The following is a 72,089-nucleotide window of genomic DNA, read 5'->3' on the forward strand; positions in this document are numbered from 1 at the left end:
CTTCTGGTCAAATCAAACTGTTTCATAAGCGCAATATCATAAGAATAAAATCCATAATTAATATTTCTATTATTAGAAACATAATCAACACACTTATCAATTCCATTGCAAGGAAATATAATAAGGAAACTTCATAAACCAAAAATTTATTTTATTGCTAAAAATACAATTGGAACGTGTCCTTAAAATGCATAAAATGTAAAACCATATTTCTATACATCTTAGAAGAGTAATAGCAATTTATTAAAACTATCGTAACTCGTTAGTAGCAGCTCAAAATTCGAACCATCGAACCATGTGACAAAAGTACATATCTCATGATCAGATTTAGCTCACTTTACTTAAGATTCTTTCTTTCTTTTAGATCCTTCAACACCATCAAAATGTGATCATCACATCCCGTGTTGTAAAACTCGCCGAGTTGGCCGGTTACTCCTCCGAGTACTCGCTACTCGGCCCCTTACTGAGGCGAGTTACAAAATCCCGAGTACTCCCTGATCGACCCTTACTAAACTGAGCAGTGTTGTAAAACTCGGTCAACTCGGTGATTAATATATATAATATACTTAATGATTTATTATTTAACACACACACACACATGTGATTATCACTACATATATATCTTAAATTTTCAGTAATTATTCACGAAATGAGACCATTATGTGTTTTTGTTAGTTTTTGTGTATTCACATGTATCTAATTTTGTTATATATTTCAATCAATTTATGATTTTAACTTATGATTTTGACATATATAATTTCCCTAAATAAATTTCTATATGAATTACCAAATCCGAGTACTCCCCGAGTAATCCTGAGTACTCCCGGGTACTCGCTACTTGGTAGTCGTCCGAACAGATACCAAGTAACGAGTTTTATAACCTTGATCACATCATGTATTAAGAGTATAAGAATATGAACTTATAATTGATCCATATAACGGATATACCTGAAGTAGATTTGCACAAATTGATTTTACCATCTTTAAGATCCTTCAGGTATTTTGAGAAGCTTCACTTCCAATGTCTCTTCAATTGGCAGTAGAAACAAATGCACTCATTGGGGTCAACATGTGGAACAACATCAGAATGAGTCTTTCTCTTTACCATACGATCAAACATTTTGACCTTGGTCAATCCCTTCAGATTGGGAAGAGAAACCATTTCTTGATTAGAAATGTTATTATTATTAACGTCCATGGAATTCTTGGGATTAGACCCTATAAGCATTTCTACTTCATCAACTATCAACATATGGGTCAGATTAGTTATGGTCACATCGAGATTCCTCATATGAAAGCTCTCAATGAACTGGCCATATGACATAGGAAGCCGGATAAGAACCAAATCAATGGCTTGCTCCTTCAGGAATACGACACCCATTCTTTCAAATTTGTCAATGTACGATTTCATTTTCAGAACATGAGCACACACAAAATTTCCATCTTCATGTTTACATGCCAATAAGGCGTGAGTAGTTTCATATCTTTCAACTTGAGGAAAATGTGACATTGTGAGAGTCACAGGAGGAGGTAGAAGAGTTAAAGGAGGACGATATCCAATTCCACCGTTACCCAAAGAAGGGAAGACACTTTCACCTTGATTAGAATGTGGAAGACCATCTCCATAAGATTGAGGAAAATAATTTCCATAAGAATGAGGAAGGCCATTATTATCTTGATTTGACATCTAAAAAGTAGGAAAAGACAGAATTCAATTTAGTTGATTTTAACCCTTAATTATTAACCAAACAAATTTAAATTAAGGCTATGACCCATATTTTCATTTCGTAATATGAAGAGGGATGTCGTAGTCATATCACGTGTAACATCCTGACTCCCAGTTATAAAATTTAAAGCTTTATATTCATTTTTTGACCTACTTGACGAGTTGGCTGCCCCAACTCGTCGTGTAGAAACTGATTAGGCCGCGTGAACTTTAGGGCCTACTCGACGAGTTGGAGGACCCAACTCGACGAGTTGGAGGACCCAACTCGACGAGTTGAGGTTGTGCTGGAAAACCCTAATTTTTAGGGTTTGCACCCTATTTAAAGGACCTTAAGTCCTCCCTCTAACCTCCCTTACCACCTTCACGTCCAAAAACAAACCCTAATCGAGCTAACCTCCTATTTTGAGTATGTGTGTGGCTAAAGAGTTTGTGTTTGGTGTATTTCTTGAAGAGACTTGAAGATTTAGAAGCTTGGAATGAGAAGGAGCTTGTAGATCCAACATCTACTTCGTTTTAGCATTTATTTTTAGGCAAAAAGTCATTACCTTGATCATTTTCTTGTTAGATCTATCCATTTAAGAGTTTCGGGTCATTTCTAGCTTATTCTTGAGGCATTTCTGGTATTGAGCACGTTTTGAAGTGAGGAGTTCAGATTTGGACTCCTCTAGGCCCTCTTGGACATAAAGTTCTCGAATTTATCAAGCTTTGGCCCTTCTCCATGTCCTAAACCTCTTCCTAAGACTAGTTTTTGGTGCTTTAGCCTCTTGAAGCCTTGCATGCACGTAAAGTTGGCCACTTTACATGGTAAGTACACTCTATGAGGCTAGATCTATAGTTTTGAGCCTTGGTTTTGCTTAAAAGCGTCTGAATGAGAAAAGGGCTGAAGGAACTGGACGAGTTGCATAGCCAGCTCGACGAGTTGATAAGGGTTTTCTCGAATCTTCTGGACACTACATGGACTTGACGAGTTGTTTGGTAACTCGACGAGTTGACTCGAGTTTTTAGTTTCTGAGTTCTAAAGGAAATCGACGAGTCAGTAGATGAACTTAACGAGTTGGGTCAACATGGACTGTTGACCTTGATCGTTGACTTTGAATTTGACCAAGGGTTGACCATGTTTGACTTCTAAGGGTACTTTAGTAATTTGGTTCTTGATAGAATTGGTCATATGATGATCGTAGGTGATTGAGTTTGGAGCTGTGTTAGGGAGTTTGACGTTATCATCAAGTGCTACTTGTGAGGTGAGTTTACCTTACTATACTAACAGGGTCGAAGCCACCAATACCAGCTCTTTTGGATTGTTATCATGATTATCGCATGATGATATGCTTAGTGATGTTATGTTTAGTGACCTGTTAGGTCGGTTTCTTAGTATATAGGATGATGCTATGTGAACTGTTAGGTCAGTATCCTGGTATATAGGATGATGTTATGATTAGTGATTTGGTAGATCGGTCTGACTGTTTGTACATGCTAGCATTTGTTATCTATGTGTTGATTGCTTTTGTGGTGGTGGGTTGAGGCGATTTTGCTTTGTACTAAAGGACAACATACCCATGGCAGCCCGGATAGACTACAAATCCATCAGGGCGTACTAGTTAGACCGAAGGCCCAGAGAACGGTCCATGCAGGATGAAGGCCTGGGAGGGCGGACTAGACATCCTGAACATTCTGAGAGTGGGCCAGATAGGCGAAGGCTTAATCGTGCACCTCCTTACATTTTATGATTTTGATTTCTGGGATTTTTACTGAAACATCAATTTCATGTTTTATCTTGGATTATGCTCTTACCAATTGTGATTGGGATGCCGATGATCACAATTAACATGTGAATAACCATGCAAACCCGCTCAAACACCCTCGCTCGATTTATAATCTCCCATTGATGTGCCGGTTAAACATACACACTCCATCAACAATTATAAAAACGAGTTGTTTCATCATTTCGTCGTTATAGTCCCACATTAGTGTGCCGGATAACCACACATGCTCCACTAATGACTTATAAAGAAATTATGTGCGTTTTCATGGATTAGAATACAATTTACATTTTATCCTAAAGTAACTAGAGTGTGATTTTAAAAGAATGTTCTAGTACTTTATAAATTATATTTTAAATCTTTTATGTCCTATAAAACACGTTCGACTAACGACCCTACACCGAACAAATGGCGGTGGGTGAAAATGACACTCATTCAACGATCATTTTATAGGTCATTTTCTTTACCCCTCTTATAGCATGACTTCATGAATAAGACCTACTATTGATTTGACTGACTTTTCTTATACAAATAGTATTAAACGTTTAATAAATATAAATAATGTGTAATTTAAAACTTTTTAAAACACAATGTTTAAAAATTAATTATCTAAATTAAACATTTAATTAATTAATTTTGAACCAATTATGATTTAATGGTTTCCTTTAATTAAACAGTTCATTAAATTAATTAAACTGCTTACGAATTTAATAGTTATCTTAAATTATACTTTTAATTAGATAATTCAAACTGAATCCTAATCCTTTTAATCTTTGAAAAGTAGGGTTATGGTAACCAAGTTTTAATTATTCAATTCTTAACGCATTTAAAAATAATAATAAGGAAACAAGAAACTATAGAAAAACCGTAGGCCTTTTCGAAAATAGGCAAGGAGGCTAGGATTTTAAAATAACCCTAAAAATTGTCCCTTCCTCTTGTTCCCCGACTTTCATTTATAGTCTCCTCCCTTTGTTTGCTCAGGAACGCGGGCCACCACGTAATGGCGGACTCCATGGTCAATGAGTTGTTGGGTCAGGCGTTTGGCGCTATCGTAGATAGTTGGGTTGGAAGCAAGTACATTCCCTTGAATTGGGGGAGATAAACCCCAAATGTACTTCTCTATCTTTTTACTCTCCGGGGTAACCATCCCGGGGCACAGTGCTGCCAGGTCACTAAACCTGTCAGTGTAGGCTACTATGTCTGAGCCTTCAATGGTAAGGTTCCACAGCTCATGTTCCAGCTTTTGTATTTCGCCTCTTGGGCAATACTTTTCCATCGTCATCTCTTTCAGGTTCTCCCACCCAATTGAGTTAGCCATTAATAGGGTCAGTGAGACAACAGATCCATTCCACCATGTTAGGTCTCTGTCGGAGAAGGTGCAGGAAGTAAACCTCACTTTGCTCTCGTCTGGGCACATGCAGATTTCGAAAACTGAATCTGTTTTCCGGAACCATTGCATTAGAGCAATGACTCCCAATCTCCATTTAAGGATTTGGGTCTGCAGTTCATTAAGTCCTTGTACGAACACTCCCGTGGGTGTCCTAGGGTAACTCCGGGGTTAATTAGGTATGCACCGCTACCAGATCCACTGGTACCACTCGTGTCGATTTGAGTTATAGCGGCATTCGTTGCGGCTGTTACTGCTACCTGGAAAACAGCAGGATCATGTTGTGGTGGTGGAGTCGGTGGTGGATTTTCTGTTGTGTTGCTGCCTACGCGCCTTATAGGTCTACCGCGAGGAATCTTTTTGCTATAACATTTACAAGATGAAACGGTGATAAGTCTATAGTAGTGGTTATAAGTCGGGTGTTGATTAAACTAAGTTATCCTAATTCTGAGTGAACCAGGTTTCGACTATCATAGCGTTATGAAAACAATCCATAATGGAAGTCTATATAAAATAAACTTATGAATTTGTAATGACTACCCTTGAATGAATCTCTGTGAATTGTATAACTATTACAAGTTGTTGCGAAAGATGAAATAATCCTAACATGTAGTGTGAGTAGTGTACTCACTAACTCACTAGGTTATATTAGTTTATTAGTTATTTGTGTGATGCATAAGACGTTTGGTCTCTTCGGCTGATCCCTTATCAGAATCCTCCTCATAAATCTCGTCTTGTTCCTCCTTGACTCCTCTGCTGACTGCTTTGATGGAGTGGTCACATCTATCTATGTTTGTCATGCGAGAATGGGAGTGTCTAAAGAATCTATGAGATTAAGTGAAACATTATGGGGCGATCCTTACCGGGTCCTATAATCACGCAGTGTATACAAGTTGTATATAATTTAAGATTAAATAGACCTTCGAATAAGTGACCCTACTCTAAAACCACAACCACAGAAGGAACAGGAAGCATAGCATATATCACCAATTCTAAGTCTATAAAATTTCAATTATATAAAACCCTAGGAGTATACACTACGAAATTATAGACTTACCAGTAAGGGTCTTTTAAATTTTCACATAAGTTATTTATAGTGCCTAAAATACTACTACAGTATTTTAATGGAATGAACTTGGTAAGTTTTAAACTTGATGTTATCTTATAGTATCATAAAATACTGCTATAGTATTTTTACTTTATGTTTTGTTCCAGAGATCCTTTGTATAAAGAGTTAGGTAAGTTTTAAGCCTGTTACAACACCACATCACTCCCAAACACATGTTGGTCGTATCTCAAATAAATATAGTCGATCATGCTATATTTATCCCAAATATGATCACATAACTGTCCAGGTTTGACCGTGGTGTCCAACATTTAAATACTTCTATTTTGTTCTTCTTGTGATACTTGTTCTAGTATGTATGTATATATATATATATATATATATATATATATATATATATATATATATATGTATGCATGTATGTATGTATACTTATATTTTAAAAGTATAACTCTTGGTCAGAGTGTTTTTATCCAATTGTATTTTTAGTTGTATATCTTTTATGGGTTGATATACTCAATTCACTATAAACAATGCTCTGATACCAATCTATCACACCCCCAAACCGAGATGACGGAAACATTCGGGGGCGGAGGACGTCATGTTCAATATCACAACTAATGTATAATAGTAAAACAAGCAACAACATCCATTGCATTAATATTAAAGTCTTTACATTTTATTCAAAACACATATGTTTGACTCCGATAGTAAGTAGCAAAACAAGACTCGTAGCTATTATACACCGTTTTCTAGATCCCTTCACGTGTACCTGTCTACTACTGTACTGAGAATACAAGTGATTTTAAAAGTGTATCAACATTTAAGTTGGTGAGTTCATAAGTATTTTGTTTTGGAAAGCATGTTCTTTGTTCTTCGAAGACCTTAGTATGTTCCTCCAAAAAATCCAATATTTTCTAATGTAATCTAATGTAAGAAAAATGTGACCCTTTAGTTCCTTCGACAATCACTTAGTAGATCCAGGTTATATACAACTCAGATCGAACAGACAATAGATTGTATGGTTCTACCCTAAGCCCACAACCAAACATGGAACAGGAAATGAGGTGAAATCCACACATTCCACTGTTTGTCGGATCTACATTGTATGTAACCTTGATGTATACACTAGGTAAATATAGAGTTAACCGTGTTGGTTCGTTTTGTGTGACATCTACATTGTACTTAGAAAGTAATGTAATACTATTGTATTTGTGTGCAATCATTTATGTATGTATGTACATAGTTAAACATTCCATCTAAAAAGTATGTTTTTGTATTAGAAAATAATATGTTGTACTTGTAAGTTATGACTTGACCCATACCTGTTTCCCCCTATGATTACTTAGTGTATACGGATTATATATATATATATATATATATATATATATATATATATATATATATATATATATATATATATATATATATAACTAAGATCGAATAAATAGTAGACTATGTGGATCTGCTCTAAGCCCACAACCAAACAATGAACATGAAGTGAAGCGGAAAGCATCCATTCTACTACCTACCGGATCCTATTAATATATAACCCTAATGTATAAACAAATGAATCATTGAGTTAGAATTATAGACCTCTTCTAAACAGTATGTTCATGTTACTAGGAAGGTTGTGTGGTGTAGTTCTATTGTTTAGTAAAACTACTTGAAGTTATGAAAATCTCGTTATCTAAATGCCTTAGTTGATACCATTGTGAGCTCCATATAACCATACTTAATGGGTCCGGATAAAAACACGACGTGCTGTAGGCGTCGAAAAAGTTATGACGTTTGTCACCACTAGACCTGCCGGTCCCAACTATAGATAACAACCAAGGTGCGGGATTAGCAGTCCCGTATAGATCTATACACAAACTCACACTTTCCCTCCAGGAGACTCTGATTATAATATATAAGACTTAGAAACCTGTACCCAGATGGGTACGACCAAGTAGTAGCGCACAACCCTGTATAACTAGAAACAAAGAGAATACTAATGTTCTTTTGTACTTGAAAATGTATTAACTAAATTGTACTAGTAGTGTACAATAATTATAATTTAAATAACGACATGTTTACAAAAGGGGTTAAAGCTTTATTTAAATAAGTTTCATGTTCAATATGTATATATATATATATATATATATATATATATATATGTGTGTGTGTGTGTGTGTGTGTATATATATATATATATATATATATATATATATATAATTGAGATCAAACAGGCAGTCGGACAGATGGTTCCAACCGTAGTCCAGAACCAGAAAAAGAACAGGAGATAAGGTGGAAACACCAGTCCTAAGTCTATTGGATCTACATTATATATATATATATATATATATATATATATATATATATATATATATATACACATGTATTTTGGAAAATAAAAGTATAAAACCATTTAAGTTGTTTGAAAACACTTTTTAAAATAGTTTAAAACAAATGAAATAGCTTGAACTGTTTAAGACAAAATTTCCTTGTGTTTTTACTTGTATCCCCTCCCCCCCTTTTAAAACTTTGAAAAATAGTAAAAATATAGGGTATGAACTCACCTTATGTGAGTGATTCTATAGAAGGTTCGATATAGGATGTTATTTCCACAAGTTAAGTCTCGCAACAAAACCGATTCCTAAAAGCATTTCACATAATATATAGGTATACAATTAGTGAATATATAGAAAGTATGTTAAGGAAGTAGCCTAATTTGTAAGTTTCACTTACAAATAAGAGGGTTAGTAGTGAATTCGTGAGGCTGCAAGGTGTTTTCGGCCAACCCTTGGGTTTTCGGCCATATGAAGATCTTGGTTATGTTCTTCGTGTTCTTGGTCAAACCAAGAAGATTCAAGGGTTTTCGGCTGAGGATCACCAAAAAGGAAGGTGATATATTGATGAAATAAAGAACACTTGATGTTCTAAGCAAGATCCGAAGGAGATTCAAAGGATTTGGATGGTACTTGAGAGAGAAAAAGGGGTTTTTGGTTAGTGTTCTTGAGAGAATAGGTAGTGTTTTCAGATGGATGTATAAGAAGTGAGAGTACGTTTTCGTTCCATGCTATTTATAGCAAGAAGTGACGAGAAGTGACACATGCATGAGGGTGTGAGCCGAGGGGATAAGACCGATGGTTCTCGGCTGCGAACCGTTTGCGGTCCGAAGGAACTAGTTAGATGCAAGGGTTTTCATCCCTGACCCAAAACTCACTTTCGGTCTGAGGCAAGTGATTGCGAGACTTCTCAGTTTTCATAGGAAAGGCTTATTTGGATTTCAATGAAACTTTTACACTATCAACAATTATAATAACAATTTAATCAAATGGTTTCTAGTATCTTGACTACTGTTGACTTTTTGTTGACTTGAAATAACAGGTTGTCACATCATCCCGCCGTTAAAGAGAATTTCGTCCCGAAATTAGCTTTCTAAGCAGGACTTCAAGGATTATGCTCATCCGAATGGTAGAATGTCCACTCGTAGTCCTAGGCGACTTTGTCCTGAAGTTCATAGTAGGATTCATACCTGGTCCATCTGTCATTACCTCGTGTATACAAGTCGTATATAATTAATATTAATAAGACGGTCGAATGCGCGACTCTGCCCCAGGTCCACAACCAAACAAGGAATAAGAGATAAGGCCGAAACACACATTCTAAGTCTGTAGAATCTTAATTATATACTACTCTCGCGTATACAGTTAGTAGTGATAGGTTAACCGTATTCGTCCTTAGCCTCTGCCCTTGAACTTGACTTGTTGCATGAGTGGTGTTCACGAAAGGTCTGCTGGGATACATCAGAAAGGTTTCGGAGGGAAAAGTACTCCTCGCATGAGTACGTTGGGTTTTAAAATACGAGAGACGATTTTGAGGTCTATGATAGGTTTGTCGTTATGAGTGACGAGGTTTTCGTCAGTCGGTCAGTTAAGGCGAGGGGTATTCATAGTACATGAAACTTTTATGGTGAGGATCACGCCAATCCACGTCGAATGACGATGTTGGACTCCTTATAGAAACAAGTGTTAAGTCAATTTGAAAGAAACGTTTGTTCTAGCGATAGTGTATTCTGTGCGAACTCGATAGTGCATTATGTGTATACTTTATAGTGTTTTCAGGTTTCTCCTTGTTATTACCACTGCAACATATCGTACTGCAATAAGTGAGTACTAGCAGTAAAAGTGTTCCGATAATTAGTGATGATACTTCATATTATGATCCTTATCAGGTCCCTCTATGATCGCTTGGTGTATACAAGTCATGCATAATTATGATGAATAAGACAGTCAACTGAGTGACTCTGCCCTAGATCCACAACCAAACAAGGAACAGGAAATGGGGCAGAACCACTAACTTTATGCCTGCAAAATCTTAGTTATGCATAACTCTGATGTACACACTAAGCCATCATAGGTCACCTGTACGGGTCCTTAGTTCTTATATAAATGTTGTGATTTGTTCAGACGAGTGAGTAATTTAAAATTTTCTTTTTAATTGGAATACTAAGTTTTTAAACTTTTATTATTATCTAGAAAACGTACCGCTGTTCACAGTTGGCTTAGGGACAGTCTCTCCTATGGTGATCATCAGAATTCGCTCCTCCCCACCAGAGTTCTTCGTTATTGGGCAGTCCATCTTGTAGTGCCCCATCTCACCACACCCATAACAGACCTGGTTTCCTTCAACTCCAGGGACCTGGGAGATTGGTTGTGCCGACGCCCTGCAGAAATGGGTAGTGTGCCCCTTCTTGAGGCAATTCTTGAACTGCCTCTCCCGGTAGGCTCCGGTATGGTGGTAGTTACACTTACTACACTTCATAAGAGTTCCAGCATATCGACTAACAGGCGCTGGAGTGGCAGGTGTTGTGGTAGCTTGTACATTAACTATTTGTTGCTCCTGCGGGGATTCCTGTGTTGTTTGTCCCTTCCTCTTGTTCCCCGACTTTCGTTTATAGTCTCCTCCCTTTGTTGGCTCAGCAATGGGGGCCACCACGCCATGGCAGTCTCCATGGTCAATGAGTCGTTGGGCCAGGCGTTTGGCGCTATTGTAGGTAGTTGGGTTGGAAACCAGTACATTCCCTTAAATCTGGGGAAATAAACACCAGATGTACTCTTTATCTTTTTACTCTTCGGGGTATCCATCCTGGGGCACAGTGCTACCAGGTCACTAAACCTGTCAGTGTAGGCTACTATGTTTGAGCCTACCATGGTAAGGTTCCACAGCTCATGCTCCAGCTTTTGTATTTTTCCTCTTGGGCAATACTCTTTCTGTTGGATAAGATGTCTAAGTCCATAACTTATTTGGTACATACTTGAACCGACCCGGCATGGTCCATTTGGGTTGCACTTCACCCGAACTATTTATGGATAATTTTATGAGAGTTATACACATATGTTTATTAATATATTATAAGTTATAATATATTAATATGAAGTTATTTAATTAGTGTTAGTCTTAAATTAATTATGAATTAATTTAGAGATTAAAAGGAAGACTAATTAAATTGAGGGCTATTGTTTTATATGGTGTGGGCTAATACTCATTAGTTAATGGGCTAGGCTTATATGGAAGTCCATGGATGATCCATGGAGCTTTTAACCCATGGATCCTTGGGAAAGGAAAATTCATGGGTTATTAGGGTTTCACCCTAATCATGTACACTATATAAGCATGCTTATGTTGCATGAAATGGCCACTAGTGTGACTAGTGTAACTAAAAAGTATGTGTGTTTGTGTGTGACCGATTTTATAAGTGTGTATACACTCTCTCAAAGTTTTCCAAGAGTTTGTGGTGATTTGTGATTCCATTTGAGGCATTCACACTATTGGTGCTTGGCCCTCAAACTCCTTAGGAATCAAACTCATCATAAAAAGGTATGTAATCTCATCTAATTCTTTTATGTTTAAAAGTACCCCATGCCATGTTAGATAGGTTATGAACCTTGGAAAAATTATTATTTTGCATGTATTTAGACAAACATAGATCCAAGGTTTATTAGGGTTGCATGCACACTTAGGAAGTGTTAGATTGCTCAAAACCCAACAGTGGTATCAGAGCCTAGGCTTGTTTTCTTGAATACTTGATGCAAATTTTCGAGTTTTGGTGCTGGAATTGGTCTAGAATCATTACCTTAAACTGTTTTGATCTTATAAAACCTGTTTTTGATGTGGTAATGATGATGGTGGGCCAATTTCAAAGTTATAATCAAAATTTCAAGTTTATATGTGTTCATATGATTTTATAAATTGTTGATGTGGATGTTCATGTTCATATGAGTTTTGTTAGATCATAGGAATTATTTGCAAATTGTTTGTTAGTTAATTCTTGATCTTAATGTGTTTTAATGGAATTAATAATTTGTCCTCAAGTTATGGAATTCCAAAAGTTTTTATTTTAAATGTTTTTTTTAAGAAGTCATAAGTTACACTTTAGAAGAATTTTTTTCTAATAAATGCTTTTATGGACTTCATAACTTGTCCTCAAGTTATGGATTTCCAAGAGACTCTTCATTAAAAATATTAAACACTTAATTAAAACTCATAAGTTATGAATATCCAAAAGTTTATGAATTGTTCAAAACTTGCCCTCAAGTTTTGGAATTTGTAAAGTCTCACACAAACTTTAATTCCATACCCTAGAAGTTTTAAAAAGTTAAAATTCTACCCTTATACTATTATAAGATTAATGGTTAATTATTATATATATATATATATATGTATAAGAACAAGTCGTTTTACCGTTAGTAGGCCTCATTCACGAAGCCGGTCTATAACGTGGGTATAAGGTTGTTGCCTATAAAATGACAACTTAATGGGTGTCCATTTTCACCCACCGCTTGCTTGATCGGTGGAGGGTCGTTAGCCGAAGGGTAGGACAATGACTTTAAATTCTCACTAAAAGTATAATGATTATTATAAAGTAACTAAATATTTTTTTATTTAATTCCCAATCTTAGTTGCTTTAGGAAAAATGTGAATTTGGTGCTAGCCCATGGAATTCACACTTTGTACCTTACCAAGTCGTTGGTGGAGCGTGTGTGGTTAACCGGCACACTAACTTGCACTAGTAAGGATCACGAAGGGTGACTTAATATTTGTCATAGATCAATGGAGCGTGTGTGGTTAACCGGCACATTGATTAGGTGATAATATTAAGGGTACCAAGTGAATTGGTATGGTTATTCACACCTTGTTTTGTGATCCTCGGCATCCCAGTCACAAAATTTGAGAGGGCACACTCGAGATTGAAACATGCCATTGAAAAGTTCAATGAATCTCAAAAGATCTAGGAATTTCAAATCCAATTAAAACCTAATAAATTATTTCGTTTTTCATGGTGGAAATTGGTGAATCGTCATTCGCCTACCTTCAAATATTTTATAGCTTGGATTACGGCATCCCTCTTCCAAATTATAAAATATTGTGTTGGGTCCTAGCCTTAATATTTCATATTGGGTGTTATATTAAGGACTTTGAATCAACTAACTTGATTTTCTCCCATTATAGATGTCTGGTTCAGACAACTATGATCTTCCCAAATCTCTTGAAGATGGTGTCCCTCAACATCATGCTTCACTTCCTCCACCCCCTCCAATTATTCTCCCTCACCCCACAAGTTCTTGAAAAGTTTAAAGTCACTCAATCCCTATTGGCAAGCATAGTCTATGTGTGCTCACATCTTGGAGATAAATTCACATATTGACAAGTCGGGAGAGTTGGGTGTCAAAGTCTCGTGAAAGTTGGATGTTCAATCACTTTCTTAGTAACATAGTGAGTCTCTTTGGGACTACTATGAGGCAGACTATGACATGGCCCTTAATGATGTTATCTATTTGCTTGGTGTTGTGGAACCAGCAATGATTTGGAACACCAGTAAAGCAAATTTGATTAAAAGAACAACTTCCCAAGTCTACATGGACATTGACAATGGTAGCATTGGATATCTAGAAAAGGATTTCTCTTCCCAATGGAAAGGGATCGGCCATAGTCAACTCGGTTGACCAAATAGTAAAGAGAAAGGCTGAGTCTGAGATAGTCTCATGTGCCATTACCAAAGGGTCCATGTGTTTTGTTGCCAAAGGAAGGGGCATTGGTTGTGAAGCTGCCCTATTCACCTGAAAGGTCATAAGGTTGATCAAGTCAAGAGGTTTGACTCTACTTCGGGTAAAGTCCACTGTCTAACTCTATTAAGTTCCTATTTGGAGATTCTTATTACATAATGTGAATGGGTCACATGCTGATGTTTTTAAGAATCAAAGAAAAGATAGGAAGCTTAAAGTAAGTATATGTTGATTCTGATTGCAAAGGTGGGTTTCAATCGCATGGTTCGGCAATCAGAATTTTGAGTTGTTGCTTAAGAGTTATAATATATTGCTTATGAATAGATAACAACAAGGTTTTCATGTGGATTGTAAGGATAAGTTTTTCCCCGTATAGATAACAACAAGGTTTTCATTCGGTCAAAGAACGACGAGTAATAGGACAAGCAGCCTAATCGGAGTCACACCATCCTTCTAAAACTAGTTTACTATCAGAACTCAAGAGTATGCCACGTCCTGGAGTTCCTTTGAGATACTTAACCACACGAAGTGCCGCCTTCCAATGTTCTATACGGGGAGCTTGCATAAATTGGGAAAGTATATGAACCGAATAACCAAGATCAGGCCGTGTAACAGCTAAATAAATAAGTCTTCCCACCAACCGACGATAGACTTCTGGATCAGATAACAATGCTCCACCAGCAAGCCCAAGTTTGTGATTTTGTTCCATCGGGAATCCAGCGGGTTTGGCACCCATTACACCAGCTTCTTTTATGATATCAAGTGTGTACTTGCGTTGACAAAGAAATAGCCCTTTGGGGCTTCTTGCCACTTCAATTCCCAAGAAATACTTCAAAGCTCCAAGATCTTTCATGTGAAAACACTTATGAAGATATGTTTTGAAAGATATGATGGCATTAGAGTCATTGCCTAAAATAATTAAATCATCAACATAAACCAGGACATTAATTTGAATAGAGCCTCGTGTGTAGGTAAACAAAGAGTAATCTGAATATGATTGGCGGAAACCATAATCTTTAAGAGATCTAACAAGTTTAGCAAACCAGCAGCGCGGAGCTTGTTTGAGCCCATAAAGAGATTTGCGTAATCGACACACAAGATTAGGGTTAGAGCACCTGAATCCAGGTGGGAGTCGCATGTACACCTCTTCAGTCAAATCACCGTGTAAGAAAGCGTTATGGACATCCATTTGATGTAGCTCCAAGTTTTTGGCGGCTGCTACAGCAAGAAACACGCACACGGTGGTCATTTTAGCCACAAGTGCAAATGTCTCATTATAATCGATTCCTGCCTTTTGATGATTCCCAAACACCACCAGTCGTGATTTATACCTCTCAATTTCACCTGTAGAGAGATATTTGATTTTGTAGACCCATTGACTGCCAAGAGCTTTCTTTCCTGGGGGTAAAGTGGTCAAGATCCAAGTACCATTGTCTTGAAGTGCTCTTATTTCCTCTTGCATTGATTTTTGCCAAACATCAGATTTCATTGCTTCTTTAAAGGAACGGGGTTCATGACCAGCAACAATGGCGGCTAAAAAATGCTGATATTTGGGAGAAAATTTATCACAAGTGATGTAATGAGCTATAGGATAGGGATTACCTGAGGAAACTGATGAAGCCGAGTGTGAGTGAGACGGGACAGTACGCATATGAGAGATGAAGTCGCGAAGGAGAACCGATGGAAATTTTTCACGATGGCCCCTACCAAGTTGATCTTCGGTTGCAGCAGTAGAGGATTGTAGTGATGATGCATTGTGAGGGTGTTCTGGGATGGGCTGTCCAGGGGAAGATTGTTCCGAAGTGGGCTGTGACTCAACAGTGGGCTGTTCCGTAGTGGGCTGATCGGAAATTGGGTCCTCTGGTTCGAAATAATTAGGTAACTCATTTAGTGTAGGTGCGTTTGGTTGAGTTTGTAGATTAATGTCAACATAGGGGAAAATGTCTTCAAAAAATTTGACATCTCTTGAAACAAAGAATGTTTTGGTATCAAGATCGTATAGCTTCCACCCTTTATTACCAAATGTATATCCCACAAACATGCATTTACGACTTCGACTGGCAAATTTATCACCCTTAGCTTTTTGATTGTGTGCAAAGCAAAGACACCCAAATGTTTTGATTGTAGAATAGGACGGAGCGTTACCATATAAAATTTCAAAAGGAGTTTTATTATCCAATAGAGGAGACGGTGTACGATTGATCAAATGAGAAGCAGTGAGCACACATTCTCCCCAAAAAGTGACTGGCAAATGAGCTTGAAACATTAGGGCACGACCAACATTTAAAAGATGTTTGTGTTTTCTTTCAACAAGACCATTTTGTTGGGGGGTACCAACACATGAGGTTTGAAAAATAATCCCTTTAGTGGTAAAATAATCAAGTAAACAATTGAATTCAGTTCCATTGTCACTTTGAACAATATTAATCTTTTTAGAAAATTGTCTATCAATCATAGCAACAAAGGACATGAACGTTTGAAAAACTTCAATTTTATCAACCATAAGATAAATCCAAATAGCCCGAGAGTAATCATCTACTAAGGTTAAGAAATATCGCGCTCCACAACTAGAAGGGTATTTATAAGGACCCCACAAATCACAATGTATTTTCTCAAAATTCAACTAGTTTTATTATTACTTAAAGAAAATTTATCTCTAGAATGTTTAGCCTGAAAGCACACTTCACAGGCTTTATTCAAACTACCCCTTATATCACTAGTAGGAAGGAGGGATTTCACCACTTTTTCTGAAGGATGACCCATTCGTTTGTGCCACAATTCCAATATTGATGAAGCTCCATTGACCGCAACACGATGAATAGATTCTCCTTTCCCAAAGTAGTACAATCCGTCCCGTCTAACACCCGCTCCAATCAGCTTCCTCGACCGGTCCTGTATAGCACACATATGAGAATCAAATTGAGTAATACATCTCATATCATCATTTAATTGTGACACCGAAATCAAGTTACAATTCAAACGAGGAACTAAGAGTACACTTTTGAGTGTGATTTTGTCAGACAAATTGACACTACCCTCACGGGTAGCTTTGACTTTCATTCCATTAGGCAATTCGACAAGAGTTTTTGGAACCTGTCGTATATTATGTAACCAAGTAACATCACCCGTGACATGATGGGTTGCCCCAGAATCAATAATCCAAAGTCGTTTTTGAAACATACCGTTCAATTTTTCTTCAGGAATTTTAGAAGTACTCATTAAACCTGTTAGAGCCTTCCACTATTCAGCAGTGAACAGTAAAGGTGTTCCTGTTGAATGCGCCTGGCCTGACCCAATATTCTGAGTAGGCCTAAGTTGTTGTCCAGTAGAGATGGAGTGGGCCCGATGAGAACCCCTTCCACGTCCGCCTAAACGACCACCACATCTACTCCCTCCATCATTTTTACTTCTGTCCTCCCACCACTCTGGATATCCAACCAATTCGAAACAGGAACTCGAATCATGACCAGATCTCTTGCAATGGGAGCAATGCAAGGATGATTTGTCCACTTTCTCTGCACGACCTCCTCTTCCTTTGTTTGATGTTGCTCGAACGCTAAACCCTAGCATATCCGTGGGTTTATCTTCTACCACTACATGAGAAGTCCTCACCCTCTCATCTTGAATCACAAGTTGATAGGCCTTATCAAGAGATGGAAGTGGATCCTGTGACAAGATACTAGTGCGCAAAGTGGAGAAAAGGTCAGTGTTCAAACCCATAAGAAACTTGTGAAGCATATCAATTTCTCTTCTTTCTTCATGTTTAGATCTGGCTGTACATTCTTTACAACAGGAGCAGTCAATACGAGGTTCATGTTTATGCAATTCTTCCCACAATCCAGTCAATTTTCCGAAATACTTAGAAACTGGCATATTTTTGCCCTATTCACACTTGGCGATCAATGACTTCAGCTGTTGAATTCTTGGTCCATTGACCACAACATATCGCGATTTCAAAGTCTCCCACAATTTCTTTGCATCACGATGTTTGGACAAGGAACACTTAACCTCAGGATCAATTGTGTTCATAATCCATGATACTAACATCGCATTAATCGTATTTCAATCAGCTTCTGTAACAGGTGGCACCCTTTCAGTAATCGTCCCATCAAGAAACCCGAACTTTCTTCGTGCTTCCAAGGGCATCTGGATGTCACCAGCCCAGTCATCGTAATTGTCTCCTCGGAGCCTAGTCGGTGTGATAAAATCCCCTGGTCGATCTTAGGGACCAAGGTAAAACGGCGAGTTGGCTTCGATTTTCTGAGAAGCATTCGCTCCAGAGGATTCTTCTCCCGATTTGGTTATATTTCAAAACCACGCTCTGATACCATGAAATAATTGACACGGGTGAAGATTGAAGACTCAAAATCTGATCTCTTTATTAAACGTTATATATGTATATATACACATCTGTGAGTCCTTATCAGAAACCAAAGCAAACTAATAGGATAAGACTAATCTAAACATTCAAAATACATTTATCTATTAGATAACACCCAATTCTAGATAACTCCAATTCGGGATAACTCCAACATTTTATTATAGTTGTTCTTTACTTTTGTGCCAACTCAATATGCATATTATGTGAAGATGTGTATATAACAATAGTTTTGTGTTCATGTGGATCTATGTTTCAGCTATATTATCTCTTGATATAACTAGCAGTATTTTTTTTTATCTCTTATTATTTGTTGCTTTTACAAAACAACACAAGTCAATATGGCTATCATTAACATAAAAATGTTAGGTCTTATAGACATTTTATCCACTTATTAGTTTTTCTTTGACGAGATCAAATTTTAAATATTATGGCACCAAAATATAACATTATCCCTTAATTAATATGACTAGCAATATTTTTATACCCTTATTATTTGTTGCTTTTATAAAACAACACACATCAATACCTATCATTAACACAAAAATGTTAGGTTTTATAGACATTTTATCAAATTATTAGTTTTTATTTAGCTAGATGGTCCAAAATATATCATTATGCTGCATAAATATTACGATCATCGTTAGTTATGTATATTATATGCGAAATTCAAATCATAAGCCATTATTTAATTAGTCTTCATGTTTTTTCATAATAGCAGAAACAATTGCTTAATATGAATATCAAAACTAAACAACCCTTTTTTATTTGGTACAGTAACTTTAACTTAACATCAAAGTTGTACACATCGTTCAGAATCATTAGCTTAATATTAAAAATTTAAAATTTCCACTCACCACTTAAGATTAATTTCTTCCGCCAAGACCCAAAATAAATCCTTGTTTTATTATTGAAAAAATAATAAACAAAGAACATGCGGAAGCTCACAGAAAATTAACATTATATTATAAAAGTCAAAGGAGTAAAAAATAACTTCTTTAATCAATAAAGTATAAATTCACATTTAAGTATAGCATATCAAGTTTCACTGGTTCTTACATCGATATTTGCCATAGAGCAAAGGATAAAGCATATTCTTGAAAGTATATAGGATAAAGCATATTCTTGAAAGTATAATGACCAAGGTTTTTTTTTAAATAATTATATATATAATAAATTTAGCGGACGCTTATGTACAGTCACTTTTTGCTTTTTCGATTTTGGGCACACGTCGCTGCCTTTTCTCTATGTTTCCTCCCATAATTTTTGTTTTTCCGAATTCTACCACATGACCTTCACAATTGTAAGTTTTCGATTTTTTGGTATTTTCTGGATACTTTTTTGTTTTGGGTATACTTTTCTTCTGTTATCTCCATATCCTTTTATATATATCTATATAATATATAATTCCGTCGCACGTGTTATTATTTTGTGGATTTGATTTAATTTTCTTGCCTACGTGGTTTTTTCGTGTCGTCTACCGGATGCTCCTTGGTTTTCTTGCCTCCGCTTTCTTTCTTCTCCGGTTATCTATCTGCTCTAGGTATTTTTCTTCTGCTGCTTCTTCATCATCTGTCGATTAGGGCTTTTGTGACTGCGTCTTTAATTTTTGTTTTCTTCTTGCTTATGGTAAATTTTTTCAGCTTTTAATTTCCTTGATTTCTGATTATGAATAACTGTCGAAAACGTAAGCTTAGTGACTGTGGGTCTCCCTCTTTTGCTTCTGTTGCTCCTCTTTTGCGCAGGAGTCGACGATCTCGATTTTTTACTTCTGTTGCGCTTCCTACGTATTATGACTGTGGGGATTGTATATGTGTTTGTGAATTTTGTGGAGCTTTGTTTTGGTATATTGAAAGGCTTGGAAATCGTCGTCAAACTAATCGTCCTAAGTATAATCACTGTTGTAAAGGAGCTTCTGTTGTGTTACCTCTTCCGCGAATGCCTCCTCCTGAACTTTATAACCTTTATACAGATGCTAATTTTTTGAATGACATTAGAGGTTATAATAGTATGTTTTCCATGACGTCTTTTGGGTCTATTGTTGATGAGGATATTAACAACGGTCATGGTCCATATGTTTTTAAGGTTTCTGGTCAGGTTTGTCATTGGATAGGGTCTTTGTGTCCTGATGAGTCTAAAGGTCCAAGGTTCTTGCAGTTGTATGTTGTCGATACTGCTAATGAGGTTTCTAATCGGTTGAAAGCCTTTCACACCTCTACTAAAAAAGGTTTAGATGGTGCTGTTGTAAAAATTCTAATGGAATCCCTTTCAGTTCATAATGAATATGTTAGGACATTCAAAACAGCTAAAGAAATGGCTGAAGCTATGAAATTAGATTCCTATGCAGTTCGTTTGTTCAGTGACGTCCCTGATCGTAGGTATGGTTGCCCAGCTGCTGGTAGTTTAGGTTGTATTGTTACTGGCGATGACAGTAATTGTAGCAAGTATGACATCATTGTTCACTCGAAATCTGGTATTCCTCAACGAGTAAGTAAACTTCACCCAAGTTATATGCCACTACAATATCCTTTGCTTTTCCCATTTGGTGAGGAGGGTTGGTCTCCACGTTTGAAATTACGTAATGAGACGGGGAACAGTGTTAGGAACCTCACGGTAAACATGTATTATAGTTATCAAATCCATGCACGTCGAGGTATGTATTCTCTTATACTCAATTCCGGTCGGCTTTTCCAACAGTACCTTGTCGACGCTTATACTTGTATTGAAGCTGGTCGGTTAGATTATGTTTTAAACAATCAGGACCATTTACGATCTGAATTTTTGTCCGGTCTTTATGATGCCCTCTCTAAAGGGGATAGAGAGAACCGTTTCATGGGTAAACGTGTTTTCTTACCTGCATCATTTGTTGGTGGTCCCCGATATATGTACAGTCATTATCAAGACGCCTTATCGATTTGTAGAGTGTATGGGAATCCACAATACTTTATTACATTTACATGCAATGTCAAGTGGCCAGAGATAAGACGACACATGGAAAGTTATGGTCAGCGTGATGCTCACAATAGACCTGACATCATAACTAGGGTTTTCGAGATGAAAGTGGCTGCCTTTATTAACTTTCTAAAAGAAGATAAAACTTTTGGCGAAGTTCAAGCACGTAGGTATCGTTAGTTTTTGTTTCCTACTATTTATATCTTCTGTTTACGGTTTCTAAAGTTTTCTCTCATCTTTCTATTCTCCAGATTTGTACACTATTGAGTTCCAAAAGCGAGGATTACCGCATTGTCACACACTTCTGTGGGTGTCGAAATCAGATTCTATCCAAGAACCTGCTGATATTGACAACTTTATAAGTGCTGAACTTCCAGATCCTGTTTCAGAAGCATTGTTGCATCGGACAGTGACAACGTGTATGATCCATGGTCCGTGTGGTCCGTTAAATAATAAAGCTCCTTGTATGAAGGATGGGAAATGTAGCAAGCGTTTTCCGAAACCATTTCGTGACGCTACAACTTTTGATGACGATGGTTACGCACACTACAAAAGGGATGCAGTGAGACGTCATACAATGCAAAATGGTATTGTTATCGATAACGGATATGTTGTCCCATATAACAAGCGGTTGTGTAGTCGGTTCGATGCACATATAAACGTCGAATATTGTGGCTGGAATATGATGGTCAAATATCTATTCAAATATATTTCAAAAGGGGTTGAACGTGTTAGATTTGTTGTTCAAAAGAGTGAGGCGGCCGACTCTGGTGATCCAAATTCACAGGTTCGAGTTTTGAACGAAGTCCAAAACTTTCTAGATGCACGTTATATATGTCCTCATGAGGCCGCATGGAGAATCTTTAATTTCGACATCCATCGACGGAATCCCCCTGTCATGATATTGCCTGTCCACTTACTAAATATGCAACATGTTATGTTCAAAGAGGCTGGTAGAATAGAAGATGTCCTTCGCAATCCTAGTTTTGCAAGAACACTACTACTTGGATGGTTTGACAGCAATGCAAGAGATCCACAAGGTCGAGATCTTACGTATATAGACTACCCAAATAGATACGTGTGGGATGCTAGATCAAAGGAATGGGGACAAAGAGTTTTAGAATCTTCAAAAAGTATAGGCAGGCTTGTGTTTGTCCATCCATCTTCGGGAGAGTTATTCTATCTTCGGATGTTACTCTGTCATCAAAAAGGATGCACATCTTATGAAGATGTTCGTACGGTGCATGGTCATCTTCATCCAACTTTTCGAAGTGCATGTAACGAACTAGGGTTAATAGGTGAGGACATGGAATGGCTGACGGCCTTCATTGAAGCTTCATCATGGGCTACTTCTTCACAGTTACGTTCCCTCTTCTGTCATCTACTGCTTTTTTGTGATGTAAGTAATCCACAATCACTTTGGGATGTTGCATGGCGGAAGATGATAGATGATTACTTGCTTAAACTAAAAACCGAGTTCCCAGATAAACGATTTCATATGAATGATGATATAGTGCAGCAACAACTGCTTTTTGAACTAGAAAATGCACTCCGATCTTCTACACCTTCTAGATCGTTAGCTGACTTCCATTTACCCGTGCCAAATCCGGATACTATTGTAGTCCTCCAAAATCGTCTCTTGCTAGAAGAGTCAAGTTATGATAAGGATTCCTTGCAACACCAACACTCACAAATGTTTCTACAATTAAATGAAGATCAGATGCGTATTTATAAGACCGTTGTCATATCCGAAGAAAACAAAAAACAGGTGTTGCTTTTTGTGTACGGACATGGCGGGACTGGAAAGACATTTTTATGGACTACATTACTTGCATACTTCAGGTCTATTGGGAAAATCGTTCTTGCAGTGGATGCTTCGGGAATTACATCTCTACTTTTGCCTTCTGGAAGAACTGCTCACTCACGGTTTAACATCCCAATCAATTTGGCTGAAAAAAAATCATGTGACATCAAGAAAAGGACATTACTTGGAGATTTGCTCAAACGGACATCCCTCATTATATGGGACGAGGCACCGATGAGCGACCGCCGATGTTTTGAGTACCTCGATCGATCTCTTAGAGATGTGTTGGAGTGTGAAAAACGACCTTTCGGTGGCATTTCAGTTTTACTTGGTGGTGACTTCCGTCAAACACTTCCAGTTTCCCCAAAAAGTTCCCAAACTAAGAGTATTGCATTAACCCTTCCAAATTCATACATGTGGTCATATTTTGAGGTCTGTACACTGCATCACAACATGCGCTTAACACAGACTACCACTGATGTAAGTGAGGGTCTATCCATAGCTGCTTTCGCTGACTGGCTGCTTAACATTGGGAATGGAACTTTAGGTGTGCCAGATGCAGACAATCCACATACTACAACCTGGGTAGAAATACCACCTTCGCTTTTAATACCAATAGATAGTGAGTCTTTGAAAAACCTAATCCTCTTTGTCTATGGAAATAGACTGCTGGACAATCCCTCACCATCCGATCTATCTGTAAGGGCTATTGTTTGTCCCACAAATGACACTGCTGACAAGTTAAACGCAATAATTCTGGAAATGGTAAACACCGATGAAAGGGTTTATAAAAGTACAGACGCTATGCAACCTAATGGCAAATATACATTAGAGTTAGAGGGTTTATATCCCATTGAATATCTAAATCAGCTAACCTTTGCTGGAATCCCACCTCACACTCTCAAGCTGAAAATAAAAGCTCCTATTATGTTGCTGAGAAACATTAACCAGAGGGAAGGTCTGTGTAATGGCACACGGTTAATTGTTTCACAACTACTTCCAACCATAATTGAAGCAACAATTATAACAGGAACGTGCACTGGGAAGCGTGTATACATACCTCGCATTAAATTCGTTCACAAACCTGCTAATCTACCGTTTGCCTTTGAACGTAAACAGTTCCCAATTAAAATTTGTTATGCCATGACAATAAACAAAAGCCAAGGGCAGTCACTAAAAAGGATTGGCATCTATTTGCCACAGCCCGTATTTACACATGGTCAACTTTATGTTGCATTATCAAGAGCAACATCACCTACATCCCTGAAAATCCTGATAAACAATGACGAATGTACACCTCATAATCAAACAAAAAATGTCGTTTTTAAAGATTTCTTATCCAAAGTTAACTGTAATGAGGTTGATAATTCCATTACTATCTACCTATGTACTCTTTCCCTGAAAATTCACTTTTACTTGTATTGTGTCTCTTTATATTAATATCATTATATATAATCACTAACCCATCCTTTATTGCTTGAATTAACAGAGACATGACTAACATATCTGACCTGAAGTATGCATGCGAAGGAGGAGCATTACAGGTGCGAATTCTGCGCAAATGGAAACCACAGTACCGTCGGCATGAAACATGGTATCTCGGTGTGGACAAATACGTAAGCAAATCAAACCTCATTAAAAAAATACACTATGATTACTGACCGTTATTAACAGTTAACTATATTTCAATACATTAGGGAGATGCTATACAGATTCTGGGACAAATAACAAATCAGGGGTACATAGAATCAATTTTCCATATCTCTAACTGCTACACAATATCAGAGTACACCTGTCCCTATTTAGACGAGTATCAGAAAGTTCTAGAAAACGAAATCTATATGGATGTTGGCCTGATTTCCATAATTGTTCCTCTTCCTGACACTGTTACAATCCCTGCAACCTGGTTCTGGTTTGCCTCGAAAACAGATCTCCTCAACTTAGGTGAAAACCCGTCGTATTATCCAGGTATATACATAAAAGATGTAATATTAATATTACTTCCAGTTTTAACTACATTCTATTTGAACTAACAGATTTCATTGGCGTGCTAAAAAAAATGAGAAATTGCACAAAGCGTAATGGAGAAGAATTCGTTCTTCTAATTCTTGCAGACGAAAGGTTGACAACATTTAACAAAGCCCAGTCTTTCTTATGATTACTTTTACTTTTTTTAATGTTTACTATGTATATAAAATTCAGTGGTGATGAAATAGCGATCAGTTTATGGAAAGAGTGTATTGATGTTCGTGAGAAATTCAGACCTGAAGAGTTGGCAACCCCTCCTGTGACAACAGTTGTTGCCATTACAAATATAAAGCCTTCATCAATACACATAGCAGGTACTTTAAGGTTCGGATCATCACCTGCCACACACGTATATGTCAATCCCCCCATCCAGGAGACAACACTTCTAATCCACAGGTCTGTTATACTTTACCAAAGATAAGGTAGATTATTATATATTAATATCATACATTCACAACTTAAATCCGGTTGTAGCTTCACTGGCCCTACACCCCCAACTTCCACAGCATCTGGAGCACTAACAACACTGCATGAGCTAAACAGCAAGATTCATAGTGAACTGGTGGTATGATATCTACCTCTATAACAACCTTCTGACATACTATTACCAAAACTACAATGATATAATAATCTATAAATACAGGATAAAACATTCAATGTAAAAGCTACACTGACAACAATCACATTCAAAGACTGCTGGTTCCAAGTACTATGCACAACTTGCAAAGATCCGATTTTCAGGAAAAGCAATTACTGGAGTTGCAGTGCTCACGGAAAAACAGCCTCACCCATATTCCTGTAAATATCACTATGTCCCAGAAATGTAATACCAGCAAAAGTTATTTATGCTAAGTTTTATTAACACATAATAACCCCATACAGGTATAAACTAATTACAACTCTGACGGACCCAACGGGCTCTCTAACTACAATCATGACCGATGGCGCGGCTCAAAAACTAATTGGTGCTACACCAGAAAAACTAATGACTGATGATCATGAAAGCAATAAAAAACTCCCACCAACACTTATCAATGATCACGAGGGCACATCAAAGACTATGTCAATCCAAATGCTAAAAGGCTCTACAACTGAAAACATTCGTTTCATAATCGTTGACATACATGAAGTAACCATGGTTAATCAGTCAGTCGCACCGGTCACACCAACACAAGTTTCAACAACTACAACGACAGCAACACCAATCACTCAAGCAGACCTTCAAGGTTCCGCAAATGTTGAAATCAATCCTATACTTGGAATGGCATCTACAACATCACAAACATCACACACAGCAAGAACATTGACATACGACACCGCTGGTACTTACATATCCACTTTACTTGGATAAAAAATGTCGATTTATAACTCAGTTTTTATTACCATACAGCTGAATCTGTACTGAAGAAACAACCGAAGCGAGGACGTAGAGCAGAGTAAACACCAACCTCACCTTATGTTGTCATCCCAAATTTCTGCTTATGTACCATCCGATATAAAAGGCAGTAGGTTATATGTAAACCACTTACCCCTCTAACAACTGTACTCTATCAGGATTACAAACATGTAACCGTCATTTTGCACTATGGATTGTAAACACATACTCCACAAATTAATGAACCTTTTGTATAAAAGTATTATTAAATATTCCAAAAGAAAGTAATATCGTTAAAAAAAACGCCATTCCTACCACACAGTAAATCATTCACAAACAAAACATAAAGTAAGCAATATCAACTCAGAAATAAAATCTTTTTAGTCATCTTATACAAATAAAAACTTACCACATAATCAACATGTAAGAAAAAAATTAAATCATACTCACCTCACAACAAAATCCTTACACACAAAATAAAACTCAAAATAAAAACAACAAATGTTTACTTATCATATGCTACCTTTGAAATTCACGGCAATCCCTTTCATTCATAGCTAATATTTTGAATACTATATATTTTCAAATTAAACTTTGATATCCTTTTCAAAATAATTTTTATAAGTTATGTATGACTACATTCCAATTCGTCTGCTATCACTATTTCTTCAAAGATCAAGTTCACATCATAGTGTTCCAAATCTCTGCATCATCACAGTCTAATACGTGCTTTTCTACATCAAGTTAGCAAAGTCTTTTGAGTTAATAATGAGTTATTGCAAATCATGTGATTATCGAGTTAAAAATGACTTATTCTGCAAATTATGTGATTACCGGTTTAGAACAATTAACTTTAGACTCGGAAATATTGGTCTGCAAAAGAAAATCTTAAAAGTTAATTAATTTACTGCAAATCAATAATTATAGGTTTTTTTTATAGAAAAATGATGTTGACACAATAAAACTTTAGAAAATATCCATAAAACAACATTGTACTTTATAAAAATATGATTTTTCACATTCTTTACAAGGAAAAGTACAATGTTTTGTTGTGTGAGTATGTGTTGTTTGGGAAAGTTTGTATCTCTGTTTATAGATTCTTAAAAACTGTTTTTCCCCGATTTGATTAAAAAAGTTATTAAATGTGATATGTGTAAATTGTGGGTTAAAAATAACACAAAAAGTTATTTTTCGTCTTTATTTTGGATAAAGGGCATTTTGGTCTTTTTATATAAAAATGAAATTTAACATTAAAACTTTAGAAAATATTCAAAAAATAACACTACATAAAATATGCAAAAAATCTTAATTTCATTCTGGTGACGTATTTTATTAAGAACATGTTTTCTAGAATAGTAGACAGGGTCATATTATGGAAGAAGGGCATTTTGGTCGTTTTATAGAAAAATAAAATTTTACAATAGAACTTTATAAAATATACAGAAAATAACATTGTACTTTATAAAAAAAATATGATTTAACATTTTTTACAAAGGAAACTACAATGTTTTGCTGTGTGACTATGTGTTCTAAAATAAAAATTGCAACGCATGTGACTGTTTTGCCATACAAGAAAAGGTTATTAAGAAATCTAATTTTCATTCCAATGACATATTTCCTTAAGAACTATTTTGCCCCGATTTGATTAAAAAAATTATTAGATGTGATACGTGCAAATGGGTGGTTAAAAAGATAAGAAAAGGTTTTTTTTTTTTTTTGGATAAAGGGCATTTTGGTCTTTTTATAGAAATATCAAATTTAACAATAAAACTTTAGAAAATCTGCAAAAAAATAGCATTGTACTTTATAACAATATGATTTTTAACATTTTTTACAAAGGAAAATACAATGTTTTGCTGTGTGACTATGTGTTGTAAAAAAAATTTGCAACGGATATGACTATTTTGCCCTGCTCAGAAAACTACTCTTAACTTTAATAAAAAGCAAACAACATGTTTTCTAGAATAGTAGACAGGGTCATATGATTTAACATTTTTTACAAAGGAAAGTACAATGTTTTGCTGTGTGACTACATGTTCTAAAATAAAAATTGCAACGCATGTGACTGTTTTGCCATACAAGAAAAGGTTATTAAGAAATCTAATTTTCATTCCAATGACATATTTCCTTAAAAACTATTTTGCCCCGATTTGATTAAAAAAATTATTAGATGTGATACGTGCAAATGGGTGGTTAAAAAGATAAGCAAAGGTTTTTTTTTTTTTTTTTGGATAAAGGGCATTTTGGTCTTTTTATAGAAATATCAAATTTAACAATAAAACTTTAGAAAATCTGCAAAAAAAATAGCATTGTACTTTATAACAATATGATTTTTAACATTTTTTACAAAGGAAAATACAATGTTTTGCTGTGTGACTATGTGTTGTAAAAAAAATTTGCAACGGATATGACTATTTTGCCCTGCTCAGAAAACTACTCTTAACTTTAATAAAAAGCAAACAACATGTTTTCTAGAATAGTAGACAGGTTCATATTATGGAAGAAGGGCATTTTGGTCGTTTTATAGAAAAATAAAATTTTACAATACAACTTTATAAAATATACAGAAAATAACATTGTACTTTATAAAAAAAATATGATTTAACATTTTTTACAAAGGAAAGTACAATGTTTTGCTGTGTGACTATGCGTTCTAAAATAAAAATTGCAACACATGTGACTGTTTTGTCATACAAGAAAAGGTTATTAAGAAATCTAATTTTCGTTCCAATGACATATTTCCTTAAGAACTATTTTGCCTTGATTTGATTAAAAAAATTATTAGATGTGATACGTGCAAATGGGTAGTTAAAAAGATAAGAAAAGGTTTTTTTTTTTTTTTTGGATAAAGGTCATTTTGGTCTTTTTATAGAAAGATCAAATTTAACAATAAAACTTTAGAAAATATGCAAAAAAATAGCATTGTACTTTATAACAATATGATTTTTAACATTTTTTATTTCTTTGTAATGTTTGAGTAAGTTTTCTTTGTAACATTTTTTACAAAGGAAACTACAATAATTTGTTGTGTGAGTATGTGTTCTTAAAAAAATTACAACACATATGACTGTTTTACCCCTACTCAGAAAACTAATTTTAACTAAAAATCAACATGTAACCCTTACTCCAAAACTACTTAATAATAATTATATTATTTGCAGATTATGAAGTTTTTACACCCGATTTGATTGAAAAAATTATTAAAAAAATTACAACACATATGACTGTTTTACCCCTACTTAGAAAACTACTTTTAACTAAAAATCAACATGTAACCCTTACTCCAAAACTATTTAATAATAATTATATTATTTGCAGATTATGAAGTTTTTACACCCGATTTGATTGAAAAAATTATTATTTTCTGTGAGTATTTGTTGTAAAAAATATTGCACCCAAAACACTCACACGATTCTTACAAAATTACGGTAAAATTATAAAGGTAAAATAAACATATTTTACCCCCAAACTAATACACCCACCATCATAGCCTACCATACAAAGTATTGCTACAACCATCAGAAAGAGCCACGCCATCATCCAAATAGACTTACACAACATAGCTAATTTATCCTACAACAATTTAATGACACTCACAAACCGATACATACCTCCACGTCAATTATCAAAACCCACCTCCCAACTTAAAATACTATATAAGAAAGTACCCAATCCCCCAGCACATGTTCACAAGAAAATACCAATCCCAGCCAAAAACCAAGAAAATGAAAAACAAAGAAGTCGAAAACGTCCTGCAGGCACTTATCGTCTACCTCCGCGATGTAGGAGATTTCATGGAAGCAGTCCAAACCAGAATTGAAGAAGGATTTACCACAGAAGACAAAACAGAGTACAATAACGACAGTCATGAAATTTTGAAAAACATACTTGAAGAAGCCAAAATTGAGGACCTCTCCATGCAAGACAATATCTCCTTTATGCTTGGATCAATCCACAAAAGGATTGGAAAATACAAACATGTAATAAAGGAGGCGCCGAATAAATAGAAGCTAACACTAGACTTACTTTCTATCAATGTTTTTATCTAGTAGGTTTAAACGAATGTAATGAACTCCGTCTTCACGTTAAATAAATAAGACTTGACGTCACTTTCTGCATACTCCCGATTAAAAAAAAAATATGAATGCACGTCTTCTAACCCAACCCATTACAGAAATCGCAAGTGAAAACATGAAAAATTCCTCTAATTTTTCATTAATTCTTAACAAATATTATCAATATATTTCAAAACCACAGCAGAATTAATTGATAATCCGAAGTAAATCATCAAAAACTTACCAACCCCGCAAAGCGGGGGATCCTTTACTAGTTTATTAATAAAGAAAAGATCAAATGACAAACCTTCATGTATGCCTAGCTTGTTTAGTAAAATAACATGGGTAAATTATACGGATAGTTCATGTGGTTTAGGGTAACGTGTGTTTGATTCCTAATAATTTTTTTTGGGGTAACGTGTGTTTGATTCATAATAATTTTGTTTAGGTAACGTGTGTTTGATTCCTAATAATTTTTTTTATGTCAGACCATCCATAATTTATATTTGTGTTGCACGATTGATCTCTATCTGTTTTAAAAAGACTAATTTACCCTTATTGATTTCTTTTATCTATTTCAAATATTAGTTAATTAAAAATATATTAATTAAATATGGAAAAAGTATTAATAAAATCATTGGAACTTGAACTTTAAATTGATCAAGGATGCAAACTTACAACTGAAACAAAAATCGAACCTGAAATTGAAATCAAACCCAAAACTCAAAATCAAATCTGAATTCAAACCTAAAACTGAAATCAAACTGAAAATTGAATATGAAACTTAATTCAAACTTGGAACAAAATCAAACCTTAAACTGAAAATTAAACCTGAAATCAAACCTAACCAGTCTAAGACGGAGAAAGAGACCAATGCTCAAGTGTGTATTGTCTCGTTAGATTCAAGTGCCAGCTTCACCTTCGCCTTCTCTAGTGGCGTTGACAATAGATGCTGGTGGCGGAAAACGTAAGCGAGGCAATTGGAGTTTTAGGCGTCGTCTAATTTAACGTAAATAGAGAAAAGCGGAGGAGAGAGACATGTTAGTACCACGAGTGAAGAGGGGGAAGGAGATGGAAGGTTTTCTACCAATCATATGTGATGTTGTTGGAGTCACCGAAGATGCAGTTGATCGGCGATGCAGCTGGTGAATGGTGATGATGAAGATGAGGAGTGAAGAAGGAGCCAAGGAGGGGATGGAGGCCCTGCTTAGGATTTCAAGACTATCAACATCAGCAACCCAATCCAACCCAAATTTTCTATTAAAAATTGATTTTTCTTCCTTCCACCTATGCAACCCAATCCAACAAAATTTTCACCTCAGTACCAACCCAACTCTAACCAACTATTTATTATAAATAAAAAAAATAAAATTAAATAGGAAATATATAGATATTATACTCTATTTAAAGAGAACTTTTTATTTTTTATAAATTTTATTATTTTTTTCTAATTTTATTGAGATAATATTTAATGTATAAATTACAAATCAATAAAAATAGAATATGGCATATAAGAGAAAAAAGAGAAGAAATGGAGTAAGCAAGTGTGAGTTGGGGTTGTGGTGGCGGCCTAGTTCACCATTAATCATTTAATTTTCATTTTCTTTTTTTAAAAAATTGGTAAGTGGATTGTTTAAAACCCCTAATCTGGTAGCCTAAGGATTCTATTTGTTAATATATTACTAATAGAATAAGGTAAAAGTATAATAACAAATAAATAAATAAAGTATTAAGATTAAAATAGTATTTTTAGAACGGATATGGATCAAGTCTGCAACAAAAATATAAATTAGAGACAGTCCGAGTAAAATAATAATTGTTAGGGAGCAAATACGCAAATTACCCTAAATCAGAGGGACCATCGGTATAATTTAGCCAAATAAGAAAGCTCGTGATATGCAGTATATATATATATATATATATATATATATATATATATATAATCAGAAGTAGATAGTCATACCTAGGGGTGGAAATCGTGTCGGGTTCGTGTCATGTCGAAACACTAAACAGGTTGAAAGTACTTGATCTTTACCCGAACCGTTTAATTAATGTGTCGTGTCATGTCAACCCATTTATTTTCGTGTCGAGTTCGTGTTGGGTTTCGTGTTAGGGATATACCTTGAAATATGTCATGTCATGTAAGGTTAAAATATTGAGCATGTTTAAAGAGTAGGAGTTGGGTAGGCGAAATGAAAAAAATTAATAGTTTGGAGGCAGAATAAATGAGGTCATATCAAGTTCAGATGACAAAATTGAAATAGTGGGAGCTGGGGAGGCGGGAGACAAGGCCACGAGGATGAGAGAGTGGTTAAAGGAAGTGTGTTGTTTAGGAGAGAATGAAAAAAATTGAAAATGAAGTCTTGATTTTGATGGCTAAGTCATTTCAACACTACAAAACGACTCACTATGAATGTTTTCTTTTATTTATGGTTTTGGTTTTGTGCATGCCATCAAAAAACTATCCAAATAAAAATCCAAGTTTTATTTTAAGCACTACAATTTTGATCAAACTCATCAGTTGATATGCCTTTACAATATAATTATAAAATCACTTTTAAAACTCGGATATTAAGTTGATAGAAATTCAATTATTTCTATAACGGAATTCTAATGGATATACATGATACCCACTGGAAGGTAAAAATAGTAATATCATAAATTTTTTTAATGGTTATGTGCAATAACCATGAAGTCTAGTATGAAAACTTCGAAGTTCAAACAATTAGATTCTCGTTTTATTATGGATTGAACGTTAAAGTCATATCATGTCAAGAGCAGAACCCCAACCATAGTCTTATGGTTATTTCGATTTTCAAGAAAATTAGGAATAAGTATTAAAAGATGAATTTTAGGGTTCATACATTTCAACTTAAGTGGGAAAGGATAATAATCAATTAAACAACAAATTGAAATTAGAGTGTAATACTAAGATTAAAATATTCTCTCTGATACTACATGTTGGATTGATAGGTGATGTGATATTTTATCCAAGAGAGATCTTTGGGAAAGCTTCCTAGAAATGACTGTTACATCAAGGATATGACATCATAATCAAAGAAAAGAATTGACGTTAGTCACTTCCCGAGAGGAGGTCCTAGGAAGACGCTCCAATGATTAAGTCAGTGATCAAAGAAGAAATGTGACAATTGACAGTGAAGAGTGTGTGTGAGAGAATATGCCTATATGTGAGATTTGATGTAACCTTTTATAATAAGGGTTTGATTAGTCACCTTTGTGGGGGACCAAAATGATGAGGTTTAACACATTGCAAGGACACTTATTGGTCCGCTTGATTCTCTCATATTTTTCTACTCTGTAATTGATACAAAACAAATATAGGTAGTGGTTAGACACTACACGTGTCTACTGTTACTTGGTAACATTGATTTGTTCCACAAGGTGATTAGATTGTAGAGACGTAGCCAACCTTATGAGTTGGTTGGCATAATTATAATTGTCTTAGCAACGAGTGAGCTTGACAAACGGGGTGCTAAATATAACGGCAACTTTATAACTTAGATTCCATCAAGGCATTAGGTGAAGTAATATGTCTTGATCTGGGGAGTATTCTAGGGATACTTTATCAATAGGCATAATCCGAGATCAACTTACGCAAAAACATAGTACCCTTAAATATTTTGAGGAACCTTTGAAAACGATATCTCATTGATGTTGATTTCATATTATAATTCATTCAATTCCCATAATAGTGCTTAACTGATCGCTTTTAATAGATGAAATCATACATACGATAAGACTTTGAATATGAAAAGAAGAATCATTATGCTCTCTCAAGAAAACATGTATACTATATATGTATGTATGTGGGTATGTTTGTAACATCCAGTTTTGGGATGCTCCTTATTTTAAAATGGCAAACTTTAATATGATTAAGAGAAGGTCTCGGGTTTATAGGGATCAAACTTGGACTTTAAAGGAATGAGGTTCTTGGGCTAAGAGTTTAAGACTTTGAGCAAAAGGTTGAGTTTGGGCTTAAGTTGATTGGGCCTTGCTGGACCAGGCCAATCACAAGGCGACCTTTATGGATTCACGGAGAGAATGCTAGCCAACCCAAGCCCACTTCGTTTTTAGGCTTTAATCTCATATTTAAAGGTTCTATCTTTGTGTTCTAGGTCGTTTGCACCCTCCATCACATTTGATAGCTCCTTGGGAGCAAATCCAAACCTCCATATTGTCTCTTCTCCATTCCTTGCAAGTGTTGGTGTCCTTGGAAGCCTTATTTGGAAGATTGTAGAAGAACAACGATCATGTGGTGTTTATGAGTTGTCTTCCATGGAGTTTATGTTTATCCAAACAAATTTTGTTCCTTGGTATGTGATAGTTTCATTTTTATTACTTCTTTTCATAGTTTATTTTTAGTTAAAACCATCTCATTTTAGTTAATCTTCATGCATAATTTCTCTTTTTATTATTTTTCTCCTTTACCAGGTGCTTTCCAGTCTTTTGAGCATATTTGCAGGATTTACCGAAGACTATTTGTTATTGGAGGTATGGTAGGAGTGTGGGACTATTGGAGGCTTGCAATTTGTTCATGGACTTGAAGTGGTGCAATTGGGCTTGGTGTCAATATAAGCAAGAAGCGCGTCAGACTTAAATTTCAGGCGGGACGACCAAAATTCGAGCTATAGAAGATTAAAGGAGCATTTGAGCATCTCGGAAGAGTTTGGAAGACATAATTAGGCTATCAAGAACTTGCACAAACGGGCTGGACCATAGATGAGAAGAGTAATCTAGAAGTGCCAATTAAATGGGCCAAAAAGCCCATTCAGCACAATCTACACGCTCCGCGTGGATTTACAAATGGTCCGCGTGGATCGCACCGTGAAGGACCCAGATTTTAGCCTTTTGCCTCTATTTGGGGAAAGTTGGTGAGTTACTTTTAAGCATCTTTTTCATACGTATTTGAGGACCTTTTGAATGAGTTTTGGAGGAAGAAAAGGGGGGGAATTTTTGGGAGAAACACACACATTTTACTCTCTTAGAAGATTAGAAGATTTGTGGATTTCTTTCATCTTTCATCTGGAACAATGTTTGGTATCTCTAATCTCTCTTGTTTTTGTTTAATCTTAGCCATGCTACGCTAGATTTATCATTGGTTGACTTGTATGTAATTGCTTGAATGTTTTGATATGTGAATGTTATTTTTGTTGGTTAAATTCTTGGCTAAGTAATGGGTCTTGAATTTAACAAGCAACAATTAGTTTAAATGTTTGTTTTCATTTCATTTAGACTAAGAAAATATTTTCTCCATACTGGTAATCAAAGCAATAGATTGCTTTTTGGATTTGGTGACTCTTAAAACCTAATGCTAATTGATTTTCACAAATTTACATGCTTCATTAGTTTTGTGACTTTGATTTAGGAAATGTGCTATGAGTTTCTCTAGTCATTTTAATACAAAAGAAGAGTTGAGACAAGTTATGCTTATAAATTGCTATAGCCAAGTTAGCTTATAAAAACAAGTATTACACCTTGGTATGCACATGATTATTTAACCAAATGTTCAAGTAACGAAAGTCCAAAGTCAACCGACTTTCTTTTATTAATTTTACATCAAACTTTTCTTTTGTTGATTTGTGTTTTTAAATCTTAATTCAATTCTAGCTTTCTTTTAAACATCTTAAAAGATCAAAATCCCCCAATTTTACTTTTATTTTAGTTTTACAAGTGTTGTACAAAAAGATTATCATAGAGTTATAAAATTGAACCAATCTCTGTGGATTCGACTGCTTTACCACTATACACTATTTTAGTGTAAAAGATTTAGGGTTATTTATTTTGTTGGCCTCGACAACCACCAAATTTTGGCGCCGTTGCCGGGGATTGGTTTATATTTAATTAGTTTGTTTCTCTATGCCTAGATCTCATTGTGCAGGTACTCTAGTTTAAAACTCAAAAAATTGAAAAAAAAAGTATGGTTCGGAAATGAACACTCCTTGCATTGAAGATAAACTTTCTGAGCTAGCTCAGTTAGTTATGATGATTGAAAGTGACCAAAGTGTGCAACCCAAGCCTCTTATTTGTGATTGTTGCACCCAAAATGGACATCATCTCGACATGTGTCCATATTTACAAGGAAGATGGAACAAAATACAAGAAAAAGGAAGCTGCTACTGGTCAAACCAATGGAGTTATGATCAATCTCAACATGATCAATGGTGGAACAACAACCAAGCTTAGGGATAAAACCAATACCACATCCCATACCAAGCTTGGAGAACTGACCAATACCAAACAACTCCATAATTCCAACATCCATGTCATCCACCTCCTCAACAACCTGAACTGCCTAGCATGTCCTTAGAGGAGATTGTGAAGAGCATTGCAACTTCTACCCAACATTTCCAGGAAACAACGCAAGCTAGCCTTAAAAGCTTAGAGAAACAAATAACACAACTTGCTGAAACAATAAGTATAATGGAAGCTCAAGACAAACTACCATCTGAACAAATCCAATGGCATAACACATGTATCATTCCTTTGAAAGATGAGAAAAGTTTTGATGAACCAAGAGTTTCATATGAAGAAGAGGAAGAATAAGTAGAAGTGGAAGAGGCTGTTAAGGAGGAAGAAGACATTGAGAAAGTTGACAATGAAGCTATAGAGGAAGTGTTGGGTGTTAACGAAAGAGAGGTTGAGCCACTCGGTACCATTGAGAAACTAACTCTAGTGGTAGAACAACCACAAGAGCTGGAAAAGCTAAATCTGTCGGACCCTTCAAAGGATACGTATCTCGAGAAAGAAGACGCCCAACCGGTCACCTACTCAACCACCATGTCAAAGAGGGAAGAGTTAGTCACCTTATTGAACAAATACAAGAAAGAATATGGTTGGACGATTGCTATTATCAAAAGTATAAGTCCGATATGATTTTCTCGTAAAAAGAAAGTCAAATACAAGAAAGGAGTCCTAATGGAGGTGTGGAAATTAAAAAATGTTGACACGGGGAAAATATTCAACGTCAATGGGCATCGTTTGAAACCTTTATATGAAGGTTTTAATGCAAATGTCCTGGATGTCATCCAACTGGATGCCCCGGTATACTGAAATCGAAAGGGAAGGACGTCTCGCCAAAGATGTTAAAGAAGGGAATTTTTGGATAACTTAAAGTTTTTATCTTTTCTAATTCCGAATATATGTCTTAGATAAATCCTTTTTGCATTTCACATTCCTTCTTCTTCCTTCTTGTAGTAAAAGAGTGTTGGATTTTAAGCCCCGATATTCGTTTTGGTCAAAGGGTGAAATTGAGAGCTTGCAGTAGGACACACACGGTCCGCGTGTACTTAGGGATGAGTCCGCGTTAATAAACAAATGGTCCACGTGTGGTCCCCAAAAATGTCCGCGTCAATCTTCAAATTTCAGGGTTTACAAAACATTTTACGCGGTCCGCGTGTACTCGAGGGGCCGTCCGCGTGGGTTATTGAAATGGTCCACATGTACTCGATGCCTTTTCCGCGTGTACTACAAGTGGTTCGCGTGTACTCCAGAAACTGTCCGCGTGGATTCGTTGACCAACTTTGACCATATTTGACTTCCATTAAATTTTGATCAAATAACTTAAGTGACATGCAACCCTTCTTCTTCATTAGCATTCCGGTTGCTTCCCTCTCTCTATGCATTGATACCATTAATCCATACCCATATCCTCCTCCCGATCCCCCGGTTTAGGTACTTTCGCTTCGCCCCGAGCATTAAGGAAAATGCTTATTTCTAAGCTTGGGGTGGGGTATTCTCTTTTCTTTTTGATTTATAATTCATTTTAATTAAGTTGCATAGCATTTTAGTAGCAATTGCATTCATTATTTTTAAACTCCAACAAGATTTTATTTTCTTCTTTTTCACTTTTATTTTTGCATGCCATTTAGCCTAGGGCATAAGCATTCATGCAATTTTTGTTATCTCTTTATTCTCATCTCCGAACATCTTTACTTGAAAGACACAACACACCTTAAATACAATTCTTTTGGAAACTCACATAACAAATAAGAATCGCTCTTAGGGACTTTCAGTTGTTGCTTCTTCTCTTATATATATATATATGGGGAGAGAGTGCAAGTAGTTATGCATATGAACTGACATATGTCAAGTGTGGCATAAGTAAGGGGACAACTTAGCCTCGAGCCGACTAGTCCCTCACCTGAATTTTCCTTACAAGTCATAATCAAAACCCAAAGAAAGGAATAAAAACTAGATTGTGCTATCTTGAGATCTTTGGTGTCTAACTGTTATAATTCACATCATATCTCATTACTTTATGATTTAGACACATTTTTCCACTCTATCTCGAATTAGCCTTAGTGTAGTGGTGCTCGTTTGGCCTCTTGTTTGGGTTAGACTTAGATTCCGCTTATAGTTGTATATAGTTATGTTTTTTTTTCTTTAGGTTATTCTTGTAAAAATCCCGTGGTAAACTAAAAAAGTGAGCCTAAAAAAATTAAAAAAAAAACAAAAAAAAAAGAGAGAGAAAGAAGAGACAACTACCCCATTTTTCTAGTTTTGTTTTGTGAGTCAAAAGTAAATTGTCTTATAAAAAAACAAGTTTTTTCAATTTACCGAAGAATTTCAATAAAGTCTAGTGTAGTTTGTGTGCGTGAACTATCATATTTATCCAAGTTGTTTGGAGAAGTCCAATTTTGGATCTTTCATGAAATTTGAACCTTATGTTTGTTGGTTCTAGTCTTTAGAAAATAATATTAAAATTTTTTTTTTGGATGTTATAGCAATCATAAAATGAGAATGTAATTATATATTGTTTTAGTGCTTTCCTCTTTGTGGCTTAAGTTATTGTATTTGTAACATGTCTTGGGGGTTTTGTTGTCCCAAAATAAAAACAAAAAAGGGGCCGGGCCACGGAGTTGTATCCATTTGTTTGCTTTTGTAGATGTTTAGCCATTTTTCGAACTTTAGCTCATGTAATTAGTTTTTAGTTTGATGTTCTTCTAGTTAGATATCATTTTTGTTGGCAACTGCGATAATGCCTTTTCTCATCACGTGTTCGATTTTTCGCTTTACATGATCTTGTTTTGGTGGAAGCACTTATTCTTCTAGATGATGATCGTTTGACAACCATTATACATAGCTCATTCCTTGCCATTTTTGGCCTGAGTTATCTTTTTGCTAGGTTTTATTTCTTGGCGTGGGGTTGAAGTTGTGAGGAGTGAGGAACATTCTAACCGACGAACACTTTCTTATGGCTAGTGGGCTACATCGGACCACGAAACAGTGTCACATAAACCACAATAGTGAAGTATGCATGCTCATTTTGCATCTTGATCAACATGTATCCCTTGCTAGAAAGGTAACAAAGGCTCGTCCCTTAAAGCGATTCTTATCTCTAAAAATGGATTCTATGTTTTTATATTAAAGGCGTGTTGTGAATTTTTGCTTAAGATGTTCATTCTTTTTTCTTTTTAGGATAGTTCATCCCAAGTTCATTTTAGTCTTGTCTTACTTGAGGACAAGTAAGGTTTAAGCTTGGGGTGATTTGATAGTTTCGTTTATATTACTTCTTTTCATAGTTTATTTTTAGTTAAAACCATCTCATTTTAGTTAATCTTCATGCATATTTTCTCTTTTTATTATTTTTCTCCTTTACCGAGTGCTTTCAAGTCTTTTGAGCTTATTTGCAGGATTTACTAAAGACTAGTTGTTATTGCAGGTATGGAAGGAGCGCGGGACTATTGGAGGCTTGCAATTTGCTCATGGACTTGAAGTGGTGCAATTGGGCTTGGTGTCAATATAAGCAAGAAGCGCGTCAGACTTAAATTGTGGGCGGGACGACCATAATTCGAGCTATAGAAGATTAAAGGAGCATTTGAGCATCTCGGAAGAGTTTGGAAGAAATAATTAGGCTATCAAGAACTTGCACAAACGGGCTGGACCATAGATGAGAAGAGTAATCTAGAAGTGCCAATTAAATGGGCCAAAAAGCCCATTTAGCACAATCTACGCGCTCCGCGTGGATTTACAAATGGTCCGCGTGTATCGCACCGTGAAGGACCCAGATTTTAGCCTTTTGCCTCTATTTGGGGAAAGTTGGTGAGTTACTTTTAAGCATCTTTTTCATATGTATTTGAGGACCTTTTGACTGAGTTTTGGAGGAAGAAAAGGGGGGGGGGGGATTTTTGGGAGAAACACACACATTTTACTCTCTTAGAAGATTAGAAGATTTGTGGATTTCTTTCATCTTTCATCTGGAACAATGTTTGGTATCTCTAATCTCTCTTGTTTTTGTTTAATCTTAGCCATGTTAGGCTAGATTTATCATTGGTTGACTTGGATGTAATGGCTTGAATGTTTGGGTTATTTTGAAGAACTCAATGAACTTGTGTTAAATATTTATGATTGTATTTTCTATAAAAACTTCCTTCATGTTTATATATCTCTAGTCATGAATATTGATATGTGAATGTTATTTTTGTTGGTTAAATTCTTGGCTAAGTAATGGGTCTTGAATTTAACAAGCAACAATTAGTTTAAATGTTTGTTTTCATTTCATTTAGACTAAGAATATATTTTCTCCATAGTGGTAATAAAAGCAATAGATTGCTCTTTGGATTTGGTGACTCTTAAAACCTAATGCTAATTGATTTTCACAAAATTACATGCTTTATTAGTTTTGTGACTTTGATTTAGGAAATATGCTATGAGCTTCTCTAGTCATTATAATACAAAAGAAGAGTTGAGGCAAGTTATGCTTATAAATTGCTATAGCCAAGTTAAATTATAAACACAAGTATTGCACTTTGGTATTCTCATGATTATTTAACCAAATGTTCAAGTAATGAAAGTCCAAAGTCAACCATATTTCTTTTATTAATTTTACATCAAACTTTTCTTTTGTTGATTTGTGTTTTAAATCTTAGTGCAATTCTAGCTTTCTTTTAAACATCTCAAAAAATCAAAATCCCCCAATTTTATTTTTATTTTAGTTTTACAACTGTTGTACAACAAGATTATCATAGAGTTATAAAATTGAACCAATCTCCGTGGATTCGACCCCTTTACCACTATACACTATTTTAGTGTAAAAGATTTAGGGTTATTTATTTTGTTGGCCTCGACAACCACCAGTATGATGCAAAGCTTCCACCTTTATGCTTATTTGATGCTAGATCAAGGTTTTTGTTTGTTTTGTGGTGTCATCTTGGTCCCTTTAATGGTGTTCTTGGAGTTTGGAGAACTCCATAACCATTTAAGTGATTTAACCAACTTGTGGACTTGCTTAGTATTGGAAAAATGGTTGTGTATACTGGTCCTTTAACCATGCATTGACTTTTGGCATTTTAGATGGACCCTATTGGAAATAGTGTCCATAGTCATTAAAATTTTTAATAATATTTCTTGTAATAGTAGGGTCCTTTTGGGTTGTCCTTGTGACCCAAATAACATAAGGAAATGAAGATAAATAAGTCGTAAATTTATTAAGGAATTAATAAATTAATTTTAAATTATTTTGGTAATTAGTTAAAAGGCTTGAATATTAATTAATCAAAGGGATTAATTGGAATATTCTAGAAGCTTCTAGAGGCTATAAGGGAGTGATTTTCATGTGTCCCTGGATAGAGATAAGGCTGATTTGAATCAGATAACGATTAACCATAAAGTTTGAAAACCTTAGATTATCATCAACAATTGCTTAATCCTATACTTCCAACTGTCCCTGAGCAACTAATCTTTTGTAAACCTTAGATTATCATCAACAATTGCTTAATCCTTTTAGTTATATCCAGTTCTAGACCTTTTCCCTTCTTAATGCCCTAGGCATTTGGAAAATTTTAGAAATGATGAATATAGCACATGTAATCGATCCTATATCCGAAGCATATAGGACACGATTCATGATGTCTCACATAAAGACTAAACCAGTCTTTTGCTATAATATTTCCATTTCTATTTGCAAAGTTCTCATAATTCAGATTATGAAAAGGGATGCCGTAATCATAATCGAATTTTAGAACGCAAATAATGAACCCACATATAGAATTTCCTTATGTTGAGCCATTCCAACATGAAATTCACATATATTCTTGACTAAATTTGATTAAAATCTCAATCTAAGCTTTTAGAATTGAATGAAGTATAATTTCCTCTCCCTTAATTATAGCAAAACAACTTTTTCAACCCCTGCAACCTCACGAATTGAAACTTTTGTTTTCTATAATTAACATTTCTAACTTGCAATACTTATCATAATTATCATGCTCCTACTAACATGATGATTATTAGCATAACACTTATGCTCCCACTAGCTTTGACATGTAGTCAGAAATCAGATTTTTTGATACTAGATTGCTTTGATAAACCTTTATCAATGTCATACACCTTATCTTAGATAGCTCACAGGTGTGTCTAAACAATTTTAAGAACTATGAAAAGGGATGCCATAATCATAGTCTCGATTGTTTAGACCTTTTCCGCTTCTCACAAGTCCATGTTAGTGTGCCGGTTAACCACACACGCTCCACTAACGACTTTAAGAATGCAAATATCACAATTGCTATCTATCTAAAATCTACTTAGTGAAAGTGTTTCCTCACCATCATTTTCATGAATCGGAGAGAAACCTTATGACACTTAGATTTAATGGTGTATGTGTTCTTATCCATGTGAATTGTCAAAACCATAGTCACAATACAAGGATAATGACAAATCCAAACTCATATGGACTGAACTCAATCTTAATTTCTTGCCATCTGGTAGCTCAAGGACCTGCCATTGCTTCAAAGTTGTTATGCAACTAATTGAGAACTCTAAGAACTCATATGCAAAGCCAACTTTAACTGGAATGAGCACAACGTATGTCAACACGATATGTTATAAACCTCAAGTCGTGTGCTGGTGATAAACTTACAGGCTTTTATTCTTGATTATCCTTTCAGGATCTTTAAGACTCCCACTATCCTCTTGACATATAAGAATTTCTTGTCAGATATTCAAGAGATAGTGTGGATTCTAATCAAGACTAACACTTCACACAATTGGCCTTAGTTGGTCTTTGTTTTATCCAAAACATCACAACTTACAATTTTCAAATGTAGAAGAGTAGAAAACTTTTACTCTTACATTTGACAAGTGTTTTAAACCTATCTTTAAGATATGTCACTCAACTTACAGTCTTGGAGTATGACTCTAAGACTTGTTTTGGAACGAAGTATGACTCATCTTCTTGATTTGACCACTTCAACAATTCATAGATCCTTTTCTTAGCTACCAGAATGCACTTAGAGGATGAATTGTGACAAGGTCTCTTAATCATTAACATGATTATATATCATGATACTAAAGTACACTCCCATCTTTCAGATTTGAGAAACTTTTATCCTTCTTCCTAGTTTGATTCTTCTCATTCGTTCTGCCATACACTGAAATTTTTCCAATGCTTCAGAATTATACTTAAGCTTGTAAGTATAACCATATTTACTAAACTTTAGTAAATAATGACGAATAGTCTTAACGATCTTTTGTGGTGGACTTAATCGGTGCACAAGAATGTGTACTCGATCCCTTAGTCCATTACTTGACTCACACATCCATGTGAACAAGTAGTTAGTCTTAATTTTTCCAATGCTTGAAAGTTCTCATTCATCATGCTATACAACTTGCATGATTCCAAGTTTCTATCCAACTAAAACTTGGGTGATGAGAATCTTTCATTATTTTGTAAATTTAGACACTACCACAAATGAAAGAATCAAATTCATATTTCTACTCTTGCTCTTAATGGAATCTTATAAGCAACAAAAATTTTCACAAATGCCATTGTAAGGATATTTTAAAATAAATAAAATAAATTTTTTTCCTTTTATTTTAAAAACTTTGCGGAAAAACTATCCTTGCAGTGCAAAAGCACATGAAAACTTTGTTGTTATCTATTCCTAAGCAATATATCATAACTCCTAAGAAGTATCTCAAGAATCTGATCTTCAAACTATGCGATAGAAATCCATCTACGCCATCAGATTCAACATATTCTTTCTTTATGTTTCTTCACTTTTTCATTGATTCTTAAAACATCAACATATGACCCAGTCACATCATGTATCAAGAATCTCAGAATAGAAACTTAGCAGAGTTAGATAGTGGACTTTACCTGAAGTAGAGTCAAACTTTTTGACTTTAACACCCTTAGGTAAATTTGGCAGCTTCACAACCAATGCTCCTTTCTTTGGCAATGTAAATATATGGACCCTTTGGTAATGGTACACGGGACTATCACAGACTTAGTTTTTCTCTTTACCATTTGGTCAACCGAGTTGACTATGGCCGATTCCTTTCTATTGGGAAGAGAATGTTTTTTCTGGATTTCTAGTGTCACCATTGTCAACGTCCATAAAGTTTTGGGAAGTCGATCTTCTTAATCAAATTTGCTTTACTAGCCTTCCAAATCATTGTTGATTCAGCAGCACCAAGCAAATAAATAAGATCATTAAGGGTCTTGTCATAGTCGGTTTCATAGGAGTCCCAAAGGAACTCACTATGTGACTTAGAAAGTAGTTGAGCCACCAACTTTCTCAAGACTTTGACACCTAACTCTCCCGGCTTGTCAATATGTGACTTCATCTCCAAGATGTGATCACACCTAGATCTTGCCTTGCCAATAGGGCTTGAGTGACCTTGAACTTGTTGGTTAGGGAGAATAATTGGAGGAGGTGAAAGAAGTATGATTTCTGTGGGACATCATCTTCATTTAGGAAAACTTGTTTCAAGAGATTTGGGAATATTATAGATATCTAAACCATACATCTTTTGGGAGATATTCAAGATAGTTGATTTAAAGTCCTTAATATAACACCCAATATAAAATATTAAGGCTAGGACCCAACACAATACTTTTATAACTTGGAAGAGGGATGCTGTAATCCAAGCTATAAAATATTTGAAGGTAGGTGAATGACGATTCACCAATTTCCACCAAGATAAACGAAATGTATTATTAGGTTTTAATTGGTTTTGAAACTCCTAGATTATTTTGAGATTCATTGAAATTTTCAATGACATGTTTCAATCTCGAGTGTGACCTTCAGGTTTTGTTACTGGGATGCAGATGATCACAAAACAAGGTGAGAAGTAATCATGCAAATTACTTGGTACTCTTAAGTGCTTACCCCTCAATCGATGTGCCGGTTAACCACACATGCTCCATCGATAATATGATAAACATTAAGTTACCTTTTGCCTACCTTGTTAAATACAAGTTAGTGTGCCGGTTAACCACACACGCTCCACTAACCGACTTAAACAAAGTGCAAAGTCTAATTTCATGGGTTAGCACCTTATTCACATTTTCCTAAGTAACTAATATTGGGTATTAATAAGAGTTTAGTTACTTAGTATTTATTATTAATACTTTTAATGAAGGGAGAATTATAGTCCTTGTCCTACCCGTTCGGCTAACGGGCCTCCACCAGTCAAGGAAGCGGTAGGTGAGAGTGGATACCCATTAAACTGCCATTTTATAGGCAGTAACCTTATACCCCCCTTATAGACTAGCTTCGTGAATGAGGCCTACTAACGGTAAGACTGACTTGCTCTTATACATATATATATATATATATATATATATATATATATATATATATATATATATATATTAATAACTTATAATATTATTATAAAGTATAAGGGTTGAATTTTAACTTTTAAAATCCTAAGGGCTTAATTTGGAATTAAAGTATTCATGAAAGAAAACTTTTCAAATTCCAAAACTTGAGGGCAAGTTTTGAAACTATTTAAAAACTTTTCAATTCTATAAGGGATATATATACAGTAAAGTCCCAATATTTTCATCGATTTGACAAGAAAGTTTTAAACTTTAATTTTTTGACAGTAAAGTCCAAATTACCGTCAGTTTTTGACACTTTTACCATTTTTTCCCGGTTAGCCGATAATTAGGACTTTTTTTTCAAAAAAATAAAGTTTAAGGTTTTCTTGTCAAATCGTCAATTAGGATTTTACTGTCAAAAAAACAAAGTTTACGACTTTTTTGTCAAATCGTTGAAAATATGGGGACTTTAGTGTATATATAATTTTTTTGGTTAGAAATTTAATGGTATGATACTCTTTAAGCATAAGAGTTATTGAAACATTCACTAATCTGCTAGATCGTATTGAAATCCTTAACATTTGCTTCTTGTTAAATCGTTTTTTTAATATCAACAAACCGATATTGAAAAAAATTGAGATAATCAAGAAAGAAAGAAAGAAAGAACCAGGGTTGTGTTGACTTTTTGTAGCCCCAAAAATGAAGAAATAAGAAATAAAAAAAAAAACGAAATTGCCCTTCTTTCCCTTCTCCACATTCACACCCTTTTGACTAGGCATGTGTTGTTTGTGTTTGTATAAAGCCAGGGCAATTTCATTTTTTAGGTTTCTAATTTCTTCATTTTTGAGACTACAAAAAGCCAACACAACCCTGAATCTTTCTTTCTTTCTTGATTATCTCAATTTTTTTCAATGTCTATTTGTTGAGATTAAAAAAACGATTTAACAAGAAGCAAACGTAAAAGATTTCAATAGGATCTAGCTGATTAGAGAAGGTTTCAATAACTCTTATGCTTAAAGAGTATCATGTCATTAAATTTCTAACCAAAAAAATTATATATACACTAAAGTCCCAATATTTTCAACGATTTGACAAAAAGGTCCTAAACTTTATTTTTTTGACAGTAAAGTCCTAATTGACGATTTGACAAGAAAGTCCTAAACTTTATTTTGTTGACAAAAAAAATCCTAATTACCAGCTAATCGTGAAAAAAGGGTAAAAGTGTCAAAAACTGCCGGTAATTTGGACTTTACTGTCAAAAAAATAAAGTTTAGGACTTTCTTGTCAAATCGATGAAAATATTGGGACTTTACTGTATATATCCCATTCCATAACTTATGTGTTTAAAATAGTTTTAATTCAAAAAACTCTTCAAGTTCTATAACTTGAGGACAAGTTATGGAAGACTTTAAACCATTAAAAGAATGTGACTCTTCCTTATTCATAACTTATCGAAAACTTTATAAGTTTTATGAAACTTAAATGTGACTTTTCATATAACTAGAGGACAAGTTAGAAAAACACATTTTAGAATCAACTCTTAGATTAAAATGGATTGAAAACACATAATCAATTAACTTTTCTATTAATCTAAGCAACTCATAAAAACAAGATAATTCCAATCAAACTTTTTCATGTGATTAGCCTAATCACTAAACTAATACAAAACATGAATCTATTGACAATTATCTTTGAAATTGGATTAGTATGAACATTACCACATCAAAAACAATTTTATGAGTTCAAAAACAGCTTAGGGTAATGTTCCTAGTCCATTTCTAGCCAAAAAAAACTTGAAAATATGCTGTCTGGGGCTCCTATTCGTCGAATGTATCAACCTACTCGATGAGTAGGATGATTCTCTACATGGACTCGGCGAGTCCAGTGTCCAGAAGGCCAGAAAATCGATTTTTTCAGCATTTTTCAGCACTTTGCATCAAGTATAATTGAAAACAAGCGTAGTCTCTGATACCACTGTTGGGTTTGAGCATTCTAACACTCCTAAGTGTACATGCAACCCTAAATACCTTGAATCTATGTTTTCTCTATTATACATGCAAATATGAACTTTCCAAGGTATTCATCCTAACTAGCATAATAACATTGATTCATATGAATATCTCAAGTTAGAATGACATACCTATTTGATGTAGAATGTCTTCATGAAGCTTGAGTGCCTAGTGCCCCAAGTGTGACACCTCAAATGGTTCACACAACACCAAATATACTTGGAATAGATTAGAGAGAAATCCACAATTCATGAAAATCGGCTAGCCCTTTCACATATACTCTAGTGCCGATTTTGTCACCAATAAGATCTTTATATAGTGTCACAATTAGGGTAAACCCTAATTGTCATGACTTTTCATTTCCTTGGATCCATGGGGTTCCTATGGGTTTTATCCCAACTTGATAATCCATGGAGTCTTAGCCCACTATACAAGTATGGATGATTTATACAATCAACCCATATATTTAATTAGTCTTCTATTGATCACTTAATTAATCCTAGATTAATTCTTGATCAATACTAATTAAATAATCTTATTAATATATTAGAACTTATAATATATTAACAAACCTTAAGTGTTATTTCTCTCATTATAGTCTATCTAAATGCATGATGTCATGCAACCCAAATGGACCATGTCGGGTCGGGTCAAGTGTTACCAAATATAGTTATGGACTTAGACATTAATCCAACAGATAAATCATGTGGTTCTTCAAGACATTATTGATCTCTATTTTATAAGCCACTCCCATGGATCCTTCTGGATCTGACCATCCCTCATGATTTATATTTCATCAGGATGTTCACAAACTCATTATTAACATCTTCTGCTTCACATTCACAAACTGAAACAATCTTCTTCAAAATCCAAACTTGATTTGAGGCCTAGACTGCGAAGTATAGAACTCAAAAGTTTCTTTTTCATCATACCATTGTTTAAAGCAACACCAACAATATTCGGAAAACTTCTGAACACAAAAGCCCTCGCAGTCATAGGAAACTCTAATCTACAATAACTTTTATTCTCAATAAAAAACGAACACCTTGGATTTAGCAATTACTTCTCAATATTCTTGATAACTTTTTTCATCAGTTGATCTACATTCCACTCTGACCATAAAGCTTTCAATGTCAACTCAACAACTTCCTTATCTCTTTTCTCTACTTCTTCCTGATGCATTTCAATAAGCAATTGTTTCAACCTTCCAAGCTCCTCATCATTTTTCTCTTTTGCTTCATCATCATTAGGCTCTACTTCTAGTTCATTAACAACTTTCACAATACCAGAACCTGACGCTTTAGTTGAATGATAGTAGTAAGACTTTCCAATTGCTTTCCCAACGGTTGATAGTGTAACACATGATTCCATGTATGAAGTTATTTTCGTTGTGTATGATATTCTCTTTTGAAGGGCACGCCATGGTGAAGCCTCACCACGACGTGGTGTGAAGGATTTGGACCGCGGGGGTTTAAAGATCCACCACGATGTGGAGGCGGCTGTTGGAAAAAAAAAGCTAAAGTTTATTGGATGCGCCCCTATTTAAACTTCTTACCCTCTTATAGCCTCCCTCTTATCAACCTCCATCTCTCCAAATCATCCATTGCAAACCCTAGATCCCTTGTGTGAGTTTTTTTGCCTCTAAGTGTGTGTTATACAGACTCCGTTCTCGATGTTACCTACATCGACGGACTCCTATCAGTGAGATCTTCAAATCTAGTTTTGATTGTTAGGCTAAAAATCAACCAATCTATAAGTCAATATCAGTACGGACACTGTCATGCTGAATTTTAAAAAATCGTAACTTTCTCTAATGAAATCAGATTTTAGCATTTTTTATCTGTACGAAATCCTTGTCACATATACTATGAATTTAGTTAAGATTATTTATCCTAAATAATCTTCTATCAAAAAGTCATTTTTAACGCTTGTTATCTTGAAAATGACTAGCCCGAATCTATGGGCATTGCAATTATCACCCCCTTAGGATGATTATGTCATTGAATCATTAACAAATCAACGCTTGTATAATGAATCCACATGTTACGTTTCTATCTTAGATGGAAACCGTAACTCTTATGTCCTTTCTAACTCTTCTTGACGGTTGATGGTGCTAAATTTTGCACTTGCTTCTCCTTCTAAATTTGATCTCCAATGGAGACTATAGCTCTCTCTAGAATAGACTTAACCTAAATTAAGATCATTACTTCGACTGCTATAACAGATTGATGGGTCATGTTCTAAGGAACTCTCACCGTATGATGAAATGGTTAGACTCGGGTCTCTTTGAGTCAGAGTCTAACACGAAGTATAACTTCCTTCATGTTCTAATGTGATATAATCACATTCTAGCATGTAACACTTCTAGCTACGAGCTACTTAATTTTAGCGGAGATCACGGTATTTATATTGATCGTTTCGATTATCTTTTCCTTTAATCTTTCAACATATGTCTGGTGCTACGTCGAAATTGCTTCGTAGATTAGTCGGACTCGATTCGATATGATCACTATGGTTGGAATAATATTTATCTTCATAGTCATTACCAAAACAATGGAAATGAACAAAATTACTCAACTACTTAGAGATTTAGTAACCTTGTGACTTTCCCTAATCCAAGTGTGAGTCATGTGCTTTCAGGAGTATAGGCCTTTACTACCTTTCACACCTACTCCAACTCGTCCCAAGAATTGACTCGCAACTTACCAAGTCAATATCACCTAGAAACATAACACATATTAATTTTTTCAAACAATTATGTAACGAACCAAATTTCAAGCCCAAAAATTTCATTTTTAAATTAACAATTTCATAAACATTTTTACCAAATATTGTCGAATAAACAACACGTCACAAAATCATACTGTTGTGCCCCAAACCATAATGTCAAAAGTAATAAAAATCAGAGTATAGTCCCAAAAACTCCTTGCGGAAAACCATGTGTGCGTGTGATGCGCTGGTACACCGCCGACTCCTTCCCCGTCGACGAAGAGGTACCTGAAACCAAAACCAAAATTGTAAGCACAAAGCTTAGTGAGTTCCCCCATCTTACCACATACCATACAATATTGTCAGTATCTTTCAACCGGTAACCTACATCGGTATCTTTCAAATGGTAACCAACATCGGTATCTTTCAACCGGTAACCAACATCAGTATCTTTCAACCGGTAATCAACATCGGTATCTTTCAACCGGTATCCGACATCGGTATCTTTCAACCGGTAACTGGGGAGTATTTCACCCCTACCACTAACATACAATCTACAGATATAAACATACAGTTAGGCATATCCGGGTACTAACCTACCCTTGGGTCCTACGGACCACTGTTAGGGAACTAATCCCTACTATACACATAACATATCATCCAAATAAATCTCATAACCAACACATAACTAGACCAAGATAATTATCACAAAGACCATTATCTTCTAAATACCCCTTTTTGGTGGGCCGGCATTGTGGCCTTAGATCCACCCCTACTAGAAGGTAACTCACCTCATTGCCGTGCAGTGTTTGAATTCTCCTTGGCACACAAGTCGACTCCCTTAGACTCCCCGATACCTATATGATGACCTTCAGGTCAACACATAGCAGGTACAACCCTAAACAGGGTCAGCCCAAGTCCAGACAAAGTCAACTTCAAGTTGACCCGACTCACCGAGTTGAGCCGTCAACTTTTCGAGTCCCTCACCCTTTACTCGTCCTCGTCCATGACCCCACTCGTCGAGTTGGGCCATTAACTCGACGAGTTCTTCTTTCATATGAACATCACATGAAAACTCATCCGACTCGCCGAGTTGATGAACAACTCGTCGAGTTCACCTTCATCTGATGAACAAGTTCTGTCCTCGACTCGCCGAGTTGATGAACAACTCATCGAGCTCATCTTCATCCTTAAGAAGATTGCCTTGGACTCGCCGAGTCTGTTCTAGCACTCACCGAGTCCGATGACCTTCGGGTTTAAAATCACGTCCAATGCATTAGGTAACTCTTTCTGTCCGGTTTTCTGTTCTAGCACTCGCCGAGTCCCATGAACTCCAGGTCTAAAATCACGTCCAATGCATTAGGTAACTCTTTCTGTCCGGTTACAAACCTTCTAACACTCAACTGGGTTCCTTTGACTCTCAACAAATATAGGGCTCAAAGCCTCGGACTCGTCGAGTCTAAGAACGGACTCGCCAAGTTGGTCACGTCCACACTCTAAATCTTTGATTTCTGATGCACAACCTTTGATCAAAAGATAGATCCAAGCTTCTATAATCGATCTAGCACATAAAGTTACAAACTTTACATGTTTGCATGGGACATTCAACTCAAAAAGACATAAAACAAGCTCTTAAGATGCGTGGGGCCTTTCATGGGTGCAAAAGCCACTCAAATCTGCCTAGTGACCCCTTAAATGATGTGACTCAGAAGCTTTAACCCCCAAACATGTTTGCAAACATGGTTGGCCACCAAAAATGGCTTATAAAAGCCCTAAATCTCCCCAAAGAGGGATCTAACAAATGAATGAGCAAGGTTACAACTTTTTACCTTCAATGAGCTGTAGAAAGTGCATAATTTCGGGTTCCCTTGGTCTCTACTTGCTACCTCAAGCTTTTCTCCTTCCTTCTTAAGACCACAAGCACCAAAATCCACCAATAAGGCTTAGATTGCTTCAATGATGGTTAGGGTTTCAATGAGAGGTGTTTTGGGAGCATAAGGGACGTTTTGGACGACATAACATTGTTTAAATAGGGTGCAAACCCTTGGATTAGGGTTTTTATCCAGACAGCGTCTACTCGCCGAGTCCGGGACCCGACTCGTCGAGTAAACAGCTTAAACCCCGCGTCCCATCTCACTTCTACTCGGCGAGTTGGTCCTTCAACTCGCCGAGTCCAAGGCCAAAAATGAAAAATACATAGATAAAAATAAAAGAAGAGTGTACCAAGAACTAGGTGCTACAAATTATATACGACAATTATTCCTAGACCCTACAAGAACCACGTCATGTTGTGACAAGTTCTGCTCCTTTGATCTAACGTAATTTTAACTATATTCGAATGTCTTTGGACAAGTTCTTTCTTGTGTAGTGCCCTGTCTGCAAGGTACACTATACTAGAATTTCTCCTAGTAGTATATGGTAAATGTTTTCAACCTTATTCTATTTAGAGTAGCCAAATCCATTATGTCAGAACCTTAATTAATAGTAAGACATAACTAGTGTTTTCATTCTTTCCGAAAGTAATTACAATCTTTATTCATACCCTATCCTTACGACATCAGGCTGCATCTTACAATACTATTTGTATGAGATGAATATTTTATTCCTTAGAAACCTTGGATAAGCAACTTCTTTCTACTAGCTTCCTGAGTTTACTTATGCTTCCTCTTTTGTTCCATTAATAGCCGTCTGAGATGCTCGAGCACCTTCTTCCTTCCTTGAGAAGTCCTTCACTATATTCCCTTCTTTTATACACTTAAATCATGCATCCTCGATGCATCTACATTCTTTGGCAGTGTCCAACTATTCCACACTTGTAGAAAATCACATCTTCCTTGCATTGTCCAAAATGCTTCTTTCTACATTTTCACACCATTTTGGCTCCTTTTTACCCTTAACCTTTTTTTCGTTGGGGTTAGGTTTTGAAAGCTTATTCTTTTTGTTGGACGCTGAGGATCCTTTATTTAATCCTCTTCTCTCCGACATCAGTTTGGGTGGAGGTTCTTCTTTTGATCATGTCTTAAAGAGATTTGGCAGTCTGGATGGCTGCTTACAAAGTAGTTGCTAATTTCACTATTATACTAAAATCCGTTGGCAATCCATTAGAAAATTTTTATGTCCTGGAGTGTTCAGTAGGGACCAAGTGAGAAACTAGTTCCATCTTCTCGGTAAAGGTTGCAGCGTTTTCACTAATGCTCATATCTTTTGTTTTGAAGATTTTGGAATACCTTGCTTATTTCTAAAAGATCTCTTTCTAAGAAATATTCCCAATTTAAATGCTTAAGAAAGTCTTCCCATGACATCTTCCATGATTCTCCATTTGGCATAGAGAGGACCACTTGTTCCACCAGCTTAAAACATCAGTTTGTAGTTGTTTAGCCACGAAGATTGTCTTTTGTCTGTCACTACAGTTGAAACAACCAAATTCCATATCCATTTCGTGGATCTAATCCACATCTGCTGTTGGTTTCGGCTTTTCAGAAAGGCTTGGTGTTTGGGATGCCTTCAATTTTACATACTTGCATCCATCTCTATCAACCTCTTCTTCTGTATTGTCCCTCGTACACTGTCGTGGTTTAACCTGTCTAATGGTTCTGCTAGGGTTTCTTTCCTCAGACTGCTCCTTATTCAACTCGGGTTGCACAACTGGTGCAATAAGTTCATTCCTAACCTCTCGAACTAGACAACTTGTCTCTTCCTTTTGTTCTACCATTATGGCGCGAATCATCGTTTGAACTCCTGTTACTATGGCGTGTTCTACTACTGGCACTTCCTTGGGTGCACACTAAACTAGAAGAGGCTCGGGTTGGCGATTTCTGTTATCTTTTCCTAATAACCTATGTGTCCTCCCCATGATGTTCTATACACCAAAGCAAGTGTTTCATGTACCAAGACGAGAATATAGATATGGAAGGTTTTTAGACGCGTAATCTTCCTTATCACTTTGAAAAGTTATATGCCAATTCTAATACCATAATTAAACGTTTAGAAGACCGGAAACATACAATTTCTTTTATCCCAAGTTTATGCGGAATATGTCCCAAAATGTGGTAAGGATATTATAGAATTATTTTTGAAGAAATGTGTTTTATTAAAAACCTCGGGATGTCTTCATCAATATAGAAACATAAGCATACCATAATATTACATGCCTTACAATAATTAAACTAGTGGCCTAATACTCCTTGAATCTCTCAGCATAAATGTATCCTTTGTAGGAAACTATAACAATGATAAATGAAAACAAAACAGAAAATTAACAAAAGCTGAGGCCTGTGTTTGACACAGTTTCCTTAAAACAAATTCAACCCACTCCGGGTGTTTGTTTCCCAGGATACAACAGCAAGAACGGTTCTACAAACCGCCGGACTCAACAAGGTCCAGATATTATCTTGATACATTCTAGAAAACGCAGCGTTAGAAAGGGAGAAAAGTAGAGAGTTTTTTTCCGTGTCTTTTACCATGTACAAGATCACTATATTTATAGTGCAAACTTGTAACTCTCACCATAATTACAACTTATGGTGATTATAAAACAACACCTTAATTGTTGAATTAAAATCAATATTAAACACAAAATTTGTAACGGAAATTGTGTTTAATGTTCTATTTTAATTCAATTTTAAACAAGAAATTAACGAAATAAGAATTTTGTTTAATTCAATTGTTTAACCATTCAACCACTCTAAACACCATCGTTTGGTGCGTAATTTCCCATTCATTTTTCCAACATCTTTTATATCGCTACTTGTGATACAATAAACTGAGTGGATCAGGTTGGAAAACCTGGTGACTAAATAGAGTTTTCAACCCATAATAATATAGTTAATATATTTAATTATCAAACAATTAACCAAATTTCCCATCCCCATTATCTTATTTATTCTTAAGGATATATCATGAGGATCATATATGCTGACAGTACTAGTTCAATGAATCCTCCATGATACTTGTCAGTAGGTTTTCTTCTATATTTACTCTTAAGGATTTATCGTAGGGATCATCTTATTTATTGACAATATTATTTTAGGGAATCCTCCCATTATACATGTCAATAGGTTTTAGTGTACACTTGAAGAACACATAATTCAAAAACACCTACATGTTACGAGCTTTCTAGCATTCAATTAGACTGTGTAGAGTAGTCTATGGTTGTCATCTATACTATGCTAGTTGATGTCATTGTCTAGTACAATAATACTAGTAACTTAAGTCCAGTTATTGTTTTCATATTTCATCACCTATCTCCCTTTCTATTATATTTAACTCTCATTTCCTATTTCTACCCAATACATTATAGGTAAGAAAATACATATATGGTAAATCATATAAAATAATCTTATATATTTCATTTAACGCAAAACATTTTTGCACATAAGCACATATAGAATTTAATTATCTAGATACTTCATATCTATATGTAAGATGCAAGTAACTATGCACTCACTTGATAAAATTGGATGACTGATGATTCAGCAGCGCTTCGCTTCGTACTTTCAAAAGACCTAGACGCATAAAGTACTAAGCCTTAGTCTATTTTTGTAAAGCCTAGTGACTATAATAATTATAATAATGATTCCCCACTAATTCTAATGTCTACATCAAGATTTCTCAAGTAAGCATCATCCAGACATGATAGTTCGGAGGCAGGATCATTTCAGCGTAATAGCTTTTTTGGAATCCAACAACCAAGCTAACGTGACCATTCTAGACACCTCTCTCGTAAGTAGATCAATTAGTATAATGACTTGGAATTACTGATAAATCTTATTTATATGTTCATAATAACGACTTACGACTATAAATATAAGCTATACTGAAAACGATAGAGTGTAGCTTAACTTATAGAGCTTTTTAAGCGAAAACCAAGAAAACGTGTGGGCAAAATCTCCACCCGAACTCTTTTATTTGTTAGACTCCCAACCACTCCAAAATTTAGCTAAAATAATCTAGTTATCCTAAGAAAATGAAACTGAAGAAAGGAACATCTCCATAGAGGTTCTGGATGAGTTATGTGGGAAAATGAGCATGTTTTCGCAGCTATATATAGGAAAACGAAGGAGACGCGTTGTGCCCTATACTATGTGTGTCATGCAAAGTGCTACCATGTCCTCCTTTGCCATGTGCCACGTGTCGTTGCCTGATTGCTCTATGTCCTTTCTTCTAGAACTTTGTCACTTGTCGCCTTCTTGAGGTGCCACATGTCCAAATCTCATGGTGCCACGTTACTTTGACCCTTGGAGGAGTGGACAGCCGACCATGCCACATGGCGCCCTCTCGTGGTGGCACGTCATTAGCATGTGTGGCGCACTTCACGCACACGCTTTTTTAGATTTTCAAAATGGCGTAACTTCTTTCATACGAGCTCTGTTTTTGATGTTCTTTATATCCTAGAAAGCTATCGATGAGATCTTCAACTTTACTTTAGGCCTGAACAACTAATTCCAATTGTATCAAAATTTTAAATTTTTTATAGTCTTAGGTTGTTTAGAAATCATTGCCGAAAGCATAACTCCTACATACATAATTTGTTCTCGATGTTCCTTATATCAAAAGACTCATATTAACGAGATCTTCAAATTTCGTTTAGATTGTTTAGGCTAATAATCAACCGATCTAAAAGTCGATATCAGTGTGCACACTATTGTGCTGAATTTTAGAAAAATCACAACTTCCTCTAACGAAGTCGGATTTCAGTTTTCTTTATGTGTACATAATATTGTCACATATACTATAACTTTGGTTAAGATTATTTATCCTATATAATCTTCTATAAAAAAAATCATTTTTAACGCTTTTTATCTCGAAATTGGCTAGCCCGAATCTGCGAGCGTTACAGAAGTTGAATCTGATCATAGGGAGTAGGCGTACATCAGTTTCCAAGATCAAGACTTATGAGCTTGTGTTTGATGATAATGTTAGGTTTGATTTAGGCAATTTCTGTTATTCGTCAGAAATGACAAGAAACATAATTTCTTTTCACGATTTGTTTAGACAAGGTTATGGTTATGTGTTTGACAATAATGATGATGCAATTTTGGTTTATAAAATGATGTTTTTATTTTCAAATCTTATCCTTGTAATGACGTCTAGAAACTATTGTGTGTGTAAATATACTCGTTGGAATTGTTTGACCTAAAATCAGATGATGAATGCAAGTCTTGTTTATTATACAAGATGACTAAGTCACCCTTCAGAAGAACTTCTAAAAGAGGTGAAGGACTATTAGACCTCATCCATACTGATGTATGTGGTCATTTTAGCTCCACCACAGGGGATGCAAATTGCTACTATGTGACGTTTGTTGATGGTTACAGTAGATATGACTATATCTATTTAGTCAAAATACATCTGAAAACTTTGAAAACTTCACAAAGTTTTGAGCCCAGAGTAGAGAATCAAGTGGGCAAGAAGATAAAGATGTTCCGACCTGATAGAGGTGGAGAATATATTAGTATTAAGTTCAACGACTATCTTAAGGAATGTGGAATTGGTTCACAACTGACCCCTCCTAGGACACCACAACTTAATGGTGTAGCTAAGAAGCGAAATCGAACCTTACTTGTCATGGATCGTTCCATGATGAGTCGAGTTTTACTCCCTATATCGTTTTGTGGGTTTGGCATAGAAACAGCTGCCCATATCCTAAATCTTGTTCCTACCATGAAGTTGTTCAAAACACCTCATGAAACGTAGAGATGGAATTGTCACACCTCCGGCCGGCGGCGGAAACACCGGGTTATGTGACATTCATAGGGCATCATAGTCATCAAACATACATTGAACAATACATAAAAGGTATATCATAAATATCACTTCGATTATGGAATAAAAATTACATTGAAGTATGTTTTATAGTGCTAGGGATTTAAATACAAATGAAACCTTGACAATTAGTCATCACAATAAACGTCAATATCAACAACGCTTCTAATGGTTCCATAGATACTTTCCCATTGAGACGCACGTCTTGACTTCAAGGAGTGTAAGTTACCATTTTTTGGTTCACTAGGAATAAATGTGGTTTTGAAAACATCACCATAATGTTGGTGAACTCACAGGTTTGACTCGTTAGAATTTGAAAATACCTTTTTATACTAACTATATTTAGTTGTATATAAGTATTTTTAACTTTGATGTTAGGGTACCTTTATTTTTAAAAGTAGTATTCTAGTATTTTTGGGTACTATAGTTTCCATACTTCTTTTTGTGTTTGTAGTATTATATATATATATATATATATATATATATATATATATATATATGTATATATATATATGTATGTATGTGTGTGTATGTGTGTGTACTATTATTTCTTTTTAAGGTGTTCCTCCTTTCAAAGGTTAGTAATATAAATAAAAATATATACTAATATTTAACTGAAGTATTAGAGAACTTTTATATCAGAAGTATGCTTATGGAAATGAGTAGTTCTATACTTAAAGTAGGTTGACCGATGAGTGAACTTTCATACTTAGAGTAGGTTAATGGGATATGATCATATCATAAACTATACAATTGTTTAGTTAAGGCATGAATAGCAAAGTTATAATGACTTCCCATAATTGAGCTTCTGACTAGATATTTTCCCTAGACGAGTGTTCATTGTAAAGGTTAGACTATTATCCTTACTATGACTCGACCACCAATATTGTAGCTAGCAACCGCAGGTGGGGATGTTAACCTCGTATAGATCTACACTAATTAGCTAAGATGAGTGAACTAGTCTCATTTAGCAACCGCATGAATTTTCTTAACGTATAAAAGAAATCCAAATGTTACCTTTTGTAATTATAATTACATAAAATAACTATCTAAGCAAATCCAAATGGGCAGAATGCTAACTAGGTATAGTGTTATCCATAAAAATTTAGCAGAGTAATGACTAGGTATAATGCTATCCGTAAAAATTAGGCAGCATAACGGCATAATATATAAATATTGTCCATTTAAAATGAGCAGAGTGATGACAAGGTATAATATCTATTGTATTATTTGGGCATATAATGATAAGATATAAAGTTTTACCGTTTAAAATGGACAAAGCAATGATATGTTATAATAATTATCTATTATTATTTAGACAGAGTAACAACATAGAATAAATATGTTTTGGAAAAATAACAACATATATAATGCAACAATAATAACGGTATATGATAATTAATAATAAATTAACATGTATTCCCCCATAAATTTGAAAAAGATTTGAAAAATGGACCGTAAACTCACATTTGTAGCATGCTTTAGTTGTTATTGATTCTTGTTGAAGAGTTGTCAAAAATTCGGGATTAATAATAATCTGGCTTAGAAAAGGAAGCTCTAAAGAAAATAAAAATAAAAAGAATATAAATTGGAAATGAAAAAAGAAAAGAAAATAAAAAGAAATTTGAAATGTGAAGGTAATTCGACGGAATGTGATTTGAGCTAATTGGAAATTCTGGGCGTTGCTATTTATATGCAACCAAATTGAAAGCGCACAACGCCTAAGCCAAAAGCGCTCCGCGCATTGGCGCGTTGTCCCCACCCGTTTACTGCCATATGTCAAGATTCAGTTGGTCCACGTAGCCAAAATCTTCACGAATGTCATCTGTTGGCTTGCCACGTGGCGCGTTCCGAGTGTGCCCCATGTCCTTTTAGCGAGTAAAAACTTGGATCTTTAAAAATTCATATTTTTCACATACGAGCTTTGTTTTCGATGTTCTTTATATCCACCCGCAACTATGGACGAATACTACAAATTTCCTTTCGATTCCATTAGCTAGTTTGGTCCCTATGTTTAATTCATATTTTTACAAGGGGTGCATAGAAAACGGTATTGTTAAATTCGTAACTTTCTCATACGAGTTCTATTTTCGGCCTTCTCTATGTCCATGATCTTGCTGAAGTACTACACTTCTCCTCTTCGATGTTTTGGCTTAAACTCGGCCGATCTCCTTTTTGCTAATTACGATGATCCTCTCCTTGTATGGCTGAATTAATAATTTAGAAAAATCATAACTTCCCCATACAGAATTAGATTTTTCCAAAATTTATATTTCCGAAATTGCATCATCATGTACTATCGGAATATATAAATATTTATATGAAATAATGCAACTTTTAGCACGCGTAATATTTACTTTTTGGATGATTTGACTGATTTTCCAATATAGTGGAATGTGTAATATTGTATCTTTATCATAACTTTTACAAATATTACATATTTAGCCTATTATATTGACATTCATTGGGTTTATAATCAACGATTGGTGACAATTTTGGCGATTTTTATAGAAACCTCCCTCACCCGCACATATCATGCTCCGGGGTTGTGAGGATCTCGTTAGACGTGAGACCCAAGATAAACTGGAGCTTATAGTCGATAGGTCTATTTTCATTGGTTATCCACAAAATTCATTTGGATACTTGTTCTAAAGACCTTATGACAACGTGGTCTTTGTAGCTCGAAGAGGAGCCTTTCGTGAGAGAGATTTCACATCCAAAGAGGACAGTGGGAGTTCGATTGACCTTGAAGAAATTCAGGAGTCATCTAGTTAGGAAACCTTGGATGGCACTAACAATCAACCTAAGGATGAAATTCCTGTTAAGCCATTGACAATTTGTTACCACTTCGTCGATCCGATAGAGTTAAAATGGCACCTTCGTTTTATAGTGTCCATATAACGGCAGATGGGGGCATGTTTATCAATAATAACACATTGATAAATTTGGATGAGCCAACTAACTACAAGTAAGTGATGGCAAGCCCTAAGGATGCTAAATGGAAAGAGGAAATGGATAACGAGATCTAATCCATATAAGATAACCAAGTACGGACCTTGGTTGATCATGCCCATGGTCGCAAGACAATAGGTTATACATAGACTTCAAGAAGAAGACTGACATGGATGGTAATGTGCAGTCTTTCAAGGCCAGACCTGCAAAGGGCTTAGTCTGAGTACATACCTAGATAAAATATTAAAGTAGTTCAATATGGAGAATTCCAAGAAAGGGGATCTACCCATGCATCATAATATCAAACTGAGGAAGGCTCAATGTCGTAGTAGTGATAAAGAAATAGATGCAATGATTCGTGGCCCATATGCTTCGGATATACGATGGATCATGTATGTTATGACTTATACTCGACCTGATGTGGCATATGATTTGAGCATGGTTAGCAGATATTAGTGAAATCCGAGTGCAGCTCATTGGAAGACAGCTAAAAATATACTTCAGTATTTGCGGCAAAACCAAAGATATGATCTTAGTATTTGGTGACAAAGATGAACTTAAATTGAGTGGTTATAGTGATGCCAACTTTAAAATGCGTCGGGATAATAGTTATTTGCAATATGATTGGGTATTCGTTTTGAATGGTGGAGTAGTGACTTGGAAAAGTTCCAAGCAACAAATAGTGGCTAAATCTACTTATGAATTAGAGTACATTGTAGCAAACAAGAAAGCAAAGGAAGAGACATGGTTAAATAATTTCATTAGAGATCTTGGAGTTCTTCCAACAATCCAAGAGCCCGTGGACATTTTCTACAATAATAAATGTGTGGTTGCCCTTGTTGGATTAGGTGTCTAAGTCCATAACTATAATTGGTTTGTACTTGATCTGATAGTAACATGGTCCTTTTTGGTTGCCTTCACCATAGCAACTAGATAGAATGAGTTTTGGAGAAAGAGGATAATAAATGATTTATTAATATATTATAAGAATAATATATTAATTGAGAAATCATATTATTTAATTAGTATTAATCAGAAATTTATTTGGAATTATTTTTGGGATTAAAGGATCTGATTAAAAGTAAGGGGACTGCTATTGCAAATCATTGATAGTTGTAATTAGAGCTGATGGGCTCCTTAAGGAATGAGTGGACGAAATCTATGGGAAGCCCATAAAGATTTCATCCAAGTCCTTCTAGAAGGTATCCATGGACTGCTTAAGGCCTAAGCAATCAGATTAGGGTTTCCACCTGAAAACCCTAGCAACCTCAACTATATAAGGAACCCCTTGGTATACAATTTTCAGCCCTATATATTCTAAGAGAACCCTAGCCGAAAACTGAAGAGCCTCCATCACCTCTATCCTTTATCCTTTTCTATTGGTGTTTCTGACTCCATTAGAGGTGCAATGCGTGGGGCACTAAGCTCTTGGAAGTAAAGATCAAGCAAGGAATATTTGTGATTACTAGATAATTAACAAGAAAGGTATTCCTCTAACGTGAGAAAAACCTAGATCCAAAGCAATTAGGATTGCATGTACACATATGAATGTGGATATGCGCATAACCATCAACTCTAACAAAAGAACCAAAGGATCATCAGAGATCAAGGCACATCGAAAGAAAATATCGTTATACCTGACATCAAGTTGAAGAAGGAAAGCTCTTGGTGAATCATGTTTCATCAGCGGAAAGTCTTGTTAATCATCTCAAGAAGGGTTTAAGCAATATCAAGCACTTTGAGCATGCTATGAGTATTAGACGAAGAAATGATATTTGATTTTAGATTTTAGTAGATTATTGATAGTTTTGAAACAATGTAACAACAATATATTGTAAATATTTTTGGTGTTTAAATCACCACACAACCTCTCCACTCCACCACTAACATCCTGAGGTTACAAGAACTAAGATTCCATGACAAAATAGTCTAGGGTACCCCCACACCCCACACAAGATCAAACATTTTGATACTCTTGACAAAATATTGCCACATCCAAAGCACCTTCCCTTAATACAATTTCATGTACTTGAACATACTCACCTGATGATAAAGAATGAAACAATAACACACTTTCCACTGGGAAAACCCCATGCGGATATGCATCAACCATTCCCAAAAGTAAATAAATCCCAACAGCTCTTACCCTACTAACGATAGTGATCGATTAACCGAGCTAACTAACCCTACAACTTGCATCCAACCTGAGTAGCACAAGCACTTCTGAACTCTATCTTCATTATCTCAAAAGGGGTAATCGGTTACAACGAGATCTTTCCCTAAATGATTATGATGCGAGAACCACAATCATAATCCCTAAAAGCATGGAGCTGACAACAACTCACCCTGAACTTGTGTTCTGACCAGTCCCTTACACCTCACAACAATAAGATATCTCTACCATCTTGAATTACAAAAATCCAATGAGCGTACTCTACAACTCCCTCCGACCTATTGCGCAGAAACCATCAAGATCAATCGGACAACTGATCCTCCAAGAAGAACTCTTAGTTCACTCCCACTTAGGGCTCACACTTAGGTGGAGACTTAACTAAACCGAAAATCATAAAGATAACCAGACCATCATAAAGAGACTCTGATTCTTAGGTGGAGACTTAACTAAACCATACATAACGTCTCTCTCACACACAATCACATAAGCAAAAACAATTAAAGAATGAAGGAATACATAGTCGTGAGGTCTTGAGGTCTCGACTTTGCCCCCAGAAAGACCACTGATGATGGGGTTTGAGCCACCCCAATCGACAAACATGGGCAATTTTCCATAATGTGACCATGCTGATGACAACAATGACATAATTCTACCTCCAGGGTGTAATCTTAGCGAACATGTCCCTTTTGTTCACACCTACCACATTTGAACTTGTAGCACACATGCTCGTAGGTTTCTCCACCCTTAGCGAAAATGTCATGGTCCCTCTGGTCTCCAGTACTAGGCATGGAAACAACAAGCTTCTTATATGTTGTTAACAAATTCGGTTCATGAGTCTACTTCATATTTTCCAATTGCGTCTCCAAAACTAGCTCCTGTTGTTGAGTGACCTCAACAATCTTATCAGTTGTTTGAACGGCTGTAAATGGTTCCTCGAACTTGGAGACCAACCTGTCGGTAATACGCCCAATAATGCCAGACAATTCCTCTCATAAGCTCTGTGAAACCTCAGTGACAATCCAATCACGAGCTCGATCCCTATGAAGGCAGGATGCAAATCCCACCTTCAATACCCCAACACAGGAACTAGTCTGCTGAGCATTCTCCATAACAACACTCCACCGCTTACTAGCAATGGGATTCTTCTCCCCGAAGAACTTTGGGGCTCCGCAAGCCTTGAACTCCTAAAAAGAGAGTGTACACGCCCTAATCTGAATAGCTGTAATATCTGCATGTAAAGTCCTAATCTGCTCATCTAGTAGCTCCATGATCCATTCCCTAATGGTAAAAAACATCAAAGGAATCACATCCAAAATACCACGAGTGACCTTAGACATAACAAACTCGTGTATCATCTCATCAATCGGCTCAACACTAGAGCCTGGACCCAAACCAAAACCTCCTCCACGAGTGCTCATCAACATACTGAAAAGCAACCACACAAATGATCATAACATACCCAAAGAATCCTCATCCAATAGGATTTTTGAATCCTCATGACTTTCCTTAATTTTAGTATAAATCATGTGCTTTCGGTAGTACGGGCCCAATACTACCTTCCACACCTATCCATATTTTTCTCAAGAATCATTTTGAGTCCTCTAAGTCACATTCTTATAATGATACTCCTAATAATCACTAAACATCGCACCACTTGCACTAAAGCACTTCCTAGGCTCTCCTAGGATCCCTACCTTACCCTGCCATCAATTCCTAAAGAACTCATACACGTGTCAGCTAGCTACTTCATGAATACAGTTACATGCAATAAAACTTAAATAATCTTTTGACTAAAAGACCCAAACCTACAAAGGTTAAACTCAAACGAGAGCTGCACAATAGGGCCGAAGCAATCATTCTAACATTATTTAACCTTTGCAACATGTAACTTCACATATTCAATTAATACTTAACTCGCATCAATAAGAGTCCCACAAAGCACAAAGCAAGAAACATTCGAGCAGTAACACTCAAAAGCCACAAAACAATCAAAGGACATATTCAGCTCACTTGCTGCTATGATGCTAGGAACTTCTAGTAACACTATTAATTTCCTTATGCATGCAAATTATACACAATACGGGATCAAATAGACTATCGAATAAATAGTTATACCCTAAGACCATAACTAGGCGAGGAACGAGAAATAAGGATAAATCAATCATTCTACGGCTATATGATCCTAATTGTACACACCTTTTAAACATACACTTAACAATCAATTCCACCAAATTAGATTCGAAATCTGACATAGCATCCAATTTCGCCTATGCTACAAGGCATCATGAATCAGACCATTCTATCATGCAATTCTTGAAGGTATCCTTATCCCTATCCTAGTATGCGAAACATATAACATAACAACGTGTATGGGTATTATGAGAATCAATTAGTTGAGCTTGACTAATTACATGCATCACACCACTTTCTTTATAAAAGTCTTTTTGTAAACTTTATTTTCTTTTAAAAAGATTACGAATTCCTCAGTTTGAATTCAAACACGCCTGAGAGTGTGCCTGAATTAATTCCTCAAACCAAGGCTTTGATACCAACTTGTAACGTCCCAAAAATGCCAATAAAAATTTACATTTTAAAACATTGATTCATACAAACATTGGTTCCAAATCCAATCAATATAGCTTGTATTTTCAAACATCATAGTATATCAAAAGTAATCAATGTGGAAAAAGCCATCGGGGGATGTTGTGCAGTTAAGCCGGACCCTTCTTTCTGGAACCGAAAGTACCAAAAAATTGTTTAAACCACAAACAATAAGCACAAAGCTTAGTGAGTCCCCCAAAATACCACATACCACATACCTATCAATAAGCCCAGCCTACACATTCGGCCCAACCCAACATACAAATAAGCCCAACCCAACATATCCATGGGCCCAGCCCAAGGTGCATAACATTGGGCCCAGCCCAACATGCTAATGGGCCCAAATCAACGTGCATACTAATGGGCCCAACCCAACACACCATGAAAGAGTGTCAAAGACAACTAGCAACCTACACAATTTAGTGAGAAGACTCACCTGACTCACGAATCAACTAAACTATAACTCAAAGCCCCGCAATAGGTGCTACAATACACCTATTGAAACATACAAGGTCCAACCTTAGTCTACAAACAAAATCCACCAAGTTTGACCAAAAGTCAACCAAGGTCAATAAGTCAACGATCGTGGTCAAATTCAACAACCAATAATATCAACCATCCAGCCTCACGTCGTGACTAGCCCTTGATCATATTGTGAGAACTCACTCAGCCCGATTCTAACTCGACTTGTTCCAACTCAACCAACTCGGTTATGGACAACCCACTCAGCAAGCATCGCGGTGTAAACCCTCCTTGATCACGTCGTGAGCATAATATATAACATAGTCGCAGATTCCTTTTGGGTCACGTCATGACATCCTCTATGTCACGTTGTGACCGCAGTTTGAAACAACAACCTAATGGTTTGAGACCTTAATCCATTAAGTCTCTAACTCCAACTTTTCCAGAAGCTTAAGGGACTCCAAAGGTCCATAAAAATGAAAACTTTATTGTAACAACCCGACTCCCAGGTATAAAAATTTAAAGCTTATATTCATATTCTTAGACCTACTCGACAAGCTGGATGCCCCAACTCGTCGTGTAGAAGCAGATCATGCCGCATGATTTAGGAGGTATAGTCGACGAGTTGGAGGACCTCAAATCGACGAGTAGGAGCCAGAAAATGATACCCTAATTTCCAGGGTTTTACACCATATTTAAAGGGTCATTAGCCTCCCTCTTCCTCCCTTACAGTCCCCCCTGAGCTCAGAAAACCCTAATCATGCCTACTCTCCATTTTTGTGTGTTAAGAAGCTTGGAAGGTGGATTTTGTGATGAGATCTTGAAGTCTAAGGAGCTTGGAGCAAGGAGAAGCTTGTGGATCCAATTTCTACTTCATCTTAGCATCATCTTAAAGGTAACAAGTCTTTACCTTCACTTCTCTCTAGCTACATCTCTTCATGCAAACGTTTAGGGCTACTGCTAGTTTGTTATGGAGTTATCTCTGGTTTTGGGCATGATCTGAAGTTGTTACTTCAGATATGGACTCCTCTAGCCCCTTATAGTCATAAAGGTCTAGTCTTTAGCAAGTTATGGCCTTCCCCTTACGTAAAACTTCTTCTTTAGCTTGGTTTTGGCCTTTAAGACCTTGCATGCACGTAAAGTTTGCAACTGTATGTGGTAACTATGCCCTAGGAGGCTAGATCTACAATTTGGAGCTTTAGGGTAGCTTAAAAACGTATAAATGAGAAATGGACTGAAGGGACACGACGGGTTACATGGTCAACTTGTCGAGTCAGATGAAGATTAGTTGTTTTTGGTTTCTACACGGACTCGACAAGTCCATGAGATGACTCGACGAGTTAGTTAGGGTCTTCCCGACATTTAGACACCATATGGACTCGAAGAGTTGTTTGGAAACTCATCGAGTCGAATAGGATTTTCATGATTTCTCGAGTTCTGAAGGAACTCGACGAGCCAATGGGCTACACTCGACAAGTTGGGTCAACATGGACTGTTGACCTTGACCATTGACTTTGAATTTGACCAAGGGTTGACTAGTTCGACTTCTGGGGGTATTTTAGTAATTTAGAATTCATGGAAGTGGGTCATTGGCGGATGTAGGTGATTGAGTTTGGAGTTGTGTTTGGGGAGCTGATGTTATCATTCCGAGCTACTTGTGAGGTGAGTTGTCCTCATTATATTAACAGGGTCGAAGGCACCAATGACGACCTTTCTTTAGATTGTTATCCTGGTTATTGCATGATGATATGCTAGTGACCTGTTAAGTCAGTATCCTTGTATATAGGATGATGCTATGTTAGTGACCGGTTAGATCGGTATCCTGGTTATAAGATGATACTATGTTAGTGATCTGTTAGATCTGTATGACTATCTGTACATGCTAGCTAGCGTATGATATTCATGTACACCTGATTGTTTGTTTGGGGGTGGTTTGAGGCGGACCTGCTTTATGTTGTAGGCCAACATACCTAGGGTGGTCCAGATAGACTACAGGCTGGTAGGGAAAATCAGTCAGGCCGAAGGCCCAGAGAACGATCTGGACAGGCTGAAGGCCCGGGTGGGCGGACCAGACATGTTGAAGGTTCTGAGAGTGGGCCAGATAGACTGTAGGCCCGATGAGGGCAATCCAGTCATTCTGTAGACTCTATATGCATGTTGTTTATTTGCTATGATATGATTATGATTGTATGGTGTTGGTATTTTGGGGGACCTTAGTAAGCTTCGGGCTTACAATTATTGATTATGTTTCAGGTACTTTTGATGATCGCGGGAAGGCGAAGGCGTGATCATGCACCTCCTTATATTTTTATGATTTGATTCTGGGATACTCTGACATGAAACCATTTTGAAAACAATCTTGTAATAATTATTGGTTTTTGAATGATTTAAAAAGTTCTAAATTGGCATGATTTTGTTGGGTGTTACATTTATGGACATGCATGCTCCATACATGTCCTCTACCCAGTCTAGGTCAAAAGCCAAGCAAATGACTCCAAACTTATGCAAGGTTCCCAATGCACAAAACCAAATCCCATATCTGACCCAAATAATACTCAAAAGGCTTCAAGGATCCATAAAAGTTTCCAACTTTGTGCAATCTCATCACTTCAACTTGCTCAAAGTTGAGATAAGGGGATAAGGACTTAGATCTAGCAATCTAGAAGCATAAATGTTGAATCTTGGATACTTACAAAGGCCCACAATATGCACAAGATGATGATGATGTTTACTTGTTGGATCAACCCTCTAGAACTCCTTCTTCTTCAAGCTACCAAAACACCAAAATGGGTCAAGAATCACCAAAATGGATTAGGGTTAGGATTTTCTGAGGTTTGAGGGTGATGGAGGCCGATAATGAAACCTAAAATTGAGTTAATATAGTTTAATATGAAAGAAACCGTAAAAGATCATGGATTTGAATTGCAACCTTCTTCACGGCGTGACACCTATGTCACGTCGTGACCACCTTACGGTCACGCCGTGACACTCGGTTTTTTGCAAAAACCAAGCTTTTAACTCTTTAATTCCCTAAAGCGAACAATTCTGAAAAATTGTTGTTACAAAGAGGGGCTTCAATTAGTAAAGAGGCGAGTGCGTATACAATTACCCTTTCGTATTTCGTTAATTAATGGTTGGTAAATTTTGTTTTGAGTGAAAATTTTATGATTTATTATTGTTACATTTATAGTTTAAAAAAAAAGCTAAAATGTTCTAAAACAGGGTAATGTGTGTGTGTATATACACCCTTTCACCAACTTTTTATTTATTTATTTTTTGCATTTCACTATTTTAATATATATATATATATATATATATATATATATATATATATATATATATATATATATTAAAATAGTGAAATGTAAAAAATAAATAAATAAAAAGTTGGTGAAAGGGTGTGACGGTGTGGTGTATGTATACCCTCCAAAAATAGGAAAGATGGTTGTTGATGTGGAGTGAAAGAGTGTGGTGTTATGCCCTCCAAAACAAAAAATGATATGAAAAACTGATAGGCTGTTGTGATGTAGAGTAAAAGAATGGTGGTATACCCTCCAAAATGAAATTATTTGAACGACTAAGCGAGTTGCTATATGATAAAACACTGCCGATGTAGAATGAAAGAGTGATGGTGTGATGGTATGTCCTATACATAATTATTAATCCATAATTATTAATACCATGCTCATTAACAAAGATTAAACCTAGATGAGAACATCCTCTTTCATTCACATTCACCCCACTAGACTATATTCATTTAAATCTTATTCGCTTGTGTACAGTGTATTTATAGGGATAACTTCATGTAATTGCACCATTGTGTCAACATTCTATCTTCATTATTGTTTCGTCAGCCTCACGCGAAAACGGTTTCTCACATTTTTCAGGCTTTAAGTAGGGCCGCTTATTATTGAATATCGGAAAAATGGGGAGGTTTCGGAGAGTGGCGGAGGCGTTTGATCATGTGGTTGCCAAGGTTAGGGACTGCGACAGCAGCGGCAGCGAGCACTCGTCGGAGACAGTGAACAAGGATTTGTCTGATTTGGTAAATTCATATATTGAGAACGGCGATGGCGTAGTAGACACAGACTTTGATATGAAAATCAAAGATGAATGTAATTCTGATGAGATTGATGATGATACGGAGGAAGCTAAGGAATCACTGGAGAGATTATTTCGAGCTCAAAAGGGTGATCCTGTGAAGAAAAATCTTCTTTTTGAAGTTGAAAAAGCATGGCGGCGCGTCACGGAAGTTAACTCATCGCCACTACCGGTGCCAGGATCTAAACGTCTATTAATGGCTCGTCTCCGTGATCAGGGCCTTGACGCCGGTACTATTTTCTTTCCATTTTTCATATCTTTATATATTAGTTAATCATGTAGTGATCATGATAATTAACAATGGCATATATATAATATACGCAGGTCTTTGCAAATCCAAGTGGGAAAAGAAAGGCCGACTTATCTCCGGTGAGTACGAATACGTCGACGTTAATGTCGTCGGAACTCGTTACATAGTCACCATATCTCTGTCAGAAGAATTCGAGACAGCCCGGCCTACTGATAACTACACTTCGTTGCTCCAGATTCTCCCGCAAATTTCAGTTTGCAAAGTGGAGGAGATGAAAGAGGTGGTGAGAATAATGTGCAGAGCTGTTAAGAAGACGATGAACCAAAGAAAAATGGCGGTCCCACCATGGAAGCGACGGGAGTACGTCCAAGCTAAATGGTTTGGTACTTACAAAAGAACCACTAATGAGTTCTCTACTAAAAACACGACAGATTTGAATGTAAATGAGAATAAAATCGAAGGGTTTATGTGGACGCCTGAAACTTGCTGTCATGGACGCACATACGATTTTGCTAGGAATGGACTTGGCTCGAAAATGGGCAGTTTGACCATGATAATGAACGGAGCATGTTAAGGTAGTTTTGATTGTAGTTAAAGTAATTATTAGCTATAAGATAAGATAAGATTGATTGTTAAATATGTTTTGGGGGGATTTTGACTTTAGATATCTCATTGTAAATTCATTTAGTTCATTGAGAACGTGGATGTAAAATAACCAATTTGGTTTAAAATGGTTTAGTTTAGTTCATTATTTTCCGTACTTACTTCTTTTATTTTATTTTATTTTAATTTTTTTAATTTTAATAATGTTATTATATCTATATCAATAATTTATAATTTTGTAATCTTTAATACACGTATTTTTTAATTTAAGTCGTCTAAATGAAAATCGTTTATGATAATTCTTATTCTTATATC

The 72,089-nt window shown here is 35.8% G+C and overlaps 3 protein-coding genes across 3 annotated transcripts; all 3 read left to right on the forward strand.

Moving 5' to 3' along the window:
• Positions 1–20,036: 20,036 nt before the first annotated feature.
• LOC145098662 (uncharacterized) lies at positions 20,037–24,564 on the forward strand. Its single transcript, XM_079036277.1, has 2 exons — positions 20,037–21,486; positions 21,572–24,564. Exons 1-2 carry the CDS (start codon positions 20,037–20,039, stop codon positions 24,562–24,564), a joined length of 4,443 nt encoding a protein of 1,480 aa, XP_078892403.1.
• LOC145098663 (uncharacterized) lies at positions 24,532–25,954 on the forward strand. Its single transcript, XM_079036278.1, has 6 exons — positions 24,532–24,740; positions 24,822–25,092; positions 25,161–25,245; positions 25,327–25,548; positions 25,627–25,717; positions 25,796–25,954. The coding sequence occupies exons 1-6, from the start codon at positions 24,618–24,620 to the stop codon at positions 25,952–25,954; spliced, it is 951 nt and encodes a 316-aa protein (XP_078892404.1). The 5' UTR covers positions 24,532–24,617.
• A 44,755-nt stretch (positions 25,955–70,709) lies between these two features.
• On the forward strand, positions 70,710–71,868 carry LOC145100270 (uncharacterized). The gene is made up of 2 exons (XM_079037610.1): positions 70,710–71,151; positions 71,246–71,868. Exons 1-2 carry the CDS (start codon positions 70,746–70,748, stop codon positions 71,743–71,745), a joined length of 906 nt encoding a protein of 301 aa, XP_078893736.1. The 5' UTR covers positions 70,710–70,745; the 3' UTR covers positions 71,746–71,868.
• Positions 71,869–72,089: the final 221 nt, after the last annotated feature.

This window comes from Lactuca serriola, chromosome 4 (assembly GCF_051521515.1).
Source record: "Lactuca serriola cultivar US96UC23 chromosome 4, Lser_US96UC23_V15, whole genome shotgun sequence".
In the NCBI taxonomy this organism is placed as follows: domain Eukaryota; kingdom Viridiplantae; phylum Streptophyta; class Magnoliopsida; order Asterales; family Asteraceae; genus Lactuca; species Lactuca serriola.

Coding starts and splice junctions, on each gene's coding strand:
- LOC145098663 (XM_079036278.1), top strand. CDS start 24,618: ATGACTAACATATCTGACCTGAAGTATGCATGCGAAGGAGGAGCATTA. Junction 24,741..24,821: donor ATCTCGGTGTGGACAAATAC/GTAAGCAAATCA, acceptor TCAATACATTAG/GGAGATGCTATACAGATTCT. Junction 25,246..25,326: donor CTAATTCTTGCAGACGAAAG/GTTGACAACATT, acceptor TATAAAATTCAG/TGGTGATGAAATAGCGATCA.
- LOC145098662 (XM_079036277.1), top strand. CDS start 20,037: ATGAATAACTGTCGAAAACGTAAGCTTAGTGACTGTGGGTCTCCCTCT. Junction 21,487..21,571: donor TTTTGGCGAAGTTCAAGCAC/GTAGGTATCGTT, acceptor TCTATTCTCCAG/ATTTGTACACTATTGAGTTC.
- LOC145100270 (XM_079037610.1), top strand. CDS start 70,746: ATGGGGAGGTTTCGGAGAGTGGCGGAGGCGTTTGATCATGTGGTTGCC. Junction 71,152..71,245: donor TGATCAGGGCCTTGACGCCG/GTACTATTTTCT, acceptor TAATATACGCAG/GTCTTTGCAAATCCAAGTGG.